The sequence below is a fragment of the Chionomys nivalis genome, chromosome 20 (genome assembly GCF_950005125.1).
Source record: "Chionomys nivalis chromosome 20, mChiNiv1.1, whole genome shotgun sequence".
In the NCBI taxonomy this organism is placed as follows: Eukaryota; Metazoa; Chordata; class Mammalia; order Rodentia; family Cricetidae; genus Chionomys; species Chionomys nivalis.
Genome location: NC_080105.1, coordinates 4,192,833 through 4,262,937, shown reverse-complemented (window position 1 = coordinate 4,262,937; position 70,105 = coordinate 4,192,833). Strand labels below are relative to the sequence as shown.

The 70,105-nt window shown below is 51.7% G+C and overlaps 2 protein-coding genes across 3 annotated transcripts; both read right to left on the bottom strand.

The window, feature by feature from the left end:
* Positions 1-38,706: 38,706 nt before the first annotated feature.
* Ap1m1 (adaptor related protein complex 1 subunit mu 1) lies at positions 38,707-58,490 on the bottom strand. The gene is made up of 12 exons (XM_057752780.1): positions 58,333-58,490; positions 52,275-52,431; positions 49,427-49,494; positions 48,326-48,456; positions 47,607-47,754; positions 43,354-43,480; positions 42,177-42,319; positions 41,858-41,929; positions 41,403-41,561; positions 39,798-39,923; positions 39,461-39,536; positions 38,707-39,346 (listed from the first exon to the last, which is right to left on the bottom strand). Exons 1-12 carry the CDS (start codon positions 58,372-58,374, stop codon positions 39,324-39,326), a joined length of 1,272 nt encoding a protein of 423 aa, XP_057608763.1. The 5' UTR covers positions 58,375-58,490; the 3' UTR covers positions 38,707-39,323.
* Positions 58,491-59,982: 1,492 nt separating this feature from the next.
* Positions 59,983-66,261, bottom strand: Fam32a (family with sequence similarity 32 member A). 2 transcript variants are annotated; one of them, XM_057752977.1, is made up of 5 exons: positions 66,144-66,261; positions 65,924-66,065; positions 61,998-62,051; positions 61,700-61,792; positions 59,983-61,446 (listed from the first exon to the last, which is right to left on the bottom strand). In XM_057752977.1, exons 1-4 carry the CDS (start codon positions 66,215-66,217, stop codon positions 61,724-61,726), a joined length of 339 nt encoding a protein of 112 aa, XP_057608960.1. In that variant the 5' UTR covers positions 66,218-66,261; the 3' UTR covers positions 59,983-61,446; positions 61,700-61,723. The 2 variants fall into 2 exon arrangements, with proteins under 2 accessions (XP_057608960.1, XP_057608961.1); XM_057752978.1 differs by having other exon boundaries at positions 59,984-61,792; positions 66,144-66,255.
* Positions 66,262-70,105: the final 3,844 nt, after the last annotated feature.

Below are 70,105 nucleotides of genomic sequence, written 5' to 3'. Positions count from 1 at the left end.
TCTGAAACTCCTGGGCTCAATGAATCCTGCCCCGCTCTCCTGGGCCCGCAAGTGCACATCATACTCCCCCAGGTTAACGAAAGTATCAGAGTTCTGGGTCACTTGGCCTTGGATGGACATGGGGCAGCTACTGAGGGTCCTTATGGAGGTCAACCTACTCCTCCCAGCTCACGTGTGGCTACCCTGTGTGCCAGGCCCTGGGAAGAATCAAGAGGGAAAACCTGGCAGCTGAGGCGGCGCTGTCCCTTAGAGCAGTGCTTCCGTCCTCAGGTTCTGTTTCAATGCGAGGAAGCTGAATCAGACCTTGGAACAGCAGGAGGCGGGGTGCACATGCTGCCTTTCGTGGAGCTACGCATTGGGTCAGTCTTTTGCTCACTGTTCTTCCGGTGGCCTGGGGTTGGGAACAAATTTAGATCATTTGTCATCTGTTCAAAATGGACTTTCAAATATTTCCCAGGCTCTGAACAAACCTTTGGTCACCAGACCTGTCTGGAAGAATCTATGGAGAGAACTGAAGACCTTGTCTTTCCCCTCCCTGCTCCTGTCCCCCATCCTTTCTGGGAGGAACGAGGAGCCTGCTCAGTCAGTAAAGGGCTTGCTGCACAAACAAGGAGACCTGAGTTCAGATCCCCAGTACATGTAAAGGCTGGGTCTGGTGGCTCGCCTTTCACACCAGCATCGGGTTGGGAAGATGGAGACATGAGGATCCCTGGGGCTTCTTGACTGGCTGCCTAGCCCAGGGTGAATGTCAGACTTTGTGAGTGACCCTGACTCCAAAGACAGAATGGAGGGCTGGAGACATGGCTCAGCACTGAAGAAGGCATATTATGACCAAGCATGGTCACACACCTTTGATTCCAGAGCTCAGGAAGCAGAAGTAAACAGATCTCTGTAAGTCTGAGGAAATCTTGGTCTACATAAAAAGACCCTGTCTCAAGAAAAAAAGAAAAGACCGGGTGATGGTGGCACACACCTTTGATCCCAGCACTTAGGAGGCAGAGGCAGGTGGATCTCTGAATTCGAGGCAGCCTGGTCTACAGAGCGAGTTGCAGGACAGTCAGGGCTACACAGAGCAATTTGACAGTGGTGTGTGATTTTAGCCAGCGTTTCTCCGTTTGAGCTAACCCCAGCACTCATCTTCATACAAGTGTTGACTCTCGCTTGAGGTCACTTCTGACTAATATTGATCATTTGTCTTCCTTCCTTCCTTCCTTCCTTCCTTCCTTCCTTCCTTCCTTCCTTCCTTCCTTCCTTCCTTCCTTCCTTCCTTCCTTCCTTTTTAGAGAAGAGCTGGTTCTGTTGCCCAGACAGGCCTGGCATTGACTGGCTACCTCTCTCCGCCTCCCAAGTGCCAGATTTCAGACACGTACCCCTACACATGTCTCAGAACCTCAACAGCGCAAGAAACCTGGTTCCTGGAGTGTGGACAAAATGCCATAAACTACGAGCTATCTGACAAGCGTGTACCCAGCTACTTGAGGCTGCCCCAGGAGGAGAGCTCACATCCCTGAGTTCGAGGTCAGCTTGATTGACACTGAGAATTTGGGCATTCGGTAGCAACAGGGACCGGCATTGTGGCTAAGATCTACAATCCTGCTACTCAGGCTCAGGAGAATTGCTGCAAGTCCAAGACCAGTCACAGCTCCACAGTGGGACCCCAACTCACGGAACCAATAGCAGGGAAAAACGAAAAAAAAAAAACACCCCAAAATCTACCAATCCACCACCACCTCCCAAACCCACAGGTCAGATGGACCTGTCTCCGTAGCCAGCACAGGCTTGAGAGCCTGGTAAGCGGTTGTGTGTGTGTGTGTGTGTGTGAGACAAGCTTTACTATTTTACAGCCTCACACAGTCCAGGCTGGTCTCAAATTCACTATGTAGCTAAGGATGACTTTAAATTTTTCATCCTCCTGTCTCTACCTCCCAGCTGCTGAGACGGTGAGCCTGTGTCCCCTGCCTGACTTCAGCAGCTGTTGCTATTCCCGGAGGAGGAGACTGAGGTTGGAGGTGGTAGAGCTGGGATTCGAACTGCCAGGCTCAGCGTCCCCCATGGCTGAGTTCTTTCTTTGGTAGGAAGACAGTGATTTCACAGAAATCCCCACAGCGTCACTCTCTGTGAGGCTGGAAGGGACTAGTGACCTTGGCTGCTCACTTCCCCAACCAGGGCTCCAGGCTGGGGCTCAGCCTCCCTCACACCCCAGCCACCTGCTCAGGCCCGGCATCCAGCCCGACTGCCGAGCTCTGGAAGAGCAGGGGACCCTCCGCGCTCTTTATATACTGGGGTTATTTTTAACCTCGGCTCTCAGTACATTACGGAGTTTCCTCTCCCCAGTGCTCAGGAAACCCTGCTTGGCTGTGCTTCCTGTGAACACGAGGCCCCGGGACGGCTGAGAACGGCAGTTTGGAGTCTGCGCGGCTCCAAGGGGGAAAAAAAAACCAAGAACCTGGCGGCTTTTCAAACCCTTTAGCTTGTGCTCCTGCCAGCTCTACACAGTTTAGATGTCAACTCGCCGAGCTGGGCCCAAGTCCCCAGACACAACCCCTCCCTCCAAAAATCGTAGAAAAATGCATTCATTGCTGGGTTTCTTTTTTAATGTTCTGTTTTGATTCATTTACTTTTACTGAGGTTCAATTCACAGAAAGTCAAATGGGCCATTATAAAGTCCCTGGCACTGGGCCAGCGAGATGGCTCAGTGGATAATGGAGCTTGCCCCCAAGCTCGATGACCCAAGTTTGATTCCCGAGACCCACATGGTAGAAGGAAAGAACTGATTCCTGCAAGCTGTCCTCTGACCCGTACGTGGCACACACGTACATGCACACACTAAAATAATAAAGAAATGTAACGGAATATTTAAAGTCTGTGGTGCAATTCTTTCTGACACGCTCAGTGTCGCTCCCAGCCGCAGCATAGTTTTCTCGCCCCTAAAGGAACCCCGGTCCCACCAGCCACTTCCTCTTCTCCCCCTTCCCAGCCCCTGGCATTTACTAATCTGTGGTTCTGGCCCTTGAACTGCGCAGCCCTGGCAGGGTCCTCAGGGCCTGGATGAGGACCATGTCTGGGCTCCGCGATCTGCCTTATCACACAGACCCTCCTAGGTCTGTCTTGTGTCTTTCAGGGCTCCCTGGTGCCCTCAGAATAAAGCCTGAATTCACATCCGGGTCCCAGTTTCCTGGGGCTCTTTGGTCTTGCTCCCCCTTCCTCAGGCTGCTCACTGAGCAGTGCCCTCAGACCCGCTCACCAGATGCAGTACTATCAGATGTGACGATCGCAAAAGTCCTGAGCATTGCCGAGCAGCTGCCGCTGACAAATGTCTTTGGGGCCCATTAGACCCCATTCAGAGTGTAGCTACAAATGTCTGGAACTGCTGCCGGCCAGAAGTAATGTCAGAAGAGACCAGAGAAGTCAGCCATGATGGTGGTGGTGTGGTCCTGTAATCTTGGTGCTCAGGAGGCTGAGGCAGGAGGATCGCAGGTTCCAGGCTGGCTGGCAACTACTTTAAACCCTGTGTCAAAAAATAAAGAAGCAGGGGCTGAGGGAGGGCTCAGTCTGTAAAGTGCTTCCCATGCAGCCTGAGGACCTGAGTTCAATTCCCCACACCTAGGTAAAAAAGCTAAGAGGGTCCCTGGGCCTCACTGAAGAGCCAGCCTGGTTCCACTGAGATACTCTGTCAGGACCCACAGGGACAGTACTCGGGGTCGGCCAGGGCCACACATGTGCGTGCACACAAACAAGGAAAACAGAGGGGCCAGGAGCTTACCTGGGCTCTGGTGACTATAAAGGGGACCCCATGCTGGGGGTCCCATTTGCGAGGACTTAGGCAGTCCCAGGGTGGGAGCCCACACTCATCTTGAACATTTGATGAGACCAGGACAGTCATGAGTCTGCTATGAGCTCCGGCTCCTCATCTGCCAACAAGAAAGGCCCTGCGTGTGGCTCCTGGGGCTGCTTCTGGCACCGAGCACCTCCGTCTTGGCTTTTATTACTTTTCTTTCTTTTTTCTTTTTCTTTTTTTGATTTTTCGAGACAGGGTTTCTCTGTAGCTTTGGAGCCTATCCGGGAACTAGCTCTTGTAGACCAGGCTGCCCTCAAACTCACAGGAGATCCACCTGCCTCTGCCTCCCGAGTGCTGGGATTGAAGGTGTGCGCCACCACCGCCCAGCACTTTTTTTTTTCCTTTTTCTTTGAGACAGGGTCTCTACTCTGTTCCCCTGGCTGTCCTGAAACTCGCTATGTAGACCAGGCTGGCCTCAAACTCAGAGATTCTCTTGCCTCTGCCTCCCAAGTGCTGGGGGCCTAAGGGTTCTGATTAATTCCTTTTTGGAAGACAATAATTTTTGTATTATATTATAAAGTCACACGCACTTTCCCCACATACATTGATCATAGCCATGCCCCTCCTGCTCCCACCAAGTCTCCTTCTCAGCTTCAGGTCATATGTTTATTGATTCATTACTAATAACCCCTGAGTTCAAAATTAGTGCTTCCCACATGCACAGGGGGCCATCCACCGTCCACTGGGGCCTGAGCCATTTCCTAACAGTAGACAGACTCTCCTCTAAGCAGCTGTCAATCACCCTAGTTCCTCCCACAGGGCGTTAGCCCTTTAAACCCCTCCCCATGCATGCTGGCATCTTGCCTGACTTGATCATGTTTGCACGAATGTATGTGTGCTGATATGTGTGTAGGTGTGTGTGCATAGAACATGCCCGGTCACTTCCCTCCTGCTGGACGTCAAGATCTCCTGAACCTGGGTGTCATGCTTGGGTGTCTTGGTAGGGAGTGCCTTACCTGCTTCTTCCCAAGTGCTGGCACTGGGCTTGTGCTCCCGTGCAAGGCTGGAATCAAATATGAAATCATAAAGTGATAGGGCTGCTTAGAGTCATGCTCAGAATCTTCTCAAGTTCAGCACCTCTGGCCTTCTTCAGAGCTGGATCAAATGGCTGTCTGTTGGGGCAGGTGTCCAGTGCACTGTAAGGTGTTAGTCAGGAGCCAGACACCAGTGTGTTCCAACAACAGAAGACATCGCCAGAGCTTGCCCAGGGCTAGAGGAGAGAATGCCTTCCTGGTTTGGTAGGAGGAGAGGAAGAAATTGACACAGTTCCTTGTCAAGACAACAGACAAATGGGGACAGAATCTGGGCTTGTACAGTTGCTGGGACATCAACTGTGCGTTCACAGCTCAAGCAGTGGGACCACAGGTCTTTACACAATTCTTTGTTGTTGTTGTTGTTGGCATAGAAGCCAGGGTCCTGTACACATCAGCCTCACTCCCAGCCCCTCAGTAGGGACTCTAGGCAGAACCCCACCCCTGAGCCACACCACTAACCCCTCACTGGGGATTCTAGGCAGGAGCTCCACCCATGAGCCACGCCCACAGCCCCTCCCTGGGGAATTCTAGACAGGAGCTCCACCCTGAGCCACCACCCCCCCAGCCCCTCACTAGGGATCATAGGCAGGGGCTCCACCCCTGAGCCACACCCTCAGCCCCTCACCGGGGTAGTCTAGTCAGGGGCTCTACCCCTGAGCCACAGCCACTGGGAAGGACTCCTTTAAATGTCCTTCTATTTTCTACAAAGCCCTTTCTTTGTGACAATTAGTGCCCTTACTGCCATCTCCTCTGAAAAGACAGACGGGAGCCCCCAGAACGGAGACTATTCGGATCCCTTCGACCTGAGGAGACAGCAGATAGGACACATTCCCAGGGCCTTCGTGGAAGAGGTGACCTTGGAGCCAGACCCACAAATAGGCTACACTTGGGGACATCCTAAGATCCCCAGGCTGTCACTGGCAGTCTCCTACTCCTCCCTCCCAGCTCCCCACCATAGTGAGTTCCATTACAGGACACACTGCCCCCTGCTCAAAGTCCTCACCAGATGCTGACAGAGCTCTTTCTCCATGGTGGGCAGACACAGCCACGCTCTCATTACCCAGGACCAAACCACCCAGCTCTCTCTGAAGTTCATGGTTGCCGGCAGCAGGATTCGATTCTCTCATTTACTGACCACAGCTTGTGGAGACCCAACCACAGGCAGATGGGCTCAGTGGTCACTTCTGAAGCGGGAGAGGGGAATAGAGCTATTTGGGGGCCCTGGAGCCTGTCATTTCTTTGCTTAGAGAGCCTCTGGGGAAAGAATAGCGGGACAGATTCCTGGTGTCTCTCATCAAATCTCAGTTTAGGGATTTGTTTACTGGGTGAGTAATTCATGCCCTCGGTGTTGTGGGAAAGAGGGAGACTGAGCACTACAGATCAGGGATGACCTTCAGCTCCAGATGTTGTGCCTCAGTCTCCCGAAGACTGGGAGGACAGTCAGGGACACACCACCACGCATGGCGATTCCTCAGAGGTGGGTACAGAGGTGGGGGTGGGGCCCACACGTGTGCACCCTCTGTTTACACTCTTCAGCCAGTGTGAGTATGGGCCAACTAGGGAGGAAGTCCAAGAGTTGAAATGTAAGGATTGAGGGGAGAAGGGGAGGGTCGAGGAGAACGAGGGAATGGGATAGTCGAGATGGAGGGGGACAGATATGAGAGCAAGGAGAGAGATATCTTGACTGAGGGAGCCATTATGGGGCTGGCAAGAAGCCTGGCTCTAGAGAAATTCCCAGGAATCCGCATGGTTGACCCCAGCTAAGACCCTAGGCAATAGAGGAGAGGGGGCCTGAGTGACCTTGTCCTGTAGTCAGACTGATGATTATCTTAAATATCACCATAGAACCTTTGTCCACCAACAGATGGAAACAGAGGCAGAGAATCACATCAGAGCACTGGACTGAGCTCCCAAGGTCCAGTCGAAGAGCAGAAGGAGTGAGAATATGAGCAGAGAGGTCAAGACCATGACGGGTTCATCCACTGAAGCAGTCTACCTGAGCTAATGGAGCTCACCAACTCCAGCTGGACTGGGAAGGAACCAGCATAGGACCAAGCCAGTCCCTCTGAATGTGGGTGACAGTTGAATGGCTGGGGCAGACTGAGGGGCCACTGGCATTGGCACTGGGGTTTATCTCTACTGCATGTACTGGCTTTTTGGGATCTTATTCTCTTTGGATATACCTTGCTCAGCCTAGATGTAGTGGGGAGGGCCTTGGATCTTCCACAGGGCAAGGTGCCTTGCCCTCTCTTAGAATTGGAGGGGGTGGGAATTTGGATTGGTATTTTTTTAAAAAAAAAAATCTAATAATAAAAAATAAAGAAATATAAGAATTGTTTATTTCTGGAACTCACTCTCTCTCTTTCTCTTGTGTGTGTGTGTGTGTGTAGGTCAGAGACAATCAGTGGAAGTCAGTTCTCTACTGTGGTCCCTGGGGTCAGATGCAGGACAGATGCAGGCTTTGGGGCAACAGGTCAGGTTATTCACTGAACTCCGCCTGCCCAGCGGGAATTATCTACTAGATGTCTTTGAAATGTTGTGGACCTCAGGTATTTGAAACCCAGGAACATGAAACTCTTCACCTGGGAGGCATCAGTTTGTCACATTTCCAAGAGAGACCTGCCACCGTCGGTGGTCTCCCCAGCCCTGCCCGAGTCCTCAGCGGCCTCTGAGCTGTTCCTGTCTCGATGGACTGACCTGCTGACCTGTTCTGGGCACTTGGGGGCCTTTTGTGCTTGGTTCCTGTCCCTTGGCGGTGTGTGTGTGTGTGTATGTGTGTCCGAGGAGGCCAGCAGAAGGCGGTGGATGTCCTGGGGTTGCTGGTACAGGTGGCTATGAACCGGTTGACACGGGTCCTGAGAACTGACCTCTGGAAATGCTCGTAACTGTGGTGCCATCTCTGCAGTTCCTCCACTTAATTTCCTAGTGCAGGGTCTCCCTCCGAGCGCAGAGCTCGCCCATTCAGCCGGTCTAGTGAAGCGACTTGTCGTGGGCAGCCCTGTTTCTGTGTTCTGCCTCCTGAGTTCCGGATTACAGGCAGGAATTCAGGAGCAGACTCAATGGTTGCCCAGCTTTTACGTTGTTCTGGGGATCCAGACTCCGATCCTCACCCTTGCACAGAAGACCCTGCTTTAATTAAAAATTTTTTTTTTCTTTTTTCTTTTTTGGTTTTTCGAGACAGGGTTTCTCTGTAGCTTTGGTGCCCATCCCGGAACTAGCTCCGTAGACCAGGCTGGCCTCGAACTCCCAGAGATCCGCCTGCCTCTGCCTCCCAAGTGCTGGGATTAAAGGTGTGCGCCACCACCGCCCGGCTAAAAAATATTTTAAAAAGAAAGAAAGAGAAAGAAAAGAGGGCTTTGTCCCTGTCGTGCTTGGTAGGGTACACCTGTCATCCAGCACCCAGGAGGGAAGGGCAGAAGGATCTCTGTGAGTTCAAGACCAGCCTTGGTTATGTAGTGAGACCCTGCCTCAAAATAAAGGTGGGGGGCATAGCCCAGCTCACCACATTCCTTTGTGGGCCTGACTAAGCCCGCAGGCTGGACAGCTCTGCACACACATACACACTGCTGCATTTGAGGAACATCAAAGGGTCCTTCTTTCTCTTTTTCCCTTAGACCTTCCACAAACAAGCCAGCGTTGGCTCAGAGGACCATGTCACACTCAGCACCGTGCCTCACCACAGCCCGTGAGCCTCTTGGTAAGGGTTAGAGTGTGGGCAGTTTGGACTGGGCAAATTGCATCTAATTAAATAGTCGAGTGGGAGCCGGAGAGATGGCTTGCAGTCAAAAGCACAGGATGCTCTTGCTGAGGACTGAAGTTCAGCTCCCAGCACCTACAGGCTGGCTCATAACCATCTATAACACCAGCTCCAGAGGATCTGACTGATGCCCTCTTCTGGCCTCTTCAGGCATCAGGCAAGCATGTGGTACACAGACATACATGCAGGCAAAACACCCATACACATAAATAAACCTAAAAAATAATTATTAAAAAAAAAATCCAGTGACAAAGCCAAACAGTGTAGGGGACTTGGGGATGTGATTCTAGCACTTTGGAGCAACAGGCAGGAGGGCTGCCACAAGCTCAAGGTCACCCCGGGCTCTGCAGCCAGCGAGTACTGTATCAAGAAAATGAAAGCTCTGGGCTGGGGAGGTAGCTCTGTTGGAAGAGCACTTGCTGTCCAGGTGGAGAACCCAAGTTCACCATGCCCAGCCCCCACCCGTGTAAGAGCAGGGCTTCATAGTGAATGTCTGTACCCTCAGTACAGTAGGAAGCTGAGACAGGAGGATGATGCAATTGGCAGTCAGCCCAAATCCACGCTCCTGACCTTGTCGAAGGGGATAAGGCAGAAGAGGACAGCCGTTCTTGTCTCTGTGTGTGCATGAGAACACACAGATACACATGTATCACACACAGATTCCCTCCTCACACCTACACACACTCACAAAAGTCGCAAACAAACACAACCTGGCAACCAGGTGTGGCGGAGAACGCTGGTCACCAGCAGTAACTGGGAAGGGGAGGCAGGAGAGGCAGGGGTCCAAGATCAGCCTGGCTACCTAGACCCTACCTCAAAACAACAGAACGATAAAACTAATAAATAAAAGTAGAGAGAGGGAGAGAGAGACAGAGAGAGAAACAGAGACAGACAGAGACATAGAGAGAGAGACAGAGAAAAAGACAGACAGAGACATAGAGAGAGATACAGAGACAGAGAGAGACAGACAGAGACAGAGAGAGATACAGAGGCAGAGAGAGACAGAGAGAGATACAGAGGTAGAGACAGACAGACAGAGACAGAGAGAGACAGACAGAGACAGATAGACAGAGACAGAGAGAGATACAGAGGCAGAGAGAGACAGAGAGAGATACAGAGGTAGAGACAGACAGAGACAGATAGACAGAGACAGACAGAGACAGACAGACAGAGAGAGACAGACAGAGACAGACAGACAGAGAGAGACAGACAGACAGACACAGACAGAGAGAGACAGACAGAGACAGACAGACAGAGACAGACAGAGACAGAGACAGAGAGACAGAGAGAGACAGACAGACAGAGACAGAGACAGAGAGAGACGGAGACAGAGAGACAGAGAGAGACATTGATTCTCAACTCTAACCCAAGCAGTGACTGCCAGTCTCACAGGGTGCGGGCCATGCCTGGCATTCCATGGTGACCTCCCTGGAGTCCCAGTGGCCACAGAAGTCCTCAATTTGAGCCAAAAATAGTTTTGTCTTTTATTTGGAAAAAAGAAAAAATTACAGGGCGAGCAGCCCGGCAGAGCTCGCTGTCGGGAGCGGTATTTTTGAATTTCACCGCCAGCTCACACTTGCTCTCGGCCCAGCACCAGCGGGCCGGCTGCCAGCTCTGTGCCCGGCGCGGGTGCTAAACACAGGTTCTTTCTTACTCCCGTTTGAAGGTTTATCCGACTGTTTTTCAAAGCAAAAATATTTAAAGTCGTGCCGGTTCAAAGCGTCCTGGAAGCTAGCAGCACTGCTCAGGGCTCTCTACTCCCCCGCGCCCCTCCCGCTTGCAGGGCTCAGGAGGTGGGGTGAGCCGCCTGGACCTCCGCTGCCTGGGGACTGGGTAGTTACAGCAGGAACGGGGTGGTTGGCCAGGCTGGAGTGGGGACGCTTGGAAGCCGAACTGGGTGTTATGATTAGAAAAGCAAGGTGTGGGGCTGGGGAGATGGCTCAGTGGGTATAACACCTACTTCACAAGTGAGAGGGCCTGAGTTCAAATCCCAGCACCTATATAAAAGTTACACACGATGGTATGTGTGTGTAACTCAGAGCTTGGGGGCAGAGGCAGGAGGATTCCTGAGGCTCACCTACAGGCCAGCTTGGGTGGCTGGCACGCTCCAGGCCAGCAAGGAATCCTGTCTCAAAAACAAGGTGGAACCCAAGGGTGACCTCTGGTCTCCACAAGCACACACATGTGCACGCACTTGGATAATGTACATATATGTGTCATACACAAAAGCCAGGCTCATGGTGGCAGGAAAAGGACATGGGTCAAAGACACCAAGATTGCAGCTTGGGTTCTAGATTTGCTTTGTTGTTATTTTTTATTATTGTACTGGGAATAAAGGCATATGACACCATGCCTGTCTCTGCTTTAAATTTGTTTCAAAAAAAAAAAAAAGAAAGGAAGGAAGGAAGAGCCGGGCTGTGGTGGTGTACACCTTTAAACCCAGCACTTGGAAGGCGGAGGCAGGATGATCTCTGTGAGTTTGAGGCCAGGACAGCCAGAGCTACACAGAGAAGCCCTGTCTTGAAAAAACAATATAAATAAATAGATAAACAGTTACGTTTATTTATTATATATGGGGTTGTGCTTGTTCGAAAAGGTGGTGGAGCCAGAGCCTCAGATGTGCAAGCAGAGGATGTGAGTTGGAGTCCCCAGCAGTCATGCAACAATGATCTCAAGATAACAGGTACTGGAAATCTCAGCCCCGGGGAGGCTTGCTGACCAGACAGTCTAGCTGAATCTGTGAACTCGAGGGTTAGTGAGACTCTAGCTCAATTAGTAAGATAGGTGAGTTCCAGGTCAGCCAGGGCTGCACTGTGATACCTTATCTCAAAACTAAACAAAAGTTGGAGAACAATCAAGGAGGGTCCCCAAAGTCAACCCTGGCTTCCATGTATCCAAACACACTCACAGACACACACATGATTGCACACATGCAACTGCACTTGCATGTGCACACTTACACCTACACACATGTACACGCATGCACACTTGCACAAGCGTGATCACACATGTGCATACTCACTCAAACGCCTCCCACATGCCCATGCCCAGGAGCACACACATGTACAGAGGATGATGCGAAGTTGCCTGACTTGACACTGGTTGAATTACTTTCAACTGCTCCCCGGTTTGGGTCTTTGCAGGGTGCAGCCCTCTTCAGAGACTGTGCAGCCGTGTGGAGAGCAGCTCCCAGCAGCCCCACCATCACCGGATGGACGTTTGCGCTCTGCAAGCACTGTGGAGACAAGACTACTGAACACATCTGATACTGTCAACTCATGGAGAGTTTATCAGGACCTGACCTCCTCAGGACTGGAGGTGCAGTTGCATCATCAGGCTGGGGAACAAAAGGTGGAGCCGAGACTGTGGGTAAGAGAGGCCCCACTATGTGACCAGTGACGCGAATGGAATGCTCACAACAGACCGGTCCACAGAGACGGGAAGGGAGTAAAAGGGCTGGCAGGGTGGGGAAGGTATGCAAGTGATTGCTGCGGGGAAGGTGCGCGTGTGTGAGAGTGTGTGCGCGTGTGTGTGACTACAGAGGGGAAGGTGTGTGTGCTTGTGTGTGTGACTAAGAGGGGAAGGTGTGTGTGAGTGTGTGTGTGACTGCTGAGGGGAAGGTGTGTGTGAGTGTGTGCTTGTGTGTGTGATTGCTGAGGGGAAGGGGCACATATGTGTACATGCATGTATGTGCGTGTGTGCTTGGGTGTATGGATGTGTGCACTTGTAGGTGTGCACACATATGCCAGAGGTTGACCTCAGTTGTTTTCTATATTCGTCCTCCTCCTCTTTGGAGGAACAAGGGCTTCCCACTAAACCTGGAGCACGGCTTGGCCAGGCTGACTGGCCAGTGACCTCCAGGGTTCTCCTGCCACCTTCAGCAATGTGGTTACAGGCCCGGGTCACCACACCCAGCTTTATCTGTGGGTACTGGGAATTTGAAGTTAGTTCCTCATCTTCCATGTGTCTTAGTTGGGGCCTGTGTTGCTGTGACAAAACACTGACCAGAAGCGACTTGGGAAGGAAAGGCTGGGTTTGGCTTCTAAGTAACTCCATCACTGAGGGCAGTCAGGGCAGGGACTCCAGCAGGAGCACCAGCTGTGGAGGAGTACCGCTTACTGGCTTGCTCCTCATGGCTCGCTCACTCTTTCTTAAATGGACAAGACCACCTACCCATGGTGGGCTGGGCCCTCCCACATCATAAAGAAAATGTCCCAGAACCAAGTGTGGTAGTGCACGCCTTTAATCCCAGCACTTGAGAGGCAGAGGCAGGAGGATCTTTGTCAGTTAGAGGCCAGCCTGGTCTACAGAGTGAGTTCCAGAGCAGCCAAGGCTACACAGAGAAACCCTGTCTTGAAAAAAAAAAAAAAACAAAAAGAAAAAAGAAAAAGAAATGCCTCCTAGTCTGACAAGGCTTTCTCTCACTTAAGATTCCCTCTGTAGTTCATACCTGCTGGTTCCCAAATACCACATGGCGACTTCTTATTAATTGTGAAAACTTGGCTGATAGCTTAGGCTTGTTTCCAGCTCTTATAACTTAAATTAACCCATTTTTTAAAGAAATTAATCTCTGTTCTACCCATCCCTCTGTCCCTGGTTTGTGTCGTCCAAAAACCAACCAGTATACATGGCAGGTACTTGACCAACTCAGCCATGACCCCAGGCCTAGGGATAGGGTTTTCTTTTTTTCTTTTTTCTTTTTCTTTTTCCGAGACAGGGTTTTTCTGTAGCTTTGGAGCTTATCCTGATCCTGGAACTCATTCTATAAACCAAGCTGGCCTCAAACTTGCAGAGATCCTCCTGCTTCTGCCTCCCGAATGCTGGGATTAAAGGTGTTGCATCACCACCGCCCAGCGGGATGGGGTTTCTTTGGAATGTAGAGTGTTTTGGAATACACAGAGATGGGTTTTGCAAGACATGAAAATGGATTGAAATACATGCCTTGGCAATGCTGAGGCATGCATGGGCAGCCCATATATGGCGGTTCTGTCGAACTTGTCCTTCCTGGGTTTCATGGTCTAAGTTGACGAGGACGACTGACTAGGTCTCTCCCTCAAGTTTGCAAGACATGGTGAACACTAAAACCTCCTGCATCGCATTTTGTAAAATTATGAAATTTTTGAACTGTTGAGATGGCTCAGGGGGCGTTTGTCCCCAAACCTGACACCCTGGAGCCGCCATGACGGGAGAGGGCTCCTACAAGCTGCCCTCTGACCTCCACACCAGCTGTGGCACAAATGACACCCTCACATATCATACACACTAAAAAAATATTTTATTTTAAACATTTTCTTCATTTTATTCTTCGTATTTAAGTTAGCTAGGAAGAAAAATATTTTTCAATGATTTATTTATTTTTATTTTATGTGCATTGGTGCTCTGCATGCATGTATGCCTGTGTGAAGGTGTCAGATCCCCTGGACATAGGGTTCCAGGCAGTTGTCAGCTGCCATGTGGTTGCTGGGAATTGAACTCAGGTCCTCTGGAAGAACAGTCAGTGCTCTTAACCACTAACCCATCTCTCCAGTACCTAAATCACTATTTCTTTAAAAATAAACTGGTGAGTTTTATGAAGTGCAGAGTAACCCCTAAACCCACAAAGATCAGTAATTTCAGCCCCCCCCCCCCCGCCACCTCAGGGGGAGGAAGTGTCCAGGCCCAGGTGGGCGAGGTTTCGCAGGATCAGCAGCAATGAGAACAGAGGTCTGTGTTCCGTTGGCCTGATATGACTCAGCAGGCTAGGAGGGGCGGGCACAGAGAATTTCTGCCACATCAACAGAGGTGTGGGGTCCAGGCTGAGGGAGATGGTTTCTATCCTGCTCCTCCTGGCCAGGAGTGGGGCTTCATGTTACAAGCCAGTCCCTCACAAGATGCTGAGGCAGGAGGATTGTGAATGTGTAGCTACCCTGTGCTGCAACAATAAAATCTCGGGGGTGGGGGGGAACGGGCGGGGGAGGGGCCAGAGGGTCTTGGGCTTGCGCCCGCGTGTTTGCATGGGTCAGCTCCCCGTGTCTTCCTCAGGATCTCTCTCTAAGCCTGGCGCTCGAAGATTCTGCCAGACCTGCCGTCCAGTGAGCGCCTGGCGTCCTCTGGTCTCCCTGTCCCCAGCAATGGGACTACAGATACTGGCGGTCACAACTGTCTTTTTCACACAGGTTCTGGGGGATCAGAACTCGGATCCTCACGCTTGTGCGGCCAGCACGATCCTGATGGAGTCACTTGCACAGCCAATGGCCACACTGTTGGAAGTCCAGCTTCAGCGTATAGAGCATTCTGACCCAGCTCAGCCGCTCAGCACTGAGTGACCGCAAGCGAGTCCCCAGACCTCTCTGAGCCACTCTCCTATGAAACGGCACAAGAGTTCTACAGGTTCTGCACCTGGGAAGTGTTTTGGAATTGGGGTAGAGGAGTGTGCATAGGTCACTCACTGTGCATGTGGACACCAGGGGACAACTTGTGAGGCTCAGTTCTCTCCATCTCCTACATGGGTCCTGGGGAATCAAACTCAGGTCCTCGAGCTTGTTAGCAAGCACCCTTCTTACCCACTGAGACTTCTGGCCAGTCCAACTTCACTGTCTTAGCAAGCAACACAGAGGTAAACACCGTCTTGAAGACTTTACGGAACTCACATAACTAGCTCCTGAAGACCTGTGTTTGGTTGCTAGAAGGCCACACAGGACAAGGAAGGAACCGGCTCTTACCAGTTCTCCTCTGACTTTCACACATGCTCATACACACAAATAAATAAATGAACGTAGTGTAAAAAATAAATAAAAGAAAGCAGAGAGTAGCCGAGGAAGGCTTCGTGACGTCAGCTTTAACATCCCCGTGTAGTCATAGTGAGCTTTTGGTATCCATTTCAGTCGCAGACTTACTACATATCTTCTGCATTGGATATATGGTTTTTCCTGCACCCAGAGACGTGAGGACACCCTGGTCCCTGCTGCCTCGCATCATCCCTGCTTTGCTCTGGACAGATTTGGGGTGAGTCCAGCGTGAAGCAAGGCCCTGGAGGAGGGCTCCTGGCAGCCTCCTCCCGGCGTGGGCATCAGGGAGGGAAGTGGTTCAGAGGGGAAGTTGAGAAAGACGAGGGTGTGGGGACAGTGAGATGGCAGATAGGCACCAGAGAGCACATAAGGGTTCTATTTCGTTTGACCTGGGCACCTGCACCTGTGTCTGAGGTTGGTGAGGTTGCCATGTTTCCTGACACTCTCTGAACATCAAAAGGTTCTGTTGATGTCACCTGTGGCTTTCCAAATTTATCGCATGCGCGTACACCTGCCTCTCAAGTGCTGGGATTAAAGACATGCGCTATTATCTAGCCCATTGTTTGCTTTTTAGAAAGTTTTAAAAATATTTATTGGGCTGGGCAGTGGTGATTCACGCCCAGTGATAATGGCACATGCCATTAATCCCAACCCTCTGGAGGCTGAGACAGAGGCAGGCAGATTTCAGTGAGTTCAAGGCCAGCCTGGTCTACAAATTGAGTTCCAGGACAGCCAGGGCTAAACAGTGAAACCCTGTCTCAAAAAATAAACAAACAGCCGGGAGGTGGTGGTGCACACCTTCAATCCCAGCACTTGGGAGGTGAATCTCTGTGAGTTTGAGACCAACCTGGTCTACAAGAGCTAGTTCCAGGACAGGCTCCAAAGCCACAGAGAACCCTGTCTCGAAAAACCAAAACCAACCAACCAACCAAACAAACAAACAAACAAAATGAAAAAAAAAAACCACTGGATTTGAGGGTGGGGTGTGCACCCCTGACATACTCAGGGTCTGTGGAGGGCAGGGGACAGTAGGCATGAGGTCAGTTCTCTCCACCAGCAAGCCCCTTTACCACTGGACACCCCCCCATGGTTGGTATTTGTGAAGGTCTCAGTTTGCAGCCCAGGCTGCCTGCTCAGCCTCTTGTCTCAGTCACACAGGGATGACAGTGTGTGCCTCCAGGCAGGGCTGAAGTCGTCTTAGAAGGCAGAAGGGGGAGGAAGGAAAATGGAGAGCAGGGAAACGAAGTGGGGGAGAAGGGGAGGAGCATGTGTGTGGGGGTGTCTGTATGTGTCTGTATGATGTGTGTGTGTGTCTGTATGGTGTGTGTGTGTATGGTGTATGTGTGCGCATTTGTATGGTGTGTGTGGATGTCTGTGGATGTGTGTGTGCATCTATATGGTGTATGTGTGTGCATGTGCATGTGTCTGTATGGTGTGTGGGTATCTGTATGATATATGTGTGTGTGCGCACGCATCTGTATGGTGTGTGTGGGTGTCTGTGGATGTGTGTGCATGTGCGTGTGTCTGTATGGTGTGCGTGTGTCTGTATGGTGTGGATGTGTATCTGTATGTGTCTGTATGGTGTGTGTACATGTGTGTCTGTAATGCTGGGTGTGGGTATGTGGAGGTGTATGTGTCTATATGGGGTGTGTGTGTGTTTGCACAGGGTATACGTGTGTATGTATGGTGTGTGTATGTGTGCATGTGTGCCCTCACATGCATGTTTGAGACAAGTCTCACTATATGACCCTGGCTATTCTGGAATTTACTACATAGACCAGGCTGGTCTCGAACTCACAGAGATCCACCTGCCTCTGCCTCCCGAGTGCTGGCCCTAGTTCACTTCTGTTTCCTGAGGCCCGAGGGCAGAGCCCAGGACCTTCTCCAGCCTGGCAGGGGCTCTCTGCTGTGTGGCACAACAGCCCTGGAATCTGTTCTCTGAAGAATAACTTTAGACTTTCACAGGAAGTATCTTGTGTCCCCTCCCTGCTCTCCACCCCCCCACTGTGTCTCCTCTTCCTAGCCTCTCTGTCATTGAACCATATGTGTCCACAGGACACACTGTGAGTGAGAGGGACTTGCGCTTTGATGGGTCCCTGTATATCAACAGGACAGCCAGAGCAGCTGGGGTGCTTAAGTCCATGGGGAGACCACAGGGACTTTATGGATAGGATACTTAAATTTTATTTTATTATTTGGACCATGCATGCCTGGTCCCTGCAGAGGCCAGAGTGGGTGTTGGGTCCCCTAGAACTGGAGTTACAGATAGTCGTGAGGACCCTGTAGGACCCAGGAATCTAACCTCAGTCCTCTGAAAGTGTTCAGTGCTCTTAATTAACCACAAGCTATCTCTCCAGTCCCACGGGGGCATGTTTTGTATGGTGTGTGGTGTGTACTAATGTGTGTAGGTACCACATGTGTGTGGGGACACGTGCGCACATGTGTAGATTAGGGGTTGACATCAGGCTTCTCCTTAGCTGCTCTCTACCTTACACATTGAGCTGGGGCGTCTCGCCCCGCACAGGACTCCCATTCTGTTGCTCTGGCTGCCAGCTTGCTCTAATCTCGTGTCTTCCCCATGCACCGGGATGGCAGGAGAACCTGTACCACTGCCCAGCATCTGTGTGGGGGAGGGGGATGCGGACTCAGCTCCTTACGTTTGGGAGGCAATTGCTTTAGCGGCTAAGCCTTATTCAGGCCTCCTGAAGCAGCAGGAGTAGCAGGAGGGATCTGGACTGAGGGATCTGTTCGTGCCAAGGTCCTGGGGAAGGAAGAGGCTGAGCTTCCCAGTGGCCCTGACCTGAGGCAGTTTGGGGAGCAGAATACGAGGTCCGAATGAGAGTCCTCCACCCACAGATAAAATCAGGCGGTGTTTTCAAGGGGAAAGAGCACGAGGCTGCAGCTGTAGTGGCAGAGCGCTTGCCTAGCAGGCGTGAGGCCGTGGGTGCCATCCCTAGCACTACATAAACCAAGCCTTGTGGCTCGCACCTGCCACCCCAGCACCTGAGATGTGGAGACAAGAGAGTAAGTTCATCCTCAGCTGCAAACCAGCTGAGGACAGCCTGGGCTACGTGAGTCTCCATCTCAAAACACAGAAGACAAACTAAAAGTCTAAGTGTTCTAGAACGCAGTCTAGGCGTGAACATTATAGAAGCCATCAAGTCACACACGGTTCTGGTGCAGCTCCAAAACGGTTTAGCAAACAGAGTCAGGTGGCGGCTGCACACGCCTTTATCCCAGCACTCAGAGGCAGAAGCAGGTGAATCCCTAAGTTCGAGGCCAGCCTGGTCTACAGAGTGAGTTCCAGGGCAGCCAGAGCTACACAGAGAAACCCTGTCTTGAACCCTACCCCACTCCAAAAAAACAAAAACAAAGAAAGAAGTCTTAGCCAACAATACTGAAGCAACTGCCTCTATGTCTCTCTGTGTCTCTGTCTCTTTATCTTCTCTCTCTGTCTCTCTCGCTCTCTCAGGTGCTCCCAGCTCTCTGGCAGGAGCACTAAGGCGGTTGAGGGAGCGAGGTAGGGAGCTACCAGTCACCAAGACAGAGATAATGTGACCCCCGAGGGGGACTCCCACAGCCCTGGCTGTCAGCCAGGCAGGTACCAGGAACTAACTGCCTCTTAGATGTGGGATCCGACCTGAGCCCCTGTCCGCCCACAGCACAGGGCCTCCTGGGGTTTCCGCATTCGATACCTGTCTACCTGCGAAGCCACTTCCTGTCTGTCTGTCTGCCAGCCTGGCACCTGGCATGCCCCCTGCGTGGTTTCCTTATTGGTAGCTGCTGGAGCGGGGACCCAGGAAGGACCCTCCTTGGAGCCACCAGGTTCCGAGGGTCTCCCAGGTCACAGCCTGGCTTTGTTACTGTCCCCTCTGCGCATCTTCCAGGAACAGACCGGCCTGGGGAATCATTACAGCCTGGGGCCTGCACCAGCACATCCTTCTTGGGGGCCTTGTTCAAGAATTGTTCCGAAAGGGCCAGTTCCCAGATGAGAGGCTCCCCGACTGCCCCATTCACAGGCGCCTAAGACCCCGTTTCAAAAACTAAGTAAAGTCAAGGGCTCAGGAGATCGTGTGGTGGGAAAAGAGGCTCGGTGTGGAGGTGGCCCTGGTGGGTAAGAGCATTTGCTGCGCAAACTTGAAGACCTGAGTTCAGCCTCCCGGCCCCGCAGCCATGGAGAAGGCCAGGCGTGGCCATGTGCTTGCTGGGTCGAGGCAGGAGGATGGCTGGGGCTTGCTGGTTGCCAGCTTATCTCCAGCTTCAGTGAGAGACCCTGCCTCCTGGGACTATGGTGGGGGTGGCAGCAGAGAACACCAGGCGTTGTGTGTGCCCATCAGTGGGTGCACCTGTACACACCTGTACACACAGAAATCACACCAAATAATGAAGTAAATTCAATAAACAGAAAGCAAAGCCTGCGCAACTCAGTCACCGTTTCTGACACTATTGTAATAATCTCTTTTTAAAATGTTTTATTACATTTTTATCCAGTGTGTGTGTGTCGGAGGTGGAGTGACCACCCTGTGGGAACTGCCTTCCACTGTGTTCCCAGGGAACTCAGGCCGTCCGACTTGACAGCAATCACCTTTGCTCACTGAGCCATCTTGCCAGACCCCCCTTTTTTTGTTTGTTTGTTTTTGAGGTGGGAGCTCGCGTAGTGCAGTCTGGCCTTGAACTCCTGACCCTCCGGCCTCTGCCTCCAAGCGTCCGGACTGCTGCGTGTCACTATGCCTTGATGTTTTTACTTTGACACAGGCTCTCACTGGGGCTACTCAGGCTGCCTTTATGTTTGCAATCCTCCTGCCTCGGCCTCTACAGGAACTGGGTGACTGCCATAAGCTTCAGCTCTGGCTCCATGTGACCCCTTTTCCATCTCAGTTCTTCCAGGGGTCCTCACAGAAGTCCCCCATTCCCGACCCCTTGACTCAAGACCCACAGGCACAGGGCACAGGCCAGTGTCTACTATGATCAAGCCCTTTCGTAACCCAACTGTGTGTTTCTGGTATTTTTTTCCAGCCACCCCACATTGACACAGGTTGGCACGTCTGGTTAGATCCTTAACCCATCTGCACCCCACCCCTACTCTCCACCTGCTGTGGAGGGCAGATAACAGCCTCGAGTTGGGCTTTACAGAGACCAAGTTGTTGACGCGGGGTCAGAGAGCAGAGATACAAGTTTCTTCCTCCAGGATAGTGGGTGACTCTTTCCTTCAATTCAAGACACCCCAAGGGACCTTTTGTCCTGGGGATAATTTGGTTTTCTTGAGTTGAGGCTTGAAGCTGGCAGCGGGTAGGTGGGAGAGGGGGCAGGCAGGTACCCTGTCTCCACTAGATACAGAATTCAGGTTCCAGAGCACATTCATGCTGTTATGTATGATTTTATACTAGTCTGGTTCCTCCGGACAGCATCAAAGGGTTTGGAATTTCCTGTACTCTGGAACCCCTTAGGGGAAGCCTGAAGGCCTTGAGGCTCCCAGGGCAAGGCCCAGATCTTCACCTAGCTGACCCTTCCTAGCAAATGCGTTCAGAGTGACCGTGGAGGGCTGCGCTCTGACCAAGCGTGCGCACAGGCAGAGCTGGAAAAGAACACACAAGGCCCTATTCCATCCCCCCCTCACCTGCCCCGTTCTAAAATGCCCCCCTCCCTGCTGTCCCAGGTCTTCACACGAACTAATCCCTTGGATCCAAACGCTGTTCCTAACGCTATTTTGTCTGCTGCTCCAATGTCCTGCTCAATGTTCTCCTTAACCTTGTCAGCTGGAATATGCCCTCACCTGCCCACTGCCTTCGCCCATCTATTTCCCTACGATATAAAGAGGCAGTCACACAGACACAGAAGAACACCCGTGGCAGGGCTCTGTTGTTGGTTTACATCTGTTTATTTGTATGGATGTGAGAGGGTACATGTGTACCACAATGTGCGTGTGGAGGCCGGGGACAACTTGTGGGAGCTGGTTCTCTTCTGCTGCTGCGTGGGTCTCAGGTTGCTGGGCTTGGCCCCTGAGCCCTCTCTCCTGCCCTCTGCAGTGTCTGTAGCTCGACGCTGTTTCGGCCAGTGGTGAGCAGGTGTCAGAAGGTCCCGACGGTGGTCCTGGACACTGGTGCCAATATGGGGATCTCTGAGCTGACAGAGACCCTGGATGTACTTGCTTTCTGAGCATGGCTTTCACGCACGTCTGCCATCCATCCTTGGGAGTCTGAGGTAGGAGGATGGAGAGTTCAACACCAGCCTGAGCTGCATAGTAAGTCCCTGACTCAAGAGACCAGCCTTGAGCTCCTGAGTTCCGAGGTTTGATGTTTTGAACTTGCTCTCTCTCTTTCTTTCCTCCAATTAGCTTTCTGAATATGGAAGTTTGCAGATGTTTTTTTTTTCTAATTTTTTTCCTTTTTTAGCTATTTGGGGAGTGTGTGTGCGTGTCTGTCTGTGTGTGTGCATGCATGCGTGTTTGTGTGTGATATGTACGTCTGTGTGTGTGTTCGTGTGTGCGTGCTTGTGTGTGTGTGGTAACTTCACTTTGGGTAGATGTCATTGAATGTCTTCTCTACCTTACATACTAAGGCAGGGTCTCTTGCTAAACTGGTTATGGGTTCTGCTCAACATGTACTCAGGTGCTTGGGATCTGAACTTGGGCCCCCTCCTTGTGTGTGGCAAATGCTTTACTGGCTAAGCCTTTTCTGGGCCTCCTGAGCCAGCAGTTAACTTCCAGGGTAACGGTTGCTCTTGGTGTCAGGTTTGACCTCTCTCAAAGCCAGGGTTGGCCCAGGAGCCTCTGCAGTTGCTGCCTGCGAGGTTCTGAACCCTAAGGAGCAAATGTCCCTCAGTTCCATCCCCAGAGCTCCAATGTAGTAGACTTCATGCAAATGTCAGTTTTCTATGTGTCCTTTGCTCTGCGAGGCCCCACCCACTGTCCACCATGCTTTCATGATATGGGTCTCATTTCTTGAAAAGCCTAGGGCAGGCTTCAGGGGGGGATTTCTTTTGCGCCCCAACAAGGACCCCCAAGAGGCAACTTCACTGTCGCAGGCAGGAAGGTCTGTTTGGATTCCTAGACAGTCTTCTCTAGGACCTTGGGGCTTTGAAGAAAAATTAGCTGGGGTTGCGCTCTCTGCCCACCTAGGCTTTGGTCTCCAGTTTGAAAGGATTTCTAGGGAAAAAATTCTTTACCATTTTTTACAGGGTCTCGGTCTGTAGCCCAGGCTAGCCTCAAACTTTAAGCAATCCTTCTGCTTCAACTTCCCTCAGATGACACAAGTGTGCCACCATTACCCAGTTACTGTTGTTTTGCTTTCCCATTTGTTTCTGTGTATGCTTCACATGGCATGGCATGCGTGAGGCCAGTAGACGACCTATGGGAATCCGTTCTCTTCCTACCATGTGTGTCCCCGGGATGGAACACACACCATCCGGGTTAGCGGCCGGCACCTTCCCCTGCTAAGCCATTGCACTGAGCCTTCTATTGTTTACTTTGAATCAGAATCTCATGCCCAGGCTGACCTAATCCTTCTCTCCCTGGAGGAGAACATTTTAGCACTTACCATGATTTCTTTCTCTGCCTTCCGTCTGAGGAACTGAGGTACACCGAACATGCAGGTCTCTTCCTCTGAGCCTCTGTTTCCATGTCCATAAAGCCAGTCTTCCAATATGCATGAAGACTTGGGAAACTGAGGCAGGAGGATCTTGGGCTACAAAGAGGGCTTGAGGTCAGCCTGCACTATATGAAAATGGTTCTGGGAGCGTGGCTCAGGGGTGGAGCCCAGGCTTAGAATCCCCAGTGAGGGGCTGGGGATGTGGTTCAAGGTTGGAGCCCCTGCCTAGAATCTCCCAGTGAGGAGCTAGGGGCGTGGCTCAGGGGTGGAGCCCAGACTTAGAATCCCTAGTGAGGGGCTGGGGGCGTGGCTCAGGGGTGGAGCCCCTGCCTAGAATCTCCCAATGAGGAGCTAGGGGTGTGGCTCAGGGGTGGAGCCCCTGCCTAGAATCCCTCAGTGAAGGGCTAGGGGAGTGGCTCAGGGATGGAGCCCCTGCCTACAACCCCCAATGAGGGGCTGGGGGTGTGGCTCAGGGATGGAGCCCCTGCCTAGAATCCCCAGTGAGAGATTGGGGGTGGCTGTAGAACACTGGCATAGCATGCTGGAGGTCCTGGGTTCCTTCTCCAGTATAGCGAACATAGTGACTAAAATGGCAACCAGGTAAGAGTTTTTCTGGACCTCAGGAGCCCATGCACTGACTCTTCCCTCCCTCTCTACAGTCACTGCCTGATTCCCCAGAGCTCAGATCTGTCCCCAGGTTCCGTTTGCTGGAAGTCAGTGCAGACCCTGCAGCATAGGGTAAAACTTGCAGGTGGCGGTCACGAGCCCGTAGTGGCAAAGGGGAAATGGGGCTTTCGTGGTCTCTGGGTCCTCTATTTGCATGGCTACTTTTACATAGAAACCTTTCCAGGCAGTGATCAGCAGTCTTGCAGTGGACCGTGGGGTCAGGGTGCAGGGACGGCAGCCGGCCTGTGTTTTCCATTTTGGGAGAACATTACCACCAGTGTCTTCTTAGAAAGAAGACAGCAGGGTGACAGCCAGCAAAACAGGTGATCATCTCTGCCTTCATCTGGTGAAGGGCAATGCCTTTCCTGAGGTCAGGGGGACACACTGAGCCTGTGGAGGTGACAGTGACCATTGGCCAAGCCTTTCCCAAGTGTGCCCTCTGACATGGCAGGGAACCACTCCAGGAAGTGTCACGCCCCAGTCTAAGTGTCCAGCTGAGGCGGCTGAGCAGTCTCTGGCCTGCCCCAACCCTAGGCTGATGATATATCCATTTTTTTTCTGTTTAACCACTGGCCACCAAGAGGGTGGGACCCTGTGCTGGTCCCCAGCCCGGACACCTATGGATAATTAATGCACATATGTTTGTTGTGTTAAATTGTGTGTTGGAGGTGTGTGTGTGCATGCAGGTGTAGGTGCCTCTGGAGGCCAGGAGAGGGCACTGGGTACCTGGAGCTGGACTTACAGGTGGTTTAGAGTCCATGTGGTTGCTGGGAACTGAACTCAGGTCCTCTGCAAGAGCAGCCAGTGCTCACAGCCTTTGAGTCAGATTTCTAGCCCTGATCTTTATCTCTGAGACACATTCTCTCTATGTAGCCTAGGCTAGCTTCCACCTCATGCCAGTCTTGCCTCAGCTCTCCAAGTTCTGAAGTAAATGGTGTGAGACTCCACACTCAGCACCCCTTTCCCCCACAAGACAGGGTTTCTCTGTGTAGCCCTGAGTGTCCTGGAACTTGCTTTGTAGACCAGCCTGGCCTCAAACTCACATAGGTCCACCTGCCTCTGCCTCCCAAATGCTGGGACTAAAGGCGTGTGCCACTATGCCACTATGCCTGGAAGGTCTTTTTTTTATATGCCTTTTTATTTTATTTATCTCTGTGTGTGTGTGTGTGTATGAGAGAGAGAGAGAGAGAGAGAGAGAGAGAGAGAGAGAGAGAGAGAGAGAGAGAGCGCATGTAGACACCAGAGGACAACTTGCACGGTTAGTTATTGTCTTCCATCATGTGGGTCCTGGGTTGTTGGGCATGGCAGCAAGTGCTTTAACCGCAGAGACAGCTTGCTAGCTCATGTCTTAGATTTTTGGAGACAGAGTCTCACTCTGTAGTTCAGGCTGGCCTTGAACTTGAAGCAATCCTTTCCCTCTGCGTTCTGAGTACAGTATGACAGGCGTGAATCACCATGCCCAGCTCTTTTCCATTTCAGTTTTCTGGGTTTCTCTGGTTCTTTTGCTTTGTTTTGTTTTGACAGAGTCTTACTATGTAGTCCAGGCTTGTCTCCAACTTGCAGTGATCCTCCTGCCTCCATTTCTCAGCGCTGAGGCCACCAGCTCTGTCACCATGCCCACCTCCCAGAGCCTCCTTGGTGCAGGCTAAGCCCTCCCAACCCCCAGCCCCCACCTTCTCACAGCAGCTTTCTCAGAAAAGCCACCTCTCCATCATCCGCAGCTTGTGAAATGTCCTCCCTGTTGTTGCCTGGCATCTGCAAGCCGAGCTTGCTGTGCAATCACGCAGAGGACTTGTGGCTCAGTGAGCGCCACCTACGGGTGGATGCAGGATGCTCTTCCCCCTGGGTTGGAAGTCCAAGTGAGGAGAGAGTGGTTCTGCCCGCCCTCGAGGAACACAGGACAGGAAAAGGACAAGGCCATGGGCAGCCAGGCCAGCCCCCTCTAGTGTGGAACCCTGCAGTCTGGCTTTGCTGAGTCTGTTTCCCCTCTGGGAAATAGGATGAGCCACTCTCCTCCACTTGGTTATGGATATCTCAGTTCCTGGCATGGCACTGGGAGGCCTGAAAATATGCCCACTGTAGCCTGGCGTGATGGTGTACACCTTCAACCCCTGTGCTCGGTGATAGGCAGGTGGAGCTCTGTGAATTTCAGGCTAGTTTGGTTTAGAGTAAATACACTCACACACATTCACACACACACAGAGACACACAGACACACACTCACACACACACTCACCACACACTCACTCACTACACACACACCTCTCACACCCCAAGGCAGGGTCTAAGCACGTTTTGTTTAGGAGGTTTTAGGAGCTTTAACCAGAGGGCGGCTGCAGGTCTGAGTGTCCTGCTTGTGAACGCTTTGACCTCGGCAGCAACTTTCTCCAGCCCAAGTTTCAGAGCCGTGCACCTGGCTCGCGACCGGTACTGAGCCTCCCGTCATGACGCAGAGGCCAGCCTGGAGGACACACGCAGGCCTGCAGGCCTTGATCTGTATCCATCACCAAGGCTTAAGGACGTCAAGGAACACGTGATCGCACTGAGACCGTTCTTGGGGTACGGAAACGGAGGCCCGGCCTGGGATAATACCCCACCACGACACTTTGGCTCAGCGTGGCTTTTCAGGCACAGGGGCTCAGAGCTGCACTCTGGGCGGGGTCTGGCCCAGTTATATCTGGCACAGCCGTTCCCTTTGGGTGGCTGCAGCTGCCCGGGTGGGGGCCACAGTGCCTGCTTCAGCACTCGTACTAGCAGGTGCCAGTGGCCACTTTACATAGCCACGCTTGGTGTCCCTCGCCCACCTCTCCCTCCCCAGCTCTGAGCAGGGGCCACAGACACAGAAAGCTCAGGTCTGTCTCACTTCTACTTTTCGCTTTTACTAGCCCGGGGAGCACGGCGCTCGTCGAGAGGACCTGGAGCTGGGCTGTGTGCTCCACCTGGATGCACTAGTGAAGGTGGAACCGAGTTCAAATCCTATGTCTTGTAACAGAAGCAGGGTCAGCCTAGGCTGTGGTGGCCAGGGCCTCTGGACTGCTGTGTGACCTCAGGCTACTGCCTCCCTTCCCTGGAAGATGGAAATAGTTCCAGCGACGTCTGTATAATCTGTCAGTCTGCTCCAGCTTCTGCTGCTTTTTGGCCTGGAACTCACAAAGATCCCCCTGCTTTGGCCTCCTGAGTGCACAGGAATTAAAGGTGTATGTCACCATACTTAGAGTTTTTTCTTTCCTCTTTTTAAAAAAAAATACTTTAAAATCACACGTATGTATTTACTTTTTTTTTTTTTTTTTTTTTTTTTTTTTTTTTTTTTTTTTTTTTTTTTTTTTAGTTTTTCGAGACAGGGTTTCTCTGTAGCTTTTGGTGCCTGTCCTGGAACTAGCTCTTGTAGACCAGGCTGGTCTCGAACTCACAGAGATCCGCCTGCCTCTGCCTCCCGAGTGCTGGGATTAAATGCGTGCGCCACCACCGCCCGGCTGTATTTACTTTATTATGCTGTATGTTTCTATAGGGTCAGTGGACAACTTACAGGACACAGGCCCTGGGGACCAAACTCGGACGTCAGTGGCGATTCACTGCCTTTATTCTCTTTCTCTGACCACTTCTGTTGCTGCCGTTTTGTTTTAGGTTATGTTTTTTTGTTTTCTGAGATAGGGTTTCTCGTCATAGCCCAAGCTCACCTGGATGTCACTATGTGGCCAAAGCTGGTTTCAAATATTTTGCAATCCTCCTGTCTCAGCCTCCAAGTGCTGAGGTAACAGATGTTAGTCAATACACCTGTTCCTTTTTTTTTTCCTGTCTCATGTAGCTCGGGCTAGCCCAAACTCTATATGCAACTATGGTCCTCCTACCTCCACATCCGGAACGCTGCGGGGGTGGAATTCAGGCTTTTATGCTTGCTAAGGAAGCACTCTACCAACTGAGCCACGGTGTCAGGTCCTAGCTATTATTTTTATTCACTTATTTTTTTAATTTTTAATTGTGTATGTGTGTCTGTATGTAGATTTGTGCACATGACTGCAGGTGCCCTCCTAGGCCGCAGGTACTCACTCCCCAGGAGCTGGAGTTACAGGTGGCGTGGGTGCTGGGAACTAAATCCCTTCCCTGCACACGCTCTTGACCACGGCACCATCCCTTCACACCCCTGGCTTTATTTATTTGTTTTAGATTATATTTGTGGGGGGGCCCTGTGTGTGTGTGTCTGTGTGTGTGTGTGTGCATTGCATATATACCTTCTATCTGCACGGTTCAGAGGGTATCAGACCCTCACAGATGGCTGTGAGCTACCATGTGAGTGCTGGGAACTGAACCCATGTTCCCTGCAAGAGCCGTCAGTGCTCTTAGCTGCCGAAACATTTCTCCGGCTCTGGGCTCTGTTTTCACTTGAACATGGGGTTTTTACGAGCTCGCTCGGTCTGGAACCTTCGGACCAGGCCCTGGCCTCCCAGTAGGTTTCCACTAGGACAGAATCCAGGGACGGTTGTGAACGGGGAAAACGGGCCTAGAACAGCGAAGCCAGCTGCTTAGGTTGTCCAGCGGTCTCAGAGGAGGTTGTGTCTCCGGAGAGGTTTGTGGGATCTGGTCCCCTTGTTCCTGCAGTCTCAGACTGGTGAGGGACGTGGAGATGGAGCCTTCCCCCGGGGAACAGTCCAGCTCAGAGCAGGAGCTGAGTCCGGCTTAAATAGCGGCTCCCAAAATATCAGGCCAAGGATAGGCTGAGCCTGGTGCGGGCGCGGTTGGCTCATGTCGTGGTTTCCTGCTTGCTAAGATGTTTCCTGCTGATAGCCCGCTGGCAGCCTTATCTGTGACCGGGGGCACTCAGGGGACAGGCTGTCCTGGCCCTGGCCGGGGCTGTGAGGACGGGAAGGGGGCAGGGCCCGGTGGCTGTGGCTGGGCACCCTATTCACACATATTTTCAGAAAGAGCACTGTATCGGGAGTCCTGCTGCCGTGAACATCAGCCCTCTGTGTCCCTCAAGGAGCTCCAATCTAGGGGAACACAGATGTCCCGACCAGGCAGCCCCAGGGCTCTGCGGCAGGGGGATGAGAACACAAAAACGTCTGTATGGAGGAGGGGCATTGCACATGAGAAACCTCACACAGGAGTTCACCGGGAAGATGGCATGGTAGGGATGACCACGCAGAGGGAGCATAACGCACAACGCGTAGAATTGAGCTTCTACTGCCCCTTCCCAGGGGAGCAAATGGAGGGTACAAGATGGAACCTAAAGCCTCTTGAAAGTTTGTTTCTAAAATGTGTTTGTGTTTATGTGTGTGTGTGCGTGCATGTGCGTCTGTATTGTGTACATGTGTGTGCGCACGTGTGTGTGCATGCGTGTACGCGTGTGTGTGTGCAAGCATGCACGCATGTGTGTGTGTGTGTGTGTGCGTGCACATGCGTATGCCATGGTAGACACGGAGAAGTCAGAGGACAATTGGGAAGTAGGTTCTCTCCTTCTACCAAGTAGGTCCCTGGGGATCGAACTCTGGTCCTAAGGCTTGGCAGAAAGCATCTTTACCCACTGAGCCATCTCACTGCCTGGAAATCTGATTCTTTTCCTGCTCTCATCAACCAAGACACAGACTTCTGGAGAATTCTTTTGCTATTGTTGTGGTTATGGTTTTGATATAGGGTCTTATTCTGTGGCCCAAGCTGGCATGGAGCTCATATCTCCTGCCTCAGCCACCCCAGTGCAAATACAAAACATGTCACCTGCCTCAAAAAATTGCTCTTTTACTTTAAAGGTTTTTTTTTTTTTTTTTTTTTTTTTTTTTTTTTGGGAGAAGATTCAAGACAGGGTTTCTCTGTGTAGCCCCTGCTCTCCTGCAAATCGCTTTGTAGACCAGGTTGGCCTTGAACTCACAGAGATCCGCCTGCCTCTGCCTCCCGAGTGCTGGGATTAAAGGTGTGCACCACCACTGCCCAGTTTAAAAAGTGTTTCTATTGCAAACTTACTACTGAAAATATGTAATTGACACCCAGTATATACGTCTGCCTGAACGCCTGTGCGTGCATGTGCATTTGCATGTGTAGGTGGTCAGAAAGGAAGCTTATTTTGCTATGAATTCACCAAAACAGTGAGGTCGTGCATGAGCGACACAGAGACATCCTTTACTTAGGGTAAGAACATTCCATTTTCACCTTCCTGCATCTCGTAAAATCCTGGCACCAGTAAATACTGTCTTCAAAATGGGCCAGGATGGGGCAGAAGAGATTGCTCGCCGGGTAGAGAGACTGGTCATCAAGCCTGAGGACCTGAGCACACGGTGCACACAAGCACACACAAATAGTGTGGTTCTAAAACAATCATAAAAAGATAAATGTTCAAACAAGTGTGTGTGGTGTGTGTGTGTGTCTGTGTGGTATCTGTGTGGTGTGTGGTGTGTGTGGTGTGTGTGGTATGTGTGGTGTGTGTGGCGTGTGTGGTGTGTGTGGCGTGTGTGGTGTGTGGCGTGTATGGCGTATGTGGTGTGTGGTGTGTGGCGTGTGTGTGTGGTGTGTGGTCTGTGATGTGTGTGTGATGTGTGTGGTGTGTGTGGTGTGTGTGGTGTGTGTGGTGTGTGATGTGTGGTGTACGTGGCGTGTGTGGTGTGTGGCGTGTATGGCGTATGTGGTGTGTGGTGTGTGGCGTGTGTGTGTGGTGTGTGGTCTGTGATGTGTGTGTGATGTGTGTGGTGTGTGTGGTGTGTGTGGTGTGTGTGGTCTGTGATGTGTGTGTAACGTGTGTGGTGTGTGTGGTGTGTGTGGTGTGCGTAGGTTCATGGCTAACACAGTGCAGCCCACCTACACTGTGGAATATTGAATACTGAGAAGGGACAGAGCTTTGACACGCATTACCTGGAGAACAAGACACCGAGTGGCAGAGCAGGGCAGAGAAGGCCCCACAGCATGTCCTCCCCGCACCACACAGTGCTCAAATCAAGGCAGTTAACGGACACAGGAGACAGATCACAGGCTGCCAGGGCCTGGGGTGGGTGGGTGTGGCTGCTCTTGGGGATGGGGTGATGTTTCCTTCTGGTAAATGGAATGATCTAGAAGTAAGTGACAATGATAGCTGTACTGCATTTAATGCTAAGCTGTGTGGATTTAAGTTCAACTAGAATGTTCTTAGGGGCTGGGGATGTAGCTTGTAGCTCAGCGGCAGAGGGGTTGCCCAGCAGGCATTCCCAGCACAAAGCAGAGGTGGCAGTGCCTGCCTGCGGCCACCTCAGCGCTAGGGATATGAAGGTGGGGGTGGGGGTGGGGGGAGATCACTCCAGTCTTTAGGACTTGGCAGGCTGGCAGCCAGTCTGGCTGCATGAGACCCTTTCTCAAAATAAAGCTGTGTTTGATGGAACACACCTGTAATTCCAGCCCTCGGACTCTTGGGTAAGAAGGTCCATTTAAGTCAGTGGCCGACATGGGCTGTTTAGTTTGATTCAGTTCCCCAAAACTATACACATGTATTTATTTGTGTCTGTTTTCTTTATTTGTTTGTATCTGTGAGTGGTGTGTGCACACGGAAGCCGTGGTCCTGCTGTGTCCCTCTCCATCTTGTCCCTTGAGTCAGGGTCTGGCTGAACCTGGGGCCAGGTTGGCAGCCAGCAAGCCCCAGCATCCTCTGTGTCCACCCCTACAGTGCTGGGGTTACAGGCTCACAGCCAGTTGTTCACATGGGTGCCAGGATCTGAATTCGAGTCTGCGTGCTTGCGCAGAAAGCTCTGTCCCCCTACACCGTCCCAGCCCACTAAATATGGATTTTCCAGCATGTGGCAGGTGTGGATCCAGAGCAGAACATTATTACACTGTCATGGAGAAATTCAGGGGTTCATTCTTGACTCGAGACCTTGACCACGACGTCACTGGCTTCCTGCATGCACCCCCCCATCCTACCAGACTCACCCTGAGAGTTCAGGCCCTTCTGAGCCCATTTCCCAGACAAGGCTTGGGGACTCAGAGGCCAGTAAGGGTGGCAGTCAGGTTTGGTGGGCTCCAGCCCCCTCGAGCCCAGTCCCCTCCCATGCAGCAGGTGTAGTGGGCATGGCCATGTGACAACACACCTCCCACAAACCCTTCACGTGGTTCGTCTGCTGCTGCCAGGCCTTCTGGGAAGCTGTGCCAGGTGCAGCCTGTTTCTCTTGGAAGCAGCTTGGGTGGGGAGGGGTGGGAAACAGCTGGATGAGTGGAGCGGGAAGTGCAGCTTCTGCAGGAAAGGGCTGCGGGAGTCAGCCTGCTGTGTCTCCGGCTGTGCTTCTATGGGGCTTGCATCTTCAGGGCCACTGCCTGCTGACTCGGTGTCTGTGTGTGAGTAGGGAGCATGTGTGTGGAGTGTGTGTGTGGCATCTGAGTGTGCAGTGTGTGTGAGTGTGCTTGTGTATGTGGGACATGTGAGTGTGTATGACATGAGTGTGTGGTGTGTGAGTGTGTATGTGTGTGAGACATGAGTGTGTGGAGTGTCTGTGAGTGTGTGGCATGGGTGTGGTGTGTGAGTGTGTATGTGTGTGACATGAGTGTGTGTGGAGTGTGTGAGTGTGTGGCATGTAAGTGTGCTCAGATCTGTGCAGCTGCATGCTCACAGAGGCCACAGAATTTATGTCAGGCTCCATCCTCAGTCACTCTTGGCTAACTCTTTTGAGGCAGTCTCTTCCTGAACTTACGATGTCTTTTAGTAGCTGTTATTCTACTGATCATTTTGTCCCCCTCAATGTTGGGGTTACAGGCATTTGTGGGGCTCCTCGCTCATTACATGGATGTTCAGATCAAAATCTCATGCTTGCATAGCAAGTGCTTGTAACTGCTGACGCATCTCAGCTCTCCTGCCCCGTGGGAGAGACCTTTCCTTCAGTGGTGTAGCCACTGGGAGCTTGTGCTCCTGTATACAGCCCTGCATGCTCCTGTAAGCAGCCATCATGAAAGTCATTCAGTAACCAAGAAGAGGAGGAGCAGGAGGAGCAGCAGGAGGAGGAGCAGCAGAAGGAGAAGGGGGAGCAGCAGCAGGAGAAAGAGGAGGAGGAGGAGGGGGGAGCAGCAGCAGCCAGAAGAGGAGCAGCAGGAGGAAGAGTAGCAGAAGGAGGAGCGGAAGGAGGAGGGAGAGCAGCAGCAGCTGGAAGAGGAGTAGCAGGAGGAGCAGCAGGAGGAGGAGGAGCAGGAGCAGCAGGAGAAAGGGGATCAGTGGGTGTTGGAGGGGAACAGAAGGGTGAATACAATAAAAACACGTCACATGTGTGTATGGAAACATAAGAATGGAATTCAGTATGCATAATTCATGTAAGTGAATTAAAAACTCTAGGACACAGAGATAAAGGTAGTTGTTGGGCCTCTGGAATTGGCATGGCTCAAGAAAGTAGACATGGTCAGTTCCCACTGAATCCCTGCTCTCACATCCAGCAGTAGGCACAGAGTCTGGACTGCAAAGTGGTTGTAACCTGCATAAGCCACTCCCATGGGCAGGGTTGCAACCAGAGCCTGATATCATTAAGTGTTGGCATGAATACAGAGCAACTGAACATTCTCCTTCGCTGCTGTGGAAGAAAAGAGGCTCACCAGCGTGGGAAACTGCAGCACCCCTTATGCTGAGTTCAGATTCCACCTATAATCCAAACATTCTATCCTGGACACTAGCCACACATCTGCCGCAGTGAGACAGGCATGCTGGGAATAGCTTCATGCCCATGCTCATGATGCAGTAAGGACAAAAGGGATGTGGTCCACTGCACACAGGTGAGTAGGAGAATGATAACGGCCAAAGTTTGCACAAATCAGGTAGAACAGCGACTGGAGAGTCTGCGGATGTAACGATGGCCAAGGACAGAGGGAGGCCACAAGAGAAACTGGCGACAACCGCAGAGGACCCGAACGCTTCCCAGCACCATGTAGGATAGCTTACAACTCTCCAGCTCCAAGAATCTGACATGGTCTCCTGGCCCCGGGGGCTCTTTTGTGCATACACACGAATAATAAAGTAAGATCTTAAGACAACTGAAACTAACCAGCGGTTTTGCCGACATTTTTCTCTAGGAAGGAGGATGACTATAAAAAGGGCATGCAGGAAGGATTCGTGTATCAGGATACATTTAAGATGTACTTGAGCTTGGGTGTGACTCTGGTGGAGCCCCTGTCTAGGATGCCCCAGTGAGGGGCTGGGGGCGTGGCTCAGGGGTGGAGCCCTGCCTCGAATCCCCAGTGAGGGGCTGGGGGCAGGAGACGACGTAAATTCCACTCCCAGGTTGATGGAGGTTGGGTGGTGTGGGGCAGGGGCTGCAGTTCATGATAAGTGGTGGAAAAAGTATGTGTGCCGTGCAAGGAATTTACAAGAAATTTCAAGACACCACCTTCCTGCCTTGCCAAGAGCAAGGGTCTTCACAAAGAAAGAAGGAATTCCGCTACTGGGAATCTACTTAAAAGAAGTGCAGGGTGATGGTCAGACTGATCTTTGTGCAGCATCTCGAAGGTGGGACAGCCCATGCGGCAGCCAACAGATGAGCAGAGAGACGTGTCCAGTTGGGTCATACTCAGGCACAAAAAGGGAACGAAGCACTTACCTGTGCCACAGTGAGACCAAACTGGAAACCTTCCTGACTGACAGCAGACATGTAGGGCTCCACAGTGTGATCTCACTGACCTGAAGCATCCAGACCAGGCTACTGCAGATGGTAGCAGAGCAATGGCTTCCAGGGTTTGGGGAAGCATGTGGGGATGAAGGACATGGTAGGATTCCGGGTCACACAGTATCGCCAGGGTTTGGAATGTTCATTTCAAAGCCCTCCGTGAGCCTGGGGAAACTACTTGGTGAATGAGTGCTTCGGCAGCAGTGTCTCTAATCCCAATGCTCTTGCAGCAAGGAGGGAGCATCGGCAGGGCAGTCAGAGTGACCAAGAAACCCTGCCTTGAATGGGGTGGAAGGCAAGGCCACACCTGAGGGTGTTCTCCTGTATCCAAAGGCGTGCAACCTTCTTACATGGCCCCCTAAATCAGCAGTTCTCAAATGGGAGTCACAACTCCCTTGACAAACCTCTGTCTCTAAAAATATTTACAGTATGATTCATAACAGTAGTAAAATTATGGTTATGAAGTAGCAATGGAATAATTGTATGGTTTGGAGGCACCACAACACACACAAAAAAAAAACTGTATAAAATGGTCACAGTGTTAAGAAGATTGAGAATCACTGCCTCAAATAATTAAAAATAAATTATCAGCTACCTGGCACCTGAATTTCACCTCCATGTAAAAGCAGTTGTGCTCGGCAGTGCCGGCTCGTGCCTTTCATTCCAGTGCTCAGGAGGCAGAGGAAATCCAAGCTCTGAGTTTGCAGGGAGCTTCATCTACAAAGTGAGTTCCAGGACAGCCAGGGAAACCCTGCCTTGAATAAAAGCAAAAGCCAGGGGTGGAGAGATGGCTCAGTGGTTAAGAGCATTGCCTGCTCTTCCAGAGTCCTGAGTTCAGTTCCCAGCAACCACATGGTGGCTCACAACCATCTGTAATGAGGTCTAGTGCCCTCTTCTGGGTGTACACGCGGACAGAATATTGTATATATAATAAATAAAAAATATTTAAAAATATTTTTAAAAAATCAAAAGCCAACACAAAACAAAAATGTAGGTCAGACATGGTACTTCACGCACCCTGTCTCAAACAAACCAGCCAAGGCTGGGCTGGGCTTCGCTTGGCAGAGCATTTGCCTGTCTGTCATGAAGCCTGGGGTTCACGTCCAAACACTGGGTAAGCGGGGTGTGGTGGCACAGGCCTACATCTTCAGCACCCACATCTTCAGGAGGTGAAAGCAGGATTCTGAGTTTGAGGTCATTCTTGGCTACATCAAAAATTTGAGGCCAACTAGCTAGCTACATGAGACCCTGGCTGTTCTCGCCAGCACACACATGATGGCTCACAACCTCTCATAGGTTTGCACATGCAGACAAAACATTCAAAACAAGAACACCCAACCCAGCCTGCGGCCATGGTCCCCAGCCTGCCTTGCCTCCTTTTCTGTGGATAGCTATTTCTAACACACATGTGCCCCCTAGTGGCCATAATTGGAAGTGTCCCATGAACAGTCTGCACATCCCAAGGATAGAGATAGATTTTCTCCCTGAAAACAGAGCAGCGACAACCAGGCTTTAGGGACAGAGGCAACCGTGGAACCAAGGACAGCTGTGTGTCTGTGCGCAACAAGTTGGAGGGACAAAAAATGTTGGTCACGGTTTCTCTCATGCATGTCAAGACGTAGCTAACACCAGAACAGGCTGTGTTGGGGTGGGGGAAGATGGGCGGGGCAGGGTTGCTGCGGGAACAGAGGGGGCCAGCAGGGTAGGGAGTGAGGGTTTTCTCCGAGGGCACTGAGGAGCAGGGGAGAGGAGAGAGATGACCACAATTAATCCTGTGTCACTTTGTGTCTCGGGTCTCATGTGTGCTGTGCACATCTGGACACTCAGGCACGCTGAGTGACTTATTTTCCCCCGGAGTCCTGCAGCTGCAGCCCAGAGCCCTGTGCAGGCTGGGTGGAGCCCACCCCAGGCTGCCCCATTTGAGTTCACTGTTTGAGGAATGTGGTTCAACCTTTGGGGACACTTAAGTGTGTAACTGGGGCCGGGGCTTTCCCCTAGGCAGGCTGGAAATGTCACTCAGCTATCCCACATCTTTGAAAGCCCGTCTGTCTGTCTGTCTGAGTTTTGAAGGTCATGCATATTTTTTCTCTGGCCCGCCTTTTGTTGTTTTTCTCACTGTGTTGCCGAAGCACGGCTGCAGAGACAAGTGAACAGATGAATTCGGTCGCTTTCTTCTTCTTGTTCTTTGAGACAGGGCTTCTCTGTGCAGCCTTGGATGCCCTGGAACTCGCTCTGTAGACTAGGCTGGCCTCGAACTCACAGAGACCCACCTGCCTCTGCCTCCCGAGTGCTGGGATTAAAGGCGTGCGCCACCACTGCCCGGCTGTAGTAACTATTTTTTAAAAGAACCAAGAAGATGGATACAAGGTAAAGGTGTTACTTAGCCTGCCGACCAGAACTCAAGTCCAAGATATACATGGTGGAGGAGAGATTGACCCCTGAAACTTGTCCTACACACCAAATGAATGAATGAAAAGATCGACTCCAAACCAGAAAGTGAGCCAGGTGCTAGCTTGCCTTTAATCCCAGCACTCGGGTGGCAGAGGCAGGTGGTTCTATGCATTACAGACTAGCTTGGTTACAGAGTAAAACCATCTCAACTAAGCAATGTGACCTGTTCCCCTGGCGGTTGATGAATGTCCACTCACAAGTGAATAAGCCGGTCCAGGCCAGGTCGCATTTCACTGCGTGTGACCGTGCACTGTAGGCAGGACACAAGCAAGGCCCCCAGAGGCTTGCACCTTTAAGGCCAACACCAGGGAGGCAGAAGCAGGATAGCTCAGCTCAGTGAGATCCAGTCCAGCCTGGTCTACATAGTGAGTTCCAGGACAGCTAGGGCTATGGAAAGAGAACCTGTCTCACAACAACCAAAACCAACAACAGCAAAAAGCATAGAAGTATTCCTTCACAGTTCTAGAGGCTGCCATGTTTTCCAGCACCTTCCATGTCATCTCAGGACATCGCCCTCCATCGGGAACATTGTTTTCTTTGAGTGTGGGGACAGAGTCCAGAGCCTTATGTGTTCCAGATGCCAGCTTTTTTTTTTTAAAAAAAAAAAAGATTTACTTTTATGTGACCGGGGAGCTGGCACGGTAGTGCGGAGCCCATGCTGTTCTCGCAGTGGACCTGAGTTTGGTCCCCAGCACCTGTGGTGGCCCACAGTCCCTGTCACTTCAATTTCTTCATCTATCTACTTTTATGGCGATGGGGTTTTACCTGCATGTATGGGTGTGCCAAGCGCATGCAGTGCCCCCGAAGGCCAGAAGAGGGCATCGGGTCCCTTGGCCCTGAGGATACAGACAGTTGTAAGCCTCCCTATGGGTGCTAGGGTGGAACTCAGAGACAGTCACCTTTCCAGCCCCTTTACCCACTTCTTGTTATTTGCTGAGACAGGGTATTATGATTCTCCTGCCTCAAACTCCAAAGTACGGGAGTCACAGGCAGGGGCCACCATACCTGCCTTGGTTCCTTTTATTCTGAGCATGTATATTAGCTCACATGGAGGTCAGAGGGCAGCTGTCTCTATCTTGCAAGTGAGCCCTGAGGGTTGAGCTCAGGTCCTCAGACTTGGCAGCCATTTTACTTGCTGCACTATCTTGCTGGCTGGTGTTGATACTCACATTGATTGGCAGATTGTAGACCAGCTTTCCTCCTCTGTCTCCTGGTGTCTGTGTTCTGAGACATGAGTGCTCAGCCGTGCTCCCTGCTTGGGGCTGAGCTTGGGCATCTCTGTGCCCTGTCATGGCCCAGCCTGCTCCTCTGCCTTTCAGGTGCCATTTCTGCTTGTTGGTGTGCAAGTATGGAAGCCAGAATCCTGCACATCTCTGTCCCCCCCATGCGCAGGACAATGGTGGGTGGGTTTTGGGTGGCTGGACTAAAAAGGATGCACAGAGCCATAGCCTGCAGTGCTGCAGACTGTGGAGGGTGGCAGGGTGGTGGACACAGTCCGAACTGGACAGCCTTCAGGGCCACTGGTGGGTGAGGAAGGGTGAGGCCTCCAGGGTGCCGACAGGCTCTGCTCTAGGCCCCGAGCTGGGAGCTGGCCTTGCTGCACTAGAAAGGTTGTTCTTGGCCATGGGCGGTGAGATGCACGTGACACATCCCAAGTAGGAGTGGGGTGCCAAGAGAGGCAGGAGGGCAGAGCCCAGAGTGAGAAGATGCTGAGAGGGCAGAGTCCATGGACAGACCACGGAGACACAACTCCCAGGCCCATCGGGCAACCAGTCTGGGGGCTGAGTCCAAGCCTCGTCAAGTGAGAACATGGAAGCCTCCAATTTCAGACCACCCGAGGAAGGCTACCATCCACAGGAGACAACAGGCTGGACCCAGTGAGATAATCTACCCTGTGTTCCTCAGAAGGGCTCCAGCTACTCAGGGGAGGGTCGGCTTCCTTCACTGCTAGGTCTACTTGGCCACAACCCAGGGTGTCCAAGTGGGCCTGAACCACAGCACAGAGGGAAAGGTCAGACAGCAAGTGTAACAAATGGACTTTAATGCAATTGTCACACAGGGGTAGAGGGCAAGGTGGCCCTGTATAGTGACAGGAGCCAGTGCCTGCCCAGGGACCCTCGGGGGCAAAGGCTGAGAGGCCATGTCCCCTCTCGGGGAAACACTGTTGTGGCCTAGGGCTGGCATGGGAAGCACAGCCAGCCAGGCGACTATCCTGGACATGGAGCAGTGTCAGAGGGGACAGCTGCCCTCACTGAGTGCTCCATGGTGACTGCCCAGGACACGTGTGACAGCACACGTGTGACAGGACACGTGTAACAAATGACAGTGATCAACATGCTCAACAAAATGGCAGCGAAAGGAGACCCTGGTGGTGGGCGAGGATGGCATCCACAGGGTGGCAAGTGGCCAGGCATGTGGCACCAGAAGCCAAGGCTCAAGCTGGCTTGTCTCTGGGGAGGGCTGGCAGGCCCTTCCTTCTCACCCCAGAACAGAATGGGATCAGGGAAGAGGTTCTGCGTGGGCTCACGCAGGATTGAGGAGGGTTGCTGCTTATGACCAGAGCCACCCTCCAGCTTCAGTTTTGGTGCGTGTGGCAGATGCATCCTGAGGCCGGGTGGGCTGGGGTGGTTGCAGAGGCCCCTCACTGGGTCCGGAGCTGGTAATCTAGAAACATGGACACCCACGCTTAGCTCCACATGGGGACATGGGACACCCACCCTCAGCTCCACACAGGAAGCCCCAGCCCAGAGAGACCTCACAGGTCAGGCAGCCGCTCACCTCCGTTCTGTGTGATGTAGCGCACCCAGGGCAGCGCCTGGTAGCCGCTCTTCTCAATGATCTTCAGGTAGCGCACCTGGACACAAAGGCTCTGAGTGTGCCGCATCCCTGCTATCGCCCCTCATCCAAGGGGCAAGGCCAAGGGGCAGGCCAGGCACAGCAGGAGGGGTTGTCAGAAGTGGTCAGGTCCCAGTTTTTCAGGGGACCAGGATGTACCCCTCACCCATATACCTTCTGAGAGGCTCCAAGGAAATAGACCCCAGGCCAGGATGGGGGTTCGGGGTTCCTGCTGTGACTCTGGGCGTAAGTGTTCCAGGCAGTGCCCCGGCACTCATACCTGGATGCCAGAGGTAGTGAAGTAGGGGATCTCGAACTTGACACTGATGGGAGGTTTGCCCTCCTTGTCTTCGGCCTCTACACTGGGAAGACCAAAGTGGGCCCGCATGAGGTACTCCTTGCCACCCTGGGTAGACAACATAAGGGGCTGTTAGGCAGCTGCCCAGCAGTGCGGCCCAAAACCAATGTGCTGTCTCCCAGGCTTGTCCATGGCTCCCAGGAGCCAAAACTGGGCAGGCTGTGCCGGGGCTCCACCAGCTCCCAGGGAGAGACTGGCCAGACTGGCCACGGTGGGAAAGGGAGCCTGGGAGAACACCGAGGGTGGTGTGTCCCACAGCACAGTCCGCCTACTCAGTCTCCGGACATGTAAGAAATGAAAAGAGGCCCAGACGGAATGACAGTGCTGAACCATGGGCGGGCTCAGGTTCCCGGGAACCCAGCAATAACTTGGAGGTGATTTGAGATTGTTCAGGCAGGACTGGCTGGGGCCTTTGCCCTGCCCTGGCCAGGTAGAGCATCTGGGCCTGGCTGTCCCCTGTGCCTGGCATCCTGGCTCTCGTTCTATCTGGGACAATGTGGCCTTTGGTCTCCTGAGCTCAGGCTGAGGGGCAGAGGAGTGGCCGTGAATATAGCCCTGCCTAGGAGTTGGGGCACACTAGGGCTGAGCCTTGGCTCCTACACAGGTTCTCTGCATCAGCTCCCAGCCATAAAGGACATCTCCATGGGAGATGGTGAAAATAACATTCCAGCTCCTGGACCCAAAAACAAAGGGAGGAGAAAATGGAAAGAGAAGATCTACCCATAGGAAAACTCAGGCAAACTGAGTTCAGGAGACAGAAGTAGGAGAATGGAGGCAGGCTCAAGGCCAGCTTGGGATACATGGTAAATTTGAGGTCAGCCTGAATGACATGGTAATTTTGGGGCCAACCTACAATCCATGATGAATTTCAGGCCGCCTGGGCTACACAGTTAGGAGGTCAGTTTGGGCTACATGGTGAGTGGCTGACCACTGAGACTACCAAGGGAGACCCTGTTTCAAACAAAGTCGCCACAAAACAAAAACAAAACAACTTCTACGTGAAAACAGAATTTGTGGCAAATGACATCACATTACAAGGGCTTTTGTGGTGGCTGTCTCGGGGCAACAAGAAAGCTCTCCTGGGATGGATCTGCAGCCTGCTCTTCCCAGCCCTGGAGTAGGGTGTCTCTCCCGAGGGCTGCCTCTTGTTCCCAAGAATGCAGTTCCAGAGGTGGGACATGGGTGGGTATGGGGGACTGTTTTTTAATGTGCACTGGTTTGCCTCATGTGTCTGTGAGGTGTCAGATCTTGGAGTTAGGGACAGGCGTTAGCTGTGTGGCACTGAAGCAGTAGCAGAGCTGCGTCCTGATCCAGGCCAAGAGAGCGAGACTGGGCTTTTAATTTTCTTTTATGTGCATGGGTGTCAGGTTGCTGGGACTGGAATTATAGACAGTTGTGAGCTGCTATGTGCGTGCTGGGAATTGAATCTGGGTCCTCTGGAAGAGCAGTTGGTGATCTTAACCACTGAACCATCTCTCCAGCCCCATGGGGGAGGTGTTTAGAGGCATGTGTGAAAACGGGGCTCACCGGAAAGGACTTGATGGACCACACAATCTCGCTGTTCTCGGGGACCCACTTGACACTCCCCACTGTAGTCTTGAACTTGGGCGAGTCAGCATCGTTGGGGACCGGTATGTGGATCTCTACATTGTTGGCTGTTGACCGCCGCTTGAACTGGCTCTTGGCCTGCAAGGAGGCCCCGGGCAGAGGCTCTGTAGGATGCAGGGGAGGGAGTCTAGCCACCCCCACCCCACCCCAGCTACCTACCAGGGGTACACAGTCCCTACTTGGCAGTGGGTCCCCACTTTCTACCACCAGGCTTTTCCAGCCAGTGCCCACACCTGACTCTCCCTCCTGTCTCAGGCCTCCAAGGCGCCCCCCCCCCCCCCCCCAGGACAAGGTAAGTATCTGCAGTACGAGCCTGTCCCTTGCCCTGCTGCTGAGCCGGTCCCAGGTGACAGGGTGCCTGCTCTCCCACTGACCTTGACCATGTACTCGATGCGGCTGTGGGAATGCTTCTCGATCACAGACTCAATCCAAATCAAAGGCTTCACCTGTGGGGAAGGCGGAAGGAAGGCGCTCACATCAAGTCTCACTTTACTGAGGGGAAACTGAAGCCTGTTCTTCCCGGCCAGTGTGCAGGCAAGAGGTAGGCAGTCTCCCTGGACTGCCCCACAGTCTACCCAAGGAAGTCCAGCAATGGGCAAGGCTTCTGCTCACCTACAGGGCTGGAGGGTAGCACAGCAGGTGAGAGCTGATGCTGAGCTTCCCTGGGAACCTGCTACCCTGGGAGGCACTCACGTGGGTATTGAGGCGGTAGGACATGAGTTCGAACTCTCCATCGGGAGGGATGAAGGAGATGGTGCGGTCGTTCTCAAAGCGTGACAGCCGCACGCACTGGTGGAACTTCACATCCTCCAGCTCCACCGACTTGCTCTTTCCTCCTGTGTGGGGCAGGGGTGAGGTTGGCATGCGGCTTAGAGTTCCTGTGCAGAATTCCTACTGCCAAGACCACCTTGGCAGACCAGAGCCTACCCCATATCCAGAAGACATCTCTTTTGTGTGCACAAGGGGCCAATTCCGAGACAACTGTCATCCTCTTGCCTCCACATCTCAGCCTAACACTGGCATGGAGTCCTGGGGTCTGGGCTCCCTGTGCTGTGTTAAGTCTTCAGCAGCTGGTAGACAGCAGCTGGTCAGGACACATTTGCTAAGTGGGTATGGGTGACACCAGGGTGTCCCACCCACTTCAGAGGGCACACATAGAGCTAGCAAGTCCAGGAGGCCGGCAGGGGCCAGGGATCTGAAACTAGGGCCTCCGTGGCATGGCCAATGAGAAGCCACAGAAGCCCAGGCATGCCCACCTGTGCTGTGCTCACCATAGAAAGCACCTTGGTGTGTGACCTCCCAACAGCACAGGCTCTGTGGGACAGGCTGGGCCTCACTGATGATGTCTAAGTGTTCAGAACCTTGGCTCTCTGTCACCCTCCTGACAGCTTCACACTGTATTCCACGATGGCCTTCCACCTCAGTGTCCCGAGGAATAGGATGACAGGCAGGAGCCTCCATATCAGCCTGGATCTTTCTGTGATTTTGGTGCTGGTGGATACTGAACCCAGGTCTGCTTGGTCAGTGTCGACCATTTACTGATCTGCAGCTCTAGCCTTTGAGGCCTTTTGAGCAGTGTGAAGTTCTTTGTTATCTTATTTCCTGTATACGGGAGTGTGTGCTTCAGTGTGCACGTGGAAGTGAGAAGGCAACTTGCAGGAAGTGCTCCCCTTTCACCGTGGGCTCATGAGATCACATCAAGCTTGTGGGGCTTGGCAGCAAGCACCTTTGCCTGCTGAGCCACCTCAATGACCCAAGTCATTTTCTTAGGCCTGTCATCTGAAAGCAGTTAGCTGTGGCACTGGGGTCAGGGGAAGCCACCTCCCTGAGGCAAGAATGATCCAGCCTCTGCACTGTTCTGGATACTCACGGCCTGTGTTGTCAAAGAGGACCTTGTCATTGAGGCCCAGGCGCAGCTCAGGCATGCCTGAGAGGAAGACCCGCATCTTGATGGAGCCCACAATCTCACTGCGCAGCACATTGCCATTGGCACTGACCTGGGGACAGTGGGAACCGTGTAAGGCGTGACCTCCACCACTTCTGGCTCAACTGCAAACTTGATTTTCTCCCTAGTGTTTGTCCCAAGGATAAGCAGATGAGCCAGACGCAGGTGAGACGGTCCCAAGCCTGGAGGGCTGGTGATGTTGCACTTCCAGAGGCGGCCACTCATCTGAGCAGATGAGAACCCAAGCCCAGTTTTACATGCACAGAAACTGGACCACAGTGTCTGGTGATGTCACCACGACAGTGCTACAGAGGGCATACTTGAACCTAGACTGGCAGGGGGCCACCAGCAGACACTACCTGTTAGTGGCACCAAATGATACAGCAAAGACGACTACTATTTTGCTGGCTGTTTTCTAAATTTGCAGCCCCATGTTGAAAGGGTGGCACAGCAAACAGGGTGCAGAGCACAATGGCACAACCCAGAGCACTCTCAGCACGTGTACGTCAGCATCCGCGGCACTGGGTGAGGATGGGAAAGCCTTAGGGACTTCCCAGGTCCTTGGTGGTCCTCAAGGGAGCACCATTTTGAGTTTGATCCATCATTTGCCCAAATACCATGTGACACACAGCTCAAGGTGCCTCGCAGAAGCCACTAAGATAACCACACCACGAGACAAGGGCAGAAAGAAGCAGAAGAAGAAACAACAGAACCCTGAAATGTCTCCATGACCCACAGGGAGAGGAGGAAGGAGACGGAGAACAGGAAGCAGAAAAGACAAAACAGCAGCCCAGAAACTCAGTGAGTACAGATGATCTAAACACATCAATTAGAAGACAGAGAATGGGGCTGGGAAGGTGGCTCAGAAGTAAAGTGCTTGCCATGCAAGCATAAGGACCCAAGTTCAAGTCTCCAGAGCCTCCTAAAGCTGATGTTTATTCTAAGCACCTGCAATGGAGGTGGGGACAGAATTCCCTGGGCCTCCAAGCCTGGTGTAACACATCAACAAACAAGCAAAGAAGAAAAGGACCATCTCAAACAAGGTGGAAGGCTCAGACTGACACCCAAGATTGTCCTCTGAGCTCCACTGTGGCACTCACATGCCTGCATTCAATCACACAAATGTGCCCAAATAATGCCTACCAGAACTCACTCTGAGTAAGATGTAGGCAGACTCAAAGTAGAGAATAAGCTGTGGAGGTCTGAATGAGAAACACCCTCCTCAGCCTCAGGCATTTGAACACATTCCCCAGTTGGTGCAGTTTGGGAGGCCTAGGAGGTGTGGCCTTGCTGGAGAATGGCCGTCACCAGGAACGGGCTTTACGGTTTCCCTTTGTTTCATGCTTACAGTTGGAGCTGTCAGCTTCCAGCTCCAGACATCTTGTCTACCACCTGTTGCCATGCTGTCCCTGCCTCTGGAAAGCATAAGCCCAATAAACCCTCTCCTTAAAAAGGTACCCTGGTCACAGTGTTTTACCTCAGCAAGAGAAAAGCAACTAACACGTAGGGGAAGCGTAAGAGATAGGTGTGGGGTGCACTTGGGAGGCTGAGGCAGGTGGATGTCTGTGTGTTCAAGGACAGTGATGCTACCTTTCTTTGTGGTGCAGGCTCACTGCACACCTAGTGCCAGAGGCTCCAAGCCCAGGCTTTCCCTCCACTGACGCCTCACCATCTGCTGAGATCACTCACAGGAGAAAAGACTATCAGCATCAGTATTTATCAGCAGGTTCAATTCTTCTGCTTTGAATAAAGAAGCAGAGCCATCTCATTTATTCCAGAGATTTCTATGAGTTCCAGCCTAACCAGGGCTAAATAGAGAGGCCTTGTATTAATTAGAACAAAACAAAACCAAGGCCAGGTAGGGAGGTGTACAGCTTTAACCCCAGCGCTCTGCCCAGGCCAGCCAGAGCTACACAGTGAGGCCCTCTTACAAAATATAGACTACAGTAAACACAAACCAAAGGAGACAGGTTGTAAGAGCATACGCTACGCAAACACTAATAAAAACTACAAGTGTATGGAGCACACGTGTCATCCCAGCACCTGGGAGGTGGACTTTCAGCTCTTGGTTCCCAGCACTCATGTCAGGTGGCTCACAACTGCCTGTAACTAACTTCACTGGAGTCTACTCCCTTACTGGCCTCTGTAGGCATCTGCACTTTCATGTATACACCCTCCCACATGCATACACACACATATATATATACACATACCCGAAATGCACACACAAATACACATACACACACCCCAAATGCACACACAAACACAACATACATACACTCCAAATACACACACAAATATATACACACTCCACTACACATATATACACACACCCTGCATGCATATACACACATACATACACAAGCACACCCTTCATGCATGCACATATAAATACACATATATACATACACAACCCACACGCATATAACATATATAGTACATACACCCACATGCATACACACAAATACACATACATACATCTCAATGCAGATACACACAAATATACATATACACACCTCACATGCATACACATACAAATATGCACATACAAATACACATGCACACACACAAATATATATACATACACACACCCCACATGTATACACGTACAAATACACACATATACATACATACACATGCTCCATATGCATATACACAAATACACCACAAATATACACATACACACACCCCATATGCAAACACATACAAATACACACCCCGCATACATACAGACATACAAATGCACACATATACACATTCACATATAATGAATTTTTTTTTGCCTGATGTAACTATTGATTGGTAACCTGACAGGCTCTAGAGTCACCCAGGAGACAGGCCTCGGGGCAGAGGCAGGTCCGGGAGTTAAGTGAGGAAGGAAGACCCACCCAGAATGTGAGGGCCCCATCCCATAGGCTGGGGGTCAGGAGAAGTGAAAAGGAGGAAGCCAGGGGAACTGCAGCCTTCACTACTCTGCTTCCTGACTGTGGACTACATGACAGCTGCCCACATTCCTGCCACCATGACTTCCCGATCGTGACGGGCTGTGATGTAGAGCTACACAAGTAACTGACACCCCTGTGTGCAGAGGTCCTGGGGTACACACCCAGTACCACAAAAACCAAACACCATGCAAGGAACTTAAGAAGCCAAAAGTTCAAACCACCCATGAGCTCGGCATTCTAGAAAATTAGCACTCTTGTGTTATGGTATGGTCTTTAGAAGTGGCAATAAAAGTCCAGGGTCAGAGCTTTCCAACTTTATACATGCTTTATGTGTTTGGTCTGTTACATGTGTGCACATGCCTATGTGTGAGCATGTGGAGGCCAGAGTTTCACATCAGCTATCTTGGCCTATGGTTACCCATCCTTTGTCTGAGGCAGGGTCTCTGAGCTGAAGCTCTCATTTTGACTGGGCTAATCCCCCTGTCCCCACCCGCTCAGTGCTGGATTACAGTGCACAGCACCACACCCAGCTTCCACTCATGTGCTGGAATCTGATCTTGGGTCCTCATGCTTGTACACAAGCGCTCTGCTGCTGTACCTATGTTTTACTTTAAAATGTTATTTTTACTGTGCAGGAGTGTGTATGCTATGTGTTGGGTGGAGATCAGAAGACAACTTTGGGTCTTCTCTCCTTTCTGAGGCCTCTGGGGGTGGAGCTCAGGTCAGCAGGATTCAGCAGCAGCTTGGCTCACTGAACCATCTCCCCAGCCCTATTTCTTTAAATTGTCATTATTTATATTATCACTGTGTGTGTACACGCACACGTGCATGCATGAGTGCACATGTGAGCTCAGCGGACAACTTGCAGGAGTTAGTTCTCTTTTCCTGCCACAGGTCCCAGGATGGAACCCAGATGGTCAGAGGCCCTTCACCTGCTGAGTCATCTCGGTGGCGCTTCTATTTTTGTTTTCCTGAGACAGTTGTGACCCTGGAAGGTCAGGAACTTGAGGTCCCTCTACCTCAGTCTCTAGAGAACCACCACAATGTTGTCCCTACAGACTCTAAGTGAGAGGGAGGCTAGGACAGAGGGAGGAGGGTCTCTCCAGTAGTCGGGGAAGCCCTGGCATCTACTGCCAAGGCCCCAACTGCTCTGCTGGTTTTCAGTGTTATCCCCTCTGACTTCCATCCAGGAAAAGACGGCAAGTTAGAAAAAGAAGAGAGAAGGCAGCCTACCAAGAGGTTAACGGCTTCAATGACGTCCAGGAACACTTCGTTCTTCCGGTACTTGATGCCCTCTGAGCGCCAGGACACAGCATTGGTGACGGTGGCTGGGGGCCGAGGGGCTCCCGTTTCCAGCTTGTGTCCTTCCTGAGTGATGTACCTATGGGCCACCCCTCAGTTACAGAGATGACATGCAATGTTGGGCCTTGACTATGGGCTGGGGCTAAGCAGCAGGGTAGGCCCAACCACTGGAAGCCCTGTGGCAGCAGGCTCTAGGAGGGTGGCCTCTGACTTGGCACAGTGTGCAGTTAGCGTGAGAGGGCTGCATGTACTTAGTTCAGAGGCAGGGTGCTGGTTCTGGGTGGGGAACAGGGAATCAAGTGGTCAGCACTGTGGGTACTTGGAACTGACTGAGCCCTGGGCCGTCCAGTGACCGCCATCCCACCAGAACAGCAATGGCAGCTTTCCCTGGACTCCTGTCAAGGGGGCCTGGCATCCCAGGCTGCATAGAAGGGATGAAGTGTAGCATGGGTCCTGCTGGTCTCTGCCTGTGCAGGCAGGGTTGCCCAGTAAACAGGACACACAGCCTTCTCCTGTCTGCCCAGCACTCCCTAGGCAGAGGCAGGAGGATCAGGACCATGTTAAAATAACTAAAAACCAGCAGGGACGAAAAGAGCAACCTGCCTGCCCTGATGGGCTGGGAACTGAGGCACTGGGGCACATGCACTCACTCCTGCAAGATCTTGCTGTCTGTAGTCTGTGGGTAGCCAAAGTCCATGAGCTCGTCCAGTAGCTCGTAGATGATGACGAAATTGTCTCGGATGCTCTCTTCCTCCAGCTCCTTAAAGTACTCGGAGAAGACCTGGGCAGGGCACAGCAGAACAGGCCTTAGCCCAGCCCGAGGGCCATTCTGGCCCTCCCCCATGGGTGATGCCCCTGTGGGTGATGGTACAGGCCCTGAACATGGACCACAGGCACTGACCAGGAGGAATGACCCTGTATCAGCAATGCAGCTGCCTTAGGCCTCTGCAGTCAACCCCAACTGTGCCTGTCACCCGTCTCTGACTCAAGGCTGCTGCCCAACTCTCTAAGGTTGGCTGTCTGGCTGTAGACAAGTATCTATATTTTCAGTGGGTAAGGAGGGGACCCAGAGGGTTACCAGGAGGCCTGTCTTCATACCAACACTGGAGCAAGCCCATCATTAGAACAAGTGGGAAAGGCCAGCCCTGGAGAAACATGCCACATCCCTGCTCACCCCAACGACCCAGTCATAGCCCACTTGCCAGAGGTGGCAAAGCAAGGCTGTTCACAGTGGGTCTGCTCAGAAGGAAACCACCTGGGGGCTCTCTCAGTAGGCTCCATCCCCAGCCTAAAGGCACCCACGAGGGAGGAAAAAAAAGGTTCCCAACCTGCAGAGGCACTCAGTGGAAACCCAAACCAGCCCTGGAGCCCTTGCTCAGTCCCAGCAACAAACAAACAGGCTGCCCATAGCTCTTCTGCCTTCATTCTAGCTGTTTCAGCAGCCAGAGGTGTCCTAGGTAAAACTGTGCATAACCAGTATCAGACTGTACATTCTGACATGTCCCCAAGACCCAGCCTGTGCATCTAACTGACCCCAACCCCTATGTTCAGGCCTGGATTACACTATGCAAAACATTTGCACAACCATGATGTCTCCCCATTTTGTTCACTTTCTTGGGGATGCAATGGAGGCCAAAGACCTCACCTTCAAGGAAGCTTGGGCTTCCTGGCCTAGGATCACCTGATATACAATGCTACAATCCTTGACCCAAAGCCCTTCCCAATAGAAGTCCCACTGCTGGGGACCTTACCTGCACCACCTTGTAGAGGAAGGAGAATACCAGCGACACACAAGCATTCTTTTTTGAAGTGGCGACCACTGCATGGTGGCAGAGTCAAGAAGCCTTCTGGGACTGGGATATCACATCTCAGACCCCCCATGTCTCCCTGTCCCAGCAGCACTTCATCTGTCCACTGGGCCCAAGATTAGGACTAGCCACCATGAGGGGTCTCGCCCAACTAAGATTATATATGGGTATACATGAGTGTCCACAAAGAACAGTGAGAGAGACAGCCATTTCACTAACACTGGCGTACCGAATTCGGCTGAAGACAACCAGGTACAATGATACTTCCACCTGCCTTATAACCCAACTGAGGCTTGGTTAACTGAAAGGAAAAAACAGGGGCTGGAGAGATGGCTCTGTGGTTAAGAGCACTGGCTGCTTTTCTAGAGGGCCCAAGTTCAATTCCTAGCATCCAAACAGTAGCTTATTACCGGTTGTAACTCTAGTCCCTGGGGTATCCAATGCCTTCTAGCCTGCATAGGCACTGTGCACAGACATACATGCAGGCAAAATACTCCTACACGTAAAATTTTTTTTAGAAATGAAAAAGTAAAGAAAAAAATGGGTTGCTAAACAGGTAAAGAGTTTAAATACAAATAGTATCCTACAGGCTAGAAAAAGACACTCCCAGAGGCCGTAAGGTTACTGAATGAAAATACAGGGCCAGAGGCGGGCTACCTGAAGGAGCACTGGTCCACTGGAGCACGGGACTGACAGGCCTTGCTCTTCTCCCCATTCCCTTAGATGACATTCCTAAAGCCAGTCACCAAGGCCTATTCCCTCATTTGACCACTTCCTCCTCCCGCTGCTGACTACCAAGGTCCAGCAATCAGAAGTCCCCTTTGGTTCACCGAATTAACATGCCCAATAAAATTAAACACCTCGTCCTAACATGGGGATTTTCCCCTTACCTTCATAAACCACATGTGCTTATGGACCAGATCTGTCTCCCCTCTCCCTTGTTCCTTCCCCTTCTCCCCTGTTCTCTATCTCCTTTACACAGCATGAGTCCTTTCTATCACAGACCTCCCTTCTCCTCTTTACCGTTACACTGAAAGACCATTTGCTGCTGTTTTTCCTGCCTGAGTCAGAAAGCAGCCACTTTAACTGCTCTCCCCGCCTAATAAAGGATCTCTGTGAAAACGGGTGTTTGGGTGTGGTTTATGCCTAATACAGGGTCTGGGAGGAAGCCCTCACTGTGTGGGTGTCTCCTTCATACCTCCCTGTCATTTGTTGGCCAGGGAATCCCCTAAGACCCCACAAACCATAAAGGTTGCTGATACTGCTGTTGGTTGTATGGCAGAACTACCCTATTGCAGAAGACACTGCACACTCTGTAGGACGTGGAGAAATTAACTTGGAACTGAACTGGAAAACTCCCAACCTACTGGGTGGTTTTTACAGTGCAAAGAAACCAGCAGAGGGAGCTGCCTGGAACAAGTTTAGACCAAAGTCACTTGGGAGGGACACTCTCCAACCAGCTGAGCTGCTGCAGGCTGTGCAGTGCGCTCCAGGCTCTCAGCTTCCTTGAGTTGTCACCACGCTGGAGTGGGCTTCGGTGACCCCTCACCCATAATCCTATAAGTAACTGCAGTAAAACCCACTGGCTCACCAGACTTTGATGGTTCCCATACTCTGGTCTGTCTCGAGCTCCCTATGTAATGTCTCCCCAGCAAAAGTTCTGTCACACAGCACCTTCCTAGTCCTGCAGACTGCACTTGTCAATCACACTTTTTACAGAAACCTCCAGGTCTCCCCAGTGGAGGCTGCCAGATTCACAACGACTGCCCACTAGCCTTCAGGAGCTTCCGCTTCCCTTTCCTTTTAGCCTGAGCTACCAGGGGAGGCTGTGACCAGCCCCCCCGTTCCCGTTTATGCCATCCTCATGCCTCATCTGTGTGCTGGGCAGGAAGGCCTGGAAAGGAGAGAGAAGGCCATGTCTACTTGAGCCTTGCCCCAATTATAGAACAGGGTCCAGGCACAAGCTGGAAACTCACAGGACACGGAAGAGGGCGGGGCAGTGGTAGAGCATGCCCTCTTATGCCCTTGCTGCCATACTATGGCACTATGGTGGCAGGGACTTGTCTGCTGGTCCAATTAGGCACAGACAACAAGCACCTCAGCTATTCCTGCAGACAGACAGCCACAGCCTAGAGTGTGCTTCAAGAGAGAGCCATCTTTCTCTTGGGGGTCCCAGACTACCTATATCCTCAGGGCTTCTAGAGATGGGGATATTTCTGGGACCCACCCTGAAGTGGGGGCACCTATCACCACAACTAACCTGTGGCTCCAGAAGCATGCCTGGGTGGGAAGGTGGGGCGGAACTACAAGGCTAGAGCGTGTGTCCATAGGAAGAGGCAGCGTCTGCACCTGTTGGAGGCGCACACACATTTACTTACTGCAGAGCTGGTACCCCCCGCTGCTTACTGAACAGTCAAAGCCCCAAGTGGTGGGTACACTCACGGTGGGTTTCCAGCTGGCAGCATGTTTGGTTTGTGGCTGAAGAGGGGCTGGGGATGCAGGGCACATGAGAATTCCCCACCCCTACTCCTACCCCATTTCCCTCATTTATCCACTCCTGCCTCTGACAATCTGGCCTCCCTATCCAAAGACCTACCCTGTTTAACATGACATGCTTCAAAGCCAACCTTGGGCCCAGCTGGCCCCCACTCTGGCCACGTGTCCCATGCTCCCAGGCTGCCGCTTTTGGAATATACTTAGCATTCTCTGAACCGCGTGCCCTCTGGCTGCCCAGCTGTCCTGAGACAGTGGGCATGTCACCCCAAGCCCCCGCTCCACAGCACAGGGATACGGTAGAGGTTGTTGTGCTTGATCCACATGAAGCGCACGCCGCCATGGGCCAAGATGGGTGACAGCATGCCCTCCTCCTCCTTCTCCATCAGGATGGGCATGAAGTGCTCCACCTCCGACATGTCCACATCCCCACGGTAGTTCCGACAGATGAGCACCTGCATGAGGAAGAAAGGGGGTGGGAACCCTCTGTGAAGGGACAGTTTGACTTCCATCCTAGGCAAGTCCCACCACAAAGCTCTCCTGCAGTCAGAGGGCAGAGGAGGAGAGGGGCTACATCCCTCAGACACCAGGGCGAGTTCCACCCCATGTAGACCTGCTGGCACACTCGGCCCTCCTGACAGCTTCAGGCACCCGATGCCTGATGAGTCCAAGTCCATGGAAACCCACTGAGGCCTGTCCTGGTCTTCCTCTTTACACAGAGCATCGGAACCACTGCCTGTCACAAAGGACTGTGGAATGGGGATAACCACACTGCAAAGTTAGTGTTTCCTCAGCAAGTGACACCAGAGTTAAACACGACCTGGTGGCTCTTCCTGGTGACATTTTCGGTAGAGAAACTATGTGTGTCAGTGGACACTCAAAGGTGAAAGGAACTAGGCCCAATGAGCCCAGGCTAGTTTCAAATCCACCATGTAGCCAATGATAACCCTAATCCTCTTACCTCCTGAGTGCTGGGATGAAGGCATGAGCTATCACCCCATGTCACATATATGAGCACTTCAGTGGACCAGAGACAGGGACATGTCTTTCAACAGATGCACAGGGCCTCTGGGTTCACACCATCCCAAGGCACTCCACTGCCTGTTCCAGGATCTGAGGGCCCTCCAATCTCTACACAGTGCCTTGGTGTCTGCAGAAAGCCTGCTCAGAACTCACTTTGATGACAAGAAAGACACCTGTAGCTTTTGTGAAAATGATTTCACTATGTAGCCCAGGCTAGCCTCAAACTCATGGCAATCCTGAGAGCTGGGATTATAGGCATGAAACACCAAAACGCAACCCCCCCCCACCGTGTGTGTGTGTGTGTGTTACATGAATCTGAGTGTGGAGGCCAGGGGATGACATGGGGTATTTTCCTCAACCTTACATATTGAGCAGAGCCTCTCCTTTGAGCTCAGACTTTGCCACCTCAGCTAGTCAGCATGCTCCTGGGATCCTGGGGCATCATAGTTTCCTGGCATTTATGTGGGTTCTGGGGATCTAAACTCAGACCATTATAGTTATACAGCAAGCACTTTCCCTGTTGAAAATACTCTCCTGAGCATGGTGACACACACTTCTAATTCTAGTGCTTGGTGGGTAGAGGCAGGTGGATCCCTGTGAGTTTACATACCAAGTTTCAGACAAGACAGAGTGAGACCCTGTCTTTAAAAATTCCCAGGGTTGCCGGGTGGTGGTGGTGCACAAACTGGGCTGTGGTGGTCCATCCCTTTAATCCCAGCACTTGGGAGGTAGAGGCAGGCAGATATCTGAGTTTGAGACCAACCTGGTCTACAAAGTGAGTTCCAGAATAGCCAAGGGCACACAGAGAAACCCTGTCTCAAAAACAAAACAAAACAACCCCCCCCCTAAAAAAACCCCAGCAACAGCTGGAGAGATGGCTCATCGGTTAAGAGCTCTGGCTGCTCTTCCAGAGGACCCAGGTTCAATTCCCAGCACCCACATGGTGGCTTACAACTGTCTGTGACTCCAGTTCCAGGGGATCTGACGTCCTTACACATACGTGCAGGCAAACACCAATGCACATTAAAAAAACAACAACAATAAAAATCCCAGGGTTGCCAAGTGTGCTGGCGCAGGCCTTTATTCCCAGCACTTGGGAGGCAGAAGCAGGTGGATCTGTGAGTTCAAGGCCAGCCTGGTCTACAGAGTGAGTTTCAGAACAGTCAAGACTGCAAAGAAACCCTGTCTCAAGAAACAAACAAATCCCAGGGGCTGGAAAATTGGTTTACTGCTTAAGTCCATTGCTGTTCAGCTCCCAGCACCCACTTTAGGTAACTCACAACTGCTTCTAACTCCAGCTCCAGGAGATCTAATTTCTTCTGACTTCCACAGCACCTGCACTCTTGTGCTACCCAATCTCTCTTACACACACACACACACACAAGCAATCTTTTAAAAATCATTTTATCCCATCCAGGGTTAGCTGAGCGCAGACAAAGACATGAATGCAGGGCATGGGACTCTAGATGCCAGGCACGAGGAGGTCCAGGGTAGGCTCTGCCCTCAGAGTCACTGTGCATCGTAAAAGACAACGGACGGAGGTGCACCCTGAAGGATCCTGAGGAAATGGGAGGGCCACGTGCAAACTGTGGGTGAGGGCTGAGGATGGCCCTGGTTACACAGGGTGACAGTACCCATCTTGTCACACTGCCTGCTGCAGCGCTCCTGAGTGGCCACGATGTACAGGCAGCAGCTGCCTCAGAACCTGCCATTTCAGAAAACATTCCGTCTCTGTTGCTTCCAGCTGGGACAGTGCAGCAAAAGCGGTGCCTTCCTCTCCTAAGCCCTAGGGTCTTGTAGGGGACATGGCACTCACTGGGTAAGCGTCTGGGTCTGAGCCCTGGTGAAGGGACTCCCCTTTGCCAACTCCCATCCTTCTTGCTATCTCTTATATGATAGACTACAGTGCCCAGAGAGGTGGAGTGGCCTGCCTGAGGTAACACAGCAGGCAGAGCAGGGCCAGGATCTAAGTGACACCCTCACTCCCACTTGCTGCGTGGCTGCCTGTGCTCACTGGAAACTGCTGTCCTAGGCAGCTCGAAGGCCACTTTCTTTCCCAGGTGTCCAGGGACTAGACTAGGTTGGTCAAAGAGTCAGTCAGGAGTACCTGACAGGCCACCTCACCAGGGCTGTCCAGGAGTTTGTTGCTTTGCACGGTGGTCAAGGCAGATGTGGTTCCTGACTGTCACTGCTGCCTGGGACAGACAATGGGGAGACTTTCCCAATAGCCCCACCTTCATCAAGGCTTGATGGGATGGGGGAGAGTGGTGTTAGGAAAGCCCTGGGGACTCAGGTGGTGTGGCACGGAGGAAGACAGGTGAGACATTCGGGCCACAGCTCCTCTCTGCCACCCTCTCACTCCATGGTTCAGCTTCAACAGAAGCTAGAAAGGGCAGCCTCTCTGTTTAAACCCATCAGGAAGCTCGGGGTAGTCGCCTAGCCCCAGGAGGAGGGGTGATTCTCACATCCCTACGATTTGCTCCTTAAGTAAACAGGAGTTTACTTCTGAGACCTGTGGTCTCCAGGATGCCCTATGGTTCCATAGCGGCTGCATCCTGGACATTTTCCAGGTACACCACACACTGTCTTTCCCATGGCTCCTTTTTCTCCTCAGGAACAGATGGATAAACACGCATGTGATGCAGTGGGCAGCATGGGCCAGAAGATGAAGTGTGGTCAGGGTGGGGAAAGCTGGAATATGATCTCAGCCAGAGCAAGCAGGAGAGGCTTCCTGGAGGAGGCGCTGTCTGAACTGAAGACAGGCCCATAGCTCTCCACAGGAGCAAGTTACAAAGGCTCCGAGGCAGAAGCAGACAGACTGTCCAGGGACCTGTCAAGTTCTCCACTGGCTGAAGTGGGATGAGCTAGGACCACTGGGCTAGGTGACTACAAAATCTCAGACTACACAGGTCCTCGTGAATAACAGGGAACAGCCTGGGGCTTTGTTTCCAGTGTCCAGAAGAAGAGCATCGAGAAGAAGGAGGGGAAAACACAGAGCTCAGCACTCCAGACCAGGGCCGTGCCGCAAAGCAGGGAAGCTATGGGGTAGCTGGGGAAACAATGGACAGCAGCCAAGCATTCCTGAAGGGCCTCCTACTTGCCAAAGGTGGCCACAAGAGATCCCTTGGTAATCAGAGACTCAGCCTGGCACATTGTCATGAGACTGTCTTCATTTTGGAAGGAGGCAGGGAGGTCTATAGCCTCCTTGGGGAGCTTTCCAGAGGCAGGTCTGCTCACACCCTATCCTGGGGCCTCCTCCCATTGGAGCCCTAGTGGGCTACCACTAGTCTGTGGGCTGCCTTATACCCTACATGCCAACTGGGACACCTGTCACCTCCTCAGAACTAGCTCAGGTGCCCAGCTCTGCCAGGAAGTCTTTCGTAATTTCTCTGACTGCCAAATAGAAGGCAAGCAACCCTTTGGCTGCTGGTCTGTTTCCTGCTAAGCCTAAATACCACACTCTGTAAGCCTTGTGCAGGGTCAAGCCTGAATCACACCTATAGTAACCTAGATAAGACTCTTTGGATCAGCCAGGAAGACAAAGCTCAGAGAGGCCATGGGTTTGTCTATGGTCACACACTTCAGCTGCAGAGATGGACTGAGTCCATACACGAGTCTAGCTTTACAGCTTCAGCCTGCTAGGTGTCAATGAGGTGTTAAAGGAACAAGCAAGCCATGCCAGGCAGCCCATTGCACCTCTAGGACAGGGCAGAAGGCAGAGCATGTGCCATACAGCCTAGGGAATGCTGTGCCTCCCCAGGTTCCCAGAAGGCTGTGGAGGCAGTCCAGATCTGGGACTTCTGGGACTCCAGTTGTTGACCTTGGGTGGCATCCAAGGCAGGCACACACTCAAGGGCTAAGGAAAATGCTGGGGCTGGGGCACTCCACCTCTTTACTTCTGAACACCTCAGCTCTTCCAAGTGGGCTGGACACCAATGTTCTCTCACAGATGAATGCTGAATGTGTCTACTGTGGCTGGACCTGTTCTGGTAGCTTCCAAACCTAAGAGGCTGGTCACTTGCTTTCGACCTTGGCGGACTGATGGGCAGTGACGGCCCATTTCTGAAGGCTGAACACACATCTCCGTGAGAGGCCTTGCACTGGGCACACTGTAGTCCCCGGCAGAGCACTCGTTGAAGAGACGCGAGGCACTGGGCTATGTCCTCAGTGTCACAAAACCACAAATGAGCCATACCCAGATCCCATGCAAAACAGCCAGGTGCATGACACCTTCAATTCCTGAAGCAGAGGCAAGCCTATCTGAGGCGAACGCCAGCCTGATCTACAGTGTGCTCAGGACAGCATGGGCTACACAAAGAAACTTGTCTTATAAAACCAAGGGGTGGGGGTTAGCCAGAAGCGTCTGGGAAGTACAGACAGGCAGGTCCATGTGCCTTAAAGGTCAGGGAGGTCCCGCTGAATTGGTCTATTGACTGGGTTTGATAACAAGAGCCCATGGAAGGGTAGTAGGGTCTCCTCTCCCCACCCCCACATGGGCAAACCCGCACAAACACACATGAAGTTTTCTTTCTCAGAGTCCCCTCAGGAAGATGGGTCCTGTTTCTGTCCAGGGCCTTAAAGTCTCAGCAGTCTTGTTTTTCCCCAGTCAGGAAAGCTCTTTCTGACCCCCAGCTGGGGCTGCCAGTCCTTTATGAACACATGGTTCCAACAGTCATTTATTTATCTGTGCTTTTCGAAGTGACTGAGCTTAGCCGTGACGGATTCTTGCCCACCAGGCTTAGCACCCTGCCTGGTTTCTCCGAAAGCATCAGCTGAAAGCAAGGATGCTTGGGATAGGACTTCAGACGGCTACTTCCCAATAGACAGTGGGACAGTGGGCGGTCTGTTTCCCCCTTGGTAAAACCGCATTCTTATCACATCACCCGTTTCTCTTAACCCAAAGTCACAGGAAGCGCTTCTGCTCTAGGGAGAAAGCGCTGAAGCCTGCAAGCTGCGGAGGGAGGGGCCGACCTGAGGACACAGTTCCCGCCACGCCTCCGGCCAAGGGTCGCCCGGTCTGGGGGCGCGGGGTCTTCAGCTTCCGGTCCACGGCAGAGGCCAAATCCAGTAACCGGGCGCACGAGGCGGGAAAGGGGCAAAGCGGACGGTTACCTAGCAACCACAGCCCACCAAGTTAGCTATAGATGGGGCGGGACTCGCAAAGACCACCGGCCGTTTCCTAGCAACAGGGCGGACCGGCAAGCGAGGCTGCCCCGCCTGCCAGACGCCCTGGAAGAGCTGGCCGTCCAGTTACCTAGCAACAGGGTGGGTCCGGACAGGGCGAGGGCCCCGCTGTTGCCTGGCAACGGAGAGGGTGGAGAGCCCTTCAGTACCTTGCCTTTCAGGTCCAGTACGTAGACGGCGCTGGCGGACATGGCTGCTTTGGAAGGCCTCGGCAATAGCCGAGGGCGGCGGCAACGGCAGGAACTGCCGGTGTTCAGCAAGGCCCGGCGCGCCCCGCGACACTTCCCCCCACTTCCGGTCCATGAAGCAGCGCGCGGACCGTTATGTCCGGTCTGAGGGGCAAGCAGCGAGTGCGCAGGTGCACAACAGAATAGGTGCAGGCGCAGTACGAACTTTGTGGCAGTATTTTTTTATCCACAGCCGAAACAGACCGGAAGTAAGTCTAGCAGGCGGAGCCTCCCTGGTAGGAGGGGCCTGGGCGGGGCAATTGTATCATCACTCCAGTGGCTGGCAGGCTGGAAGGAAGGTGGACGCTTTCACACCCGCTGCTGTGCGAGGACGCCAAAAGCGGAACCGATTTGGGTCAGCCTTGCATTCGGCACAAGTCTAGTAAACTAGTATCCGGCCACCAGCTGTGATTCGCTGTAAGGTGGCGACTAAAGGAAGACAGTCTCTGAAAGGCAATCAAACGTTATCAGCAGTCACCTGCCAGTGTCAACCTGTCAATGACTGCTCCACCCTGTCGTGCCCCAGTGAGCCCAGGTAACTAGCACGTGTGTTACTCAGCCACTGTGCCTTGTGCAGAGTATGACGGTGACCCCATTTCCTTTTAACTGTCATTCTTAACTGTCCCTCCCCCGTCGGGAGATCAAACCAGCACCAACACCCCCCCACCCCGTGGGTTTCTTCTTTGTGTATGTTCCTATACATACTGGGAGGTCAGAGACAACTTGCAAGGGTCAGTTCTCTCCATTCAGCACGTGGGTCCCAGAGATCACACTTGGGTCATCAGTTTCGGCAGCAGTCTTTACTTGCAGTACCCCCCCCCCCCGCCCCTCAGGTTTTAAAAAGTACTTTCACGACTGGAGAAGAATTCACTCTTAACCACCAAGACCTCTTTGTTCCCAACACTCACATACTGCCTGGAACTCCAGTTCCAGGTGATCTGATGCCTATGTGAACACCTGCACTCTACACACGCCTGAACATGGACATACAATTTTAAATAAGTTGCTTTTTAAGTAATGTTTTAGTTAGGCATGGTAGCGTGTACCTTCAATCCCAGCACTTGGAAGGCAGAGGCAGGCAGATCTCTGTGTCCCAGACCAGTCAGAGTTACATATAGTAAGACAAAGTTTAAATTTTTTTTTTAAAATTTAGTTGCTGGTGGTGCGCACGCCTTTTATCCCAGCACTTGGGAGGCAGAGGCTGAAGGATCTCTGTGAGTCCAAGATCAGCCTGGTTCTACAGAACAAGTTCCAGGACAGGCTCCAAAGCTACACAGAAAAACTGTCTCAAAAAATCAAAACCAAAAAAAAATTTAATATATCCGTTGTCAATTTCATATTTTTACATTTTGATCATTCTAACTCATTTCCTTATTACTCCCTCCTTTATTTTTTTTTTTTTTTTTTGGTTTTTTCGAGACAGAGTTTCTCTGTGGCTTTGGAGCCTGTCCTGGAACTAGCTCTGCAGACCAGGCTGGTCTCGAACTCACAGAGATCCGCCTGCCTCTGCCTCCCGAGTGCTGGGATTAAAGGCGTGCGCCACCATCGCCCGGCTTCCCTCCTTTATTTTTTAAACATTTATTGTGTGTGAGCACATGGAGTTTAGAAAACAACGCGTGGAAATCAGTTCTTTCCTTCTACCATGTGGATGCTGGGACTCAAACACAAGTCTTCAGGCTTCGGGGCAAGAGCCTTTATTTGCTGAGCCACCCTGCAAACTCCTGGTAGGCTGCAGGTTTGCAGCCTGGGCTACAGAACCTAGGTAGTAAAGCAAGCAAAAAAGGGCATGGTGGTGCACACCTTCAATCCTACCACTCTAGAGGTAGAAGCAGGAGAATCTAACAGCCTGATCTAGAGTATTCTAGACCAATCAAGGTTGCATGCACAGTGAAACCCAGTCTCAACACCCCCCATACATCAAAACAACAAAAAAAAACAAATAACTAAATCTCACACCACTAAATTATCTCATGCACAAAATTCTTCAAGACTGTGTATTTTGTATACTATGTTCAAAGACAGAAAAATTCATATAAAATGACCTCAGGCTATATGCATAGGTACAAAAGAAAGGAAATGAAATGTATGCAAACCTGTGACAATTACTGCAATATCTCATGACATATCACAGAATCAGTGTTGCCCAAATCCAGAAAAATTCCAAATCCAAAATGGTCCTAAACACTTGAGACAAGGCACGTACACCCTATACGCATCTCCCTCAGGCAGGAACACAGTAGAATAAATGTGTCAACTGGACTATGAGAGTTATATGATTTATCAGTGGGTAAAGACACCTACAGCCAAGTCTCACAACCTGAGAGATCCACTCCCCTCAGGATCCACATGGTAGGACAGAGACAATCCTTCAAGCTGTTCTCTACACATGTGTATACACAACACATATAACACACATACATCATTAAAAAAACACAAGCATCTCATTTCCCCCACAAGCAGTTTTGTGCTGTGCCTTCTTCACAGGGCAGAATGGAAAGGTGTCCCTGTGGTGAACAGCATGCACAGACACACTGACTCCACTTCATGACTGATACTTGCTTTATTCTACATGCCAGCTCCAGGGATTCCTGGTAGCCTTTCAGTATCCATGGTAACAGAAGTTGCTTCTCTCAACAGTGTGCACAGGTTCTCCAAGAGGTTCACCTAGACTCTCAGATGACGAAGCTCTACAGAATCTGCACCAGGGCCCTCCCACCACACCAGGTCTGCTGGCACTTTGCCCTGGCATTGTCTGGTATTTGTGTCCTTAAGCCAGGAATGCCAAGCAGGTTTATGGCATGTGCCATATGCTTGGAGCCCCAGGTGCCATCATTGAAAACTGGATTGATTAGAAATGTCTGCAATGGCAGCCACCAGGTGGATTGAGGGGCAGGGTATGTGCTGGAGACCTGTGTCCCATCCTTGCTTCAGGTGGCTGTTGCTCAATGTAGGCTGTGTGGTCTGATGTCCAGGTAGCCCAAAAGCAGCGGCACTGTGGAAACTTGTGTGGTGGGCCGCAGGTAGGAGCTTCCTGTCCTGGCATTATGGTGCAGATGAAGACAGATGCCACAATCAGGGTGGGAAGGGCACCCTCCTTCCATGGCCCTACCCCAGAAAAGACCCGAGCCTGTCAAAGCACAATGCTGCAGTCCAAACAGAAAAGGGCACACCCAGTGAAAGGGCAGCCTGACTTTAATCAAGTTTCAGAAAAGTCTGGTTTCAGCAGATGTACCAGGCAGGTGTAGGGCATTCTAGAAAATACTGAGGTGAGCAAAACAGCCAGCCTGACCTGTCTTTTGTGCACCGGGGCAAGTTACTTGGTCCAGCTGACTTTAGGAATGTCATAGTGCTCGGTGAGTGTGTCCAGGTGTCGGTTGAAGTCCTGTGAAAGAGAGGCCACACCAGCGTGAACCAGGAAGGCAGTGCCCCCATCTGTGCCCAGCCCGTCTCACACACTCCACCACAGGTCTCGAATCACCCCAAATGAGCCTGGGGAGGCACCACGCCTGAGGGTATGCTCCAACCATCCAAGCCGCACTGCCCTGGGCTCCCCCATGGCTCAGGCTCCCCACAGGTGCAGGGCTCACCTCCACTCTCTGCTTATGAGTTTTGGACGCCTTCTTCAGGATTCTTTCCATTTGCTGGAGAGAGAAGAGACTAGGATGAGTCCCCATGCCCAACACAGTCTATAGCTATCTCTCTCCTGCCACCTCACTCAGGAGGGGCCCCTGTTTAGTCTCCATGCAACCCCAGCATCCTGCCAGAAGTTGGGCACTGGCTTTGTTTTGCCTTGGGCCATGGTGAAACTCTGGGCTGGAAGGAAGGAAATGAAGAGGCAGAGAACACAGAGCAAGAGGCCTAGGGAGGAAGAGCTGAGGGGACAGGACCCAAATGAATGCTCAGTGTCCCACTTTTCATTTCTGTTACCAAAACAAAATACCCAGGCAAAAAAGTAAACTTGGGGGACAAAGTTATTTGGCTTGCTATTTCAGGTCACAGGCCACCATGGGGGTAAAGGGAAGGCAGTCTTAGGGCCACAAGTCAGGCAAGCGCACAGAGAAATGGATAGGAGCAAGCTTCACGCTCAGTTTTCTCTGCTCTTACAGTTAAAAACTCAAACCCTGGCCCTAAAGAGCTTTAGTTCAGTGGTGAAGAGCACCTGCTCTCTTTCAGAGTCAGCACCAAGACAGCGGCTCGCAATTTTCTCTAAGTCCAGGATCAGGGGTCCTCCACCCTTTTCAGTCTCCTCTGGCAGCAGGACACTTGTACACATAAATACAGACGTCTCACACCAGAGACTGGTGCTGTCACGATGGGCAAGGATGGCCAGTCTTCCCATCCCAGCGCAAATCAAGACAGTCCTTCACTGAGACTCCTTCCACCATCCTAGCTTGTGTTAAGATATCAGTTAGGGAGCTCAGAGGGCCATAAGACCATAGCCAGTCAGCCCACGTCGTCATTCAGTTGTAGATGCTCAACAGTGACTCCACTCAAGTACAGGCTAGACCAGAGAACACGACTGGTGAGGAGAGACAGAGAGCATGGGGCTAGCAAGACAGCAAAGGGGCAGGGTGTGCCAAGTCCCACCGCACAGGAGAGACCACACATCTCAGGAACTGTGGCCTGCTGGAGCTGTCAACACATAATCAAAACCCTTCACTAGACGGAGACGGTGCCCTCCTGGGTTTGTTCAGCACACGGGTATCACATATAACACTGCACCCCACAAGTCCTAATACTTGGGGTTACTTTCAAAAACAGAAAAGAAAGACCTATTCTGGGTGTGGTGGGTATACGGGAAGCCTGAAGCAGGAGGATCAGAGGATCCCATTTCAAACATGAGGACAAGGGCTTAGAGAGCAAAGGCGCCTTGAGTTCAATCCCCGGGACCTACATGGTGGGAGGAGAGCCAACTCCTCTAAATTGTCTTCTGATTGTCTTGAGCACACAAAAGAGGTTCTTAGAAACATGAAGATGGGGACAGTGTCTAAATGTTCAGTGGACACTCAGTTAAAAGCACTGGCAGGTTTTCCAGAGGACCAGTTCAGTTCCCAGCACCCACACAGCAGCTCAGAACCATCTATAATTCCAGCCCTGGGGGACCTGCTGCCCTCTTCTGGCCTCCTTGGGCACTGCACTGACAAAAACCAATACAAGCAAAAGACCAATACATACTATATATATTTGCTGGGTTTTGCTTGTTTGTTTTTTAAGTGAAGATGAAGACCAGACTGCAGAACTGGGAACAAGGCAGAAGATGCAGAGCCCGGGCCCCTCCACCTGCTGCCCCCCTTATCTGCAGCTGACCCACTCCACCCAAAGGGGCCGCCTAGCAATCTTGTCATCACCTTGGTCCATGTCCTTCCACCTCACCTCTCATCACAGTCACCTCTCTTCCACGCAACAGAACGGGCTGCAATTTGAATACAAGCTCCTTGCCCTGAGGGCCAGTCCTCTTCTGTTTTTGTTTATTTTGGTTTTTTGAGACAGGGTTTCTCTGTGTAGCCCTGGCTGTCCTGGAACTTGCTCTGTAGATCAGGCTGGCCTCGACCTCATCGAGCTTCATCTGCTTCTGCCTCCAGAGTGCTGTGATTAAAGGTGTGGGCACCGCCACCCAGCCCGTCCTTTTTTTTTGTTCCACCTTCATGACTCAGAGACTCTGCTGCACCTGTTCAGCATCCCTCCTACCCCATCTCACCTGTGTCTGTCTGTCCGGCGTCTGTCCTGCTCCTATTCCCCACTTCTTGTCCTCGGGCCAAACTACTGAATGAGGACCCAACTCTGAATACACAAAATCTCGGGCTGAAGAATAAGAAGCAGATTGTGGCTGATGAGATGGCTCCGTGGGTAAAGTTGTCCGCAAACCGGACAACCTGAGTTTGATCCTGGGACCCATACAAGGAAAGAGTGACCTGCCTCCCACAAATTGTCCTCTGACCTCCATGAATATACTATGGCACTCGAGTACATACACTGGTAACAATAAATAAGTCTTAAAAATGTGGTGGTATAACTGGATTCTATTACAAAGAATGTGGGGATTGACTAATGATGTCTTGAGGTAGATGTATCCGAGAGGAGTGCACACATGTCCTCCAAAAGCCACTGCTTTTGCTCTTTGAACAAAGGGTCTCATCCTGCAGCCTACACTGGCTGGAACACAACACCCACCACTCCTGGCTCTAAAATGCTTTCCACTCCCCATCCCACCGCTGCCTTCGTCCCCACAGAGGATCTAACTAGCCATCCTTCCTTCCTCCCCACAGAGGATCTAACTAGCCATCCTTCCTTCCTCCCCACAGAGGATCTAACTAGCCATCCTTCCTTCCTCCCCAGACCAACCATCGTTATCACCATCATCCTTGGCTGCACCAGCTGCGCACCCTCAGTTCTCACCACTCCCCTGCAAGAGTGACTTCAGCCATCCTCTAAGTGGATGGAAATCGGCTATTCCTCTCGGAATCGGCAGACAGCGCCAGCTCCAGGCCTACCTTGCCAGCCCCCATGCAAACGGAAATTAGACCCAAGTGATGTGTGTATTTTGCTCAGAGCCAGTGCACAAGACACCAGGCTGGTGATGCTCAGCCTCAGCCTGATACATAAGAGAAAACCATCTCTTTCTCTGTAGAAGTGTACCAGTTGCCCTGGTTTCTTCTCACTCTGTGCTACAGAGGGAGTCCAAACACCTTCAGAGCCTCATCTGAGAGAGGGACTGTCCTCAGAGAAGAACAACAGACCTGGCAGGGTATGGCTGGGCTGAGGTATGCACTGGGTCCTAGGGAATCCTACATGGCAAAGCAGGAGCCACACACCTAGGCTTATTTTCCGTCTAAGCCTAGCAGGCTGAGCCTGTCTTAACTGGCCTCTCCTCTCCCTCACGATTTCTAATGTTTAAAGAAGACAGGGTATTGGGTGCTGTCATCCCAACAAGCATGTCTGAGGTCATCCTTGTCTACAGGATGAGTTTGAGGCCAGCCTAGGCTACATAGACAAATGGTGCCTCAAAAACAAAATAAAGCAAAAACACCCAAAATAACTAATGTGGCCTCGTGGGCCACAGCACTCCTTTCAGGAACCAGCTGAGGCAAGAGTTCAAGGCCACCTTCCCACCTCCAAAGCCCATTTGAAGCTAGAAAGCAAGTTGTTATGGAAGCAGACTTAAGAGCAATGACCGTGGTTAACAGCAAGCGTAAAGTGGTGACACTCGCCTGTTATCCTAGTACACAGGAAGGCTAGGTTAGGCAGGGCCACAAGCTCAGGCTACAGGGAGAGATGGGGGAAGGCCTGGGCTACCTCGGGAGCTGGGGGAGGACCTGGGCTACACGGGGAGTTGGGGAAGGCCTGGGCTACTTCGGGAGTTGGGGAAGGCCTGGGCTACTTCGGGAGTTGGGGAAGGCTGGGCTACCTCGGGAGCTGGGGAAGGCCTGGGCTACACGGGGAGTTGGGGAAGGCCTGGGCTACATGGCGACTCCGGGGGCCGCCCGCCCTCCGCGGTCCCCGCCGCCGGCCTCACCCGTTTCTCCTGCATCTTCTCGAAGGCCGCCTGCGCCGGCGTGCGCTTGTCCAGGCAGCGCCTCTTCTCTTCCTCGCTCTTCTTACTCGTCCCCATGGCCTCCAGCAGCTTGGCCTTGTCTTTGTCCTTTTTCTTCTTCTTCCTGGGGGAGAAGGGGCCGGTAAGTGGCCGGAGCCGGGGGTCGGCCCTCGGGGACAGACCGCGGGCTCCCGGGCCTCACCGCTTCGTCACGCCCAGCTCCGCGACGCCTTTCAGCTTCAGGGGGCCCTTCTGGACCTGCTCGTACGCCTCCATGGGGCTCGCCCGCCGCGCGCGAAACCTCCGCACACTTCCTGTTTGTAAACGGTATTTCCGCCCGACGCCCGCCTCGCTTTCTTCTGATTGGTCGAGTAGGCGAGACGTAAGCGTACTTAGGTCTTATAGCTCCGGCATACTTCCGGTCTCACACCCGCTCACAAAGCCGTGCGTTGTGTTTGAGGGTCGACTTCCGGCTTTGTGGGCATCCTCTTTTGCTTTGTGGAATTTGAAGTCTTAATTACTGTATTTTTTTCAAATTAAGAAATTACATTTAAAGCCAGGTGATGTTAGTGCACGCCTTTTTTGTTGTTGTTTTGTTTTCGAGACAGGGTTTCTCGGTAGTGTTGGAGCCTGTCCTGGAACTAGTTCTTGTAGACGAGGCTGGCCCCGTACTGCCTCTGCCTCCCGAGTGCTGGGATTAAAGGTGTGCGCCATCACCGCCCCGGCTAGTGCACACCTTTCATCCAGCACTAGGGAAGCAGAGGCAGGCAGATCTCCGCCACACCTAACAACCTTACTTCTCAACTACTGGGATCATAAATGTGAGGGGATTTTTGTTTTCTTTGGCAATGTTTTGGAGGATACATTTATCTGTGTGCTGTGGTGAGCAAGCGGAGTGAGAGGGCAACGTGGGTTTGCTCTTTCCGCTGTGTATCCAGGGAGTGGACCCTCTGCTGCTGCTTGGGACAGGGTCTGGCCTGAAGCTTGTGACTCTCCTGGTCTTCCTGCCTTAGTACTGGGCAACAGACCTGAGCCGCTGTTCTGGACCAGTTTCTTGGTCATCAACTTGATTCCATCTAGAATTAACTAAAACCCAACTGGGCACACCTGTGAGGAATTATTTTCTTAATTAAATCATTTAAAGTAGGAAGATCCACCTTTAAACCAGATCATTTGAGATGGAAGATCTGCTTTTAATCTGGGCCACACCTGCTGAAAGCTTATATACAAGTAAGTAGAAGGACATGCTGAAGGGGACCCCTGATTAGGCACACCACACCCAAACACACATTTTCACAGAGAGATTCTTTATTAAGTGGGGAAGAAAAGTTAAAGTGGTTGCTTTTTGATTCAGGCAGAAAACAGCAAATGACCTTGCAGATGTAATTTTTTTTTTTTTTTGAGACAAGGCTTTTATGTGTAACAGCCCTCATTGTCCTGGAGCTCACTCTGTAGACCAGGCTGGCCTCGAACTCACAGAGATCTGCCTGCCTCTGCCTCTAGTGCTGGGATTAAATGCACATGCTACTACTGCTCACACAGATGTAATTTTTAAGAAGAGGAAAGGGGAGGTCTGTGATAGAATGGGCTAGGATGTGGTGATAAAGGAGATGGGGGTACAAGGGAAAGGGTGAAGGGTATTTGTCCTGAGGGAAAATAGGCAAATAGCAGTTTATAAAGTTAAAAAAACTCATGTTAGGATGAGGTGTTTAATTTTAATTGGACATTTAAATTATGGTAGCCAAAGGGGATTTCTGATTGATGGATTACAATACTTTGATAGCTGGACCTTGGTAGTCAGACTCAGGAGGAGGAAGTGGCAAAGGGAGTAGACCTTTGTGGCTAGCTTTAGGAATGTAATCTAACAGTTTTTAGCAAGGCAGAGGGAATGGGGGAGCAGGGCAAGGTCTGCCAGAGCCATGTTTGCCATGGTCAGACTGGCTAGAGTCCCTTCAAGAGCTCTCTCTGTCTCTGTCTACTTGTCCGCTTGCTGGCAAGCCCATTCCTTCACTGGCTTTAGAGTCTATTTCTTTAGGATTCTGGTGTGGACTGGAGACCAGCTAAGACGTCCAGCCTCATGCACTGACCAACTACTGGATTCTTGGACTTTCCATTGGCAGACAGCCATTGTTGGAGTAGCTGGACCACAGCCTGTGAACCACTCTAATAATACCCTTATATATTCATTCTATCGGTGCTGTACCCTGACTAATACAATATATATGCAATAGGACCCCAGACCTTAGCACAACTAACACAATGTTGAAAGCATCCTTCTGACTTTACAACACAGAGGCCCCCAACACCTGCCAAAATGGGAAGAAAGACAAAGACCTAACCCATCAAAACCCGAGTCCATAGTTGAGGATCCAGGAAAGTCCCTGCATGTACTCAGAGCTTTTTCACTTCTGTAAAAGTGCTTCTTGCTGTTCTCGCTAACTGAAGTGTGTCAACCAGGGTGTGTTTTATGCATAAAAGAAAAAGATCTGACTGGGTGGTGGTGGGACTATGCTTTTAATCCCATCACTCAGGAGGCAGAGGCAGGCAGAGTTTACTTTGAGTTTAAGGCCATCCTGTTCTACAGAACTAGTTCTAGGACAACCAGGGACACACAGAGAAAGCCTGTCCTGAAAAAAACCAAAACAACACAAAAGACAAAGAACTGTGAGACTTGGGGCTGTGTAATTTGGTCAAATTCACCATTCAGACTCTGGCCCACAACAAAGACTTTCTTTTCAGCTTTAAGAGTGTCCTTGTGTGTTTTCTGGGTTTATATATAAAACATATGCTATGTTCAAGTGTTTTTGCTTGCATGTATATAAGTGCAGCATGTGTATGCCTGCTGTGGAATAATTCTTTTGTACACTGTAAATATGCATTGCTCTCACTGTTAATAAAAAGCTGATTGGCCGATATCTGTAAGAAGTGATTGGGCGAGACAGCCAGAGACAGCCAGAATGCTGGAATGAAGAAGGGTGGAGTCAGAGAAGTCACCAGCTACATGGAGAATTAGTCAGACACACAAAATGAGACAGAGGTAAAAGTCACAAGCCTCAAGGCAACACATAAATTAATAGAAATGGGTTAAGTTGTAAAAGCTAGTTAGTAATAAGCCTCAGCTATTGGCCGAGCATTTATAAGTAACAGTAAGTCTTCATGTTGGTTATTTGGGAGCAGGTGGTCAGGACAGGAAAACTCTGCCTATATATGCCCAGTGTTCAGGGAGGCCAGAAGAGGGCATTGGATCTCCTGAATAAGTCACAGATGCTTATGAGCTGCCATGTTGGTGCTGGGACTAGAACCCAGGTACTGCTGAGCCATCTCTCCATCCCATACAGTGTATGTGTGAGTGTGCTAAGAACATTTAAAATCTCTTTTAAACAGTTTAAAGCTAGGAGCTGGAGAGGTAGCTCAGCAGTTAAGAGCACTTTCTGGGGGCTGGAGAGATGGCTCAGCTGTTAAGATGCTCTTCCAAAGTTCCTGAGTTCAATTTCCAGCAATCACATGGTGGCTCACAACCATCTGTAATGAGGTCTGGTGCCCTCTTCTGGCCTTCAGGTATACACGCAGAAAGAATATTGTATACATAATAAATAAATAAATAATATTTTTTTTTTTTTTAGAAAAAGAGCACTTTCTGTTCTTTTTGTTTTTGTTTTTTTTTTTTTTTTTTTTTTTTTTTTGTTTTTCGAGACAGGGTTTCTCTGTGGTTTTGGAGCCTGTCCTGGAACTAGCTCTTGTAGACCAGGCTGGTCTCGAACTCACAGAGATCCGCCTGCCTCTGCCTCCCAAGTGCTGGGATTAAAGGCGTGCGCCACCACCGCCCGGCTGCACTTTCTGTTCTTGCAGAGGCCCAGGGTTCAGTTCCCAGCACCCACGTGATGACTCACAACCATCCATAGGCACATATGTGGTGCACACACTGACGCAGAGAAAACACAGCACATTTTAAAAAGTAAAATAAATCCAATAATATAAAATTAAAAAATGTCAGAACTAGCCCGGGGTCATTAAGGCCTGCAATCCAAGTACTCAGAGGAGCGGGGGAGGCAGGAGAATCAAAGCAAGTGCACCTGCCTGATCTGCACAGCAAATTCCGGGCGTAAAGGAGTTCAAAGGAGACTCTGTCTCAGGAAAACAAAAACCAAAATAGCAAACAATCCA

Excerpts from the sequence above, each read along its gene's own strand:
- Ap1m1 (XM_057752780.1), bottom strand. The coding sequence starts at position 58,374 with ATGTCCGCCAGCGCCGTCTACGTACTGGACCTGAAAGGCAAG. Across the intron at positions 42,320-43,353 it reads CCTCTTTGACAACACAGGCC|GAGGAAAGAGCAAGTCGGTG; the intron begins GTGAGTATCCAG and ends TGCCCCACACAG. Across the intron at positions 39,924-41,402 it reads GGTCCATCAAGTCCTTTCCG|GGTGGCAAGGAGTACCTCAT; the intron begins GTGAGCCCCGTT and ends TTGTCTACCCAG.
- Fam32a (XM_057752977.1), bottom strand. The coding sequence starts at position 66,217 with ATGGAGGCGTACGAGCAGGTCCAGAAGGGCCCCCTGAAGCTGAAAGGC. Across the intron at positions 66,066-66,143 it reads GAGCTGGGCGTGACGAAGCG|GAAGAAGAAGAAAAAGGACA; the intron begins GTGAGGCCCGGG and ends CTTCTCCCCCAG. Across the intron at positions 62,052-65,923 it reads AGAAGATGCAGGAGAAACGG|CAAATGGAAAGAATCCTGAA; the intron begins GTGAGGCCGGCG and ends TTCTCTCTCCAG.